The sequence below is a fragment of the Artemia sp. Qi Xiang Cuo genome, chromosome 12, assembly GCF_049724085.1.
Source record: "Artemia sp. Qi Xiang Cuo chromosome 12, ASM4972408v1, whole genome shotgun sequence".
Taxonomy (NCBI): domain Eukaryota; kingdom Metazoa; phylum Arthropoda; class Branchiopoda; order Anostraca; family Artemiidae; genus Artemia; species Artemia sp. Qi Xiang Cuo.
Window position 1 is genome coordinate 15,002,349 of NC_142805.1, and position 72,089 is coordinate 15,074,437.

Here is a 72,089-nt window from a genome sequence, read left to right on the forward strand (position 1 = left end):
TTATGTTCGAATTTGTCGTATTCTATAAGAAGTATTTGGGATATTATTAGAATTTTTTTTTGTATCTTGTAGTAAGTATATTGGGTTCTACACCAACTATTTTTTATTCTATTAGAACTATTTTAGAATTTTGCAAAGTATTTTTGTATTTTGTAAGAATTACTTCTGCTTTATAGGAATTTTTTAGATTATGTTTGAATTTTTTGTATTCTATAAGTAGGATTTGGGATGTTGTTAGAATTTTTGTGTTTTTTAGCAAGTATTTTGTTTTTTCCGCCAACTATTTTTTCATTCTGTTTATACGACGAACTTTGAACTATTTTTAGTAGTTATTCTTTTTCCAGAAAGACATTTTGTTAAAAAAAATAGTTCAAAGGTCGGATGAGAAAAATTCCGGTGTCAATACAGCCCCCCAGGGCCCAGGAGAAGGCGTTGTAAGTTATGCCCTAAGAATATGTATGGTTCTTATGAAAGGGTTGCTCGTATAAACATCATAGAGGGCTCATTTGACTGGAAATTGAAAGTTTTAGTTCACTTTTTAAGAGTCAAGAGAGTTAAGGGCAACAAGTCTCCTCATGCTGTTTTTCCCCAAACCCATCCACTACAAATTTTCAGATAGCCAGTTTTAAAAATTTTTTCAATAATTAGATTACAAAAACTCCGGTGTCAATACAACCCCCCAAGTCCTAGGGGTTGGCGTTGTAAGTGTTGTCCTGGGGGTGTGAATGGTTCTTATGAAAGGGATACTCGTAAAAACTTCAGAGAGGGCTCATTTAATTGGAAAGTGAAAGTTCTAGTTCACTTTTTAAGGGTCAAAAGATAGCCGAGGGCAACTAGCCCCCCCTCACACACACTTTTTTCCCCCAAACCAATTCGATAAAATTTTTAAAATAGCCATTTCATTAAAAATAATTCAAAGGTCAGACAAGAAAAGCTCTTGCATCGACGCAACCCCCCATAGCCCGGACGCAGGCATTGTAAGTAATGCTCTGGGGGCATCTATCGTTTTTATGGAAGGGATGCTTGTATAAACCTCAGAGAGGGTTCATTTGATTGGCAATTGTAATTTCTCGTTCACTTTTTAAGAGTCAAAAGAGATAGGAGTGCAACTAGCCCCCCCTCAACCCCCTCCACGCCCAAAATGCATCTGATAAAAATTTTGAGATAGACATTTTATTAAAAATAGTTCGAAGTTTGTCGTATAAACAGAATGAAAAAATAGTTGGCGCAAAAAACAAATACTTTCTAGAAAACACAAAAATTCTAAGAACATCCCAAATCCTACTTATAGAATACAAAAATTTCAAACATAATCTAAATAATTCCTACAAAGCTGAAATAATTCTTACAAAATACAAATATACTTTGTAAAATTCTAAAATAGTTCTAACAGAAATAAAAATACTTGGTGCAGAACCCAAAATACTTGCTACAAGATACAAAAAAAAATTCTGACAATATCCCAAATACTTCTTATAGAATACAAAAAGTTCAAACATAATCCAAAATAATTCTTACAAAACAAAAATTATTCTATCGAAATTATTCCTTATAGATTTATAAATTAGATATTGTTTAGTATTGTTTATGCCCCATTTTAATATTAGTCATTTATTCTGTGTCCTTTCCCAAATAACAGGCAATTGAGCCCTTTGGGATATTGTTTTTTATTGTTATTTATGGAAATAAATGGACTTGAACTTGAACACTGAACAACTCTAAAATAGTTCTAACAGAATGAAAAATATCAAAAATTTGGACAATATCCCAGATACTTTTTATAGAAAACGACAAGTTCAGACATAATCTAAAATAATTCCTACAGAAAAAACAAATTATTCTTACGAAATACAAATACACTCTGCAAAATTTAGAATAGTTATAAAAGAATGAAAAAAAGTTGGTGTGGAACACAAAATACTTGCAACAAAAAAAGAAAATTCTAACAACATTCCAAATACTTCTTATCAGAGGCAACGCTATAGCGTTGCATATAGTAAAGGCCATATGGCTCCAATGTTTTATTATTAATTTATCGATTATTATTATTTTTTCCCAGGGGCACTTCCAATGGATAGGTTTGTCGTAAAAACTTCAGGGGGGGCTCATTTGATTGAAAATTGAGAGTTCTAGTGCCCTTTTTAACGGTCAAAAGCAATTGGAAGGCAACGAACAACCCTTCCACGCCCTCCATTTCCCCAAACATATCCAATCAAAATTTTGAGATAGCTATTTTGTTCTACGCAGTTGATTTCCAGAAAGAAATTATGTTTTTGAGGAGGACACTCACCCAAAGCCCTCAGGGCAAGGGTTGTAAGTTCTACCCTGAGGGCATATAAGCTTTTAATAGAAAACTTGTCGCAGCAACTTCAAAAAGGGATCATTCGATTGGAAATTCAAAGGGCTAGCACCCTTTTTAACAGTTGAAGGTGAATGGGGGGCAACTAACCCCCCTCTCACGCCCACCTTTTCCCCAAATACGTTCAATCAAAATTTTGAGATAGCCAATTTGTTAAACGTAGTTGAAAATTCTGGAATTTAGGTCTTTGAGGATGACAAGCCTCCCCCCACAGCCCTCAGGGCAAGGGTTGTAAGTTATACCCTGGGGGCATATAAGGTTTTTATAGAAAGCGTTGTCGTAGAAACTTCAAAAAGTGCTTATTCGATTCGAAATTTAAACGGCTAGTGCCCTTTTTAATAGTCGAAAGTAATAGAAAGGCAACTAACACCCATTCCATGCCCACCATTTCCCCGAACATATCCAATCAAAATTTTGATATAGATATTTTGTTCAACGTAGTTGAAAGGTCTGGAAATTATATCTTTAAACATGACACTCTCCCCCAATGTCTTCAGGTCAAGGGTAAGAAGTTATGACCTGGGGCATATATGCTTCTCATGAAAGGAATTCTCGTATAAACTTCAGAGAGTGCCCATTCGATTGGAAATTGGAAGTTCTAGTTCACTTGTTAATCGTCAAAAGATATTGGAAGGTAACCAGCCCCTCCACCCTCTTTTTTCCCGAATGCATCCAATAAAAATTTCGAGATAGCCATTTAGTAAAAAAATTTCATAAGTCAGACAACAAAAACTCAAGTGTCGACACAACCCCCATGGCCTGGGGCCAGTCGTTATAAGTTATGGCCTGGGAGATATATAGTTCTTATGAAAGGGATACTCGTATAAACTTCAGATAGGGCTCATTTGATTGGAAATTGAAAGTTCGAGTTCACTTTTTAATAGTCAAAAGAGATCTGAGGGTAACTAGCCCCCCCCCCTGACGCCTTCTTTTTCCAAACCCATCTGATGTAAATTTTGAGAAAGACATTTTGTTAAAAAAAAAATAGTTAAAAGGTTGGATGAGAAAAATTCCGATGTCAATACAACCCCCCAGGGCCCAGGAGAAGGCGTTCTAAGTTATGCCCTAAGAAAATGTATGGTTCTTACGAAAGGGTTGCTCGTATAAACATCATAGAGGGCTCATTTGATTGGAAATTGAAATTTTTAGTTCACTTTACAATCCTTGTCCTGGGGGCTGTAAGGGGGTTGTCATCCTCAAAGACCTAATTTCCAGAACTTTAAACTACGTTGAACAAAATGGCTATCTTAACATTTTGATTGGATATGTTTGGGGAAAAGGTGGAAGTGCGAGGGGGGTTAGTTACCATCCAATCACTTTCAACTATTAAAAAGGGCACTAGCCCTTTAAGTTTCCAATCGAATGAGCCTTTTTTGAAGTTTCCACGACAACGCCTTCTATAAAAACCTTATATGCCCCCAGGGCATAGTTTACAACCCTTGCGCCGAGGGTTGTGGGAGATTGTCCTCCTCAAAAATATGTTTTCTATCAGGAAAACAACTATGCTGAACAAAAAGGCTATCTCAAAATTGTGATTGGAGGTGTTTGGGGGAATGATGGCCGTGGGGGGGGGGGGGGGCTAGTTGCTCTCTAATCACTTTCGACTATTAAAAGGGCACTAGCCCTTTGAATTTCCAATTGAATGAGCCTTTTTTGAAGTTTCTACGACAACGCCTTCTATAAAAACCTTATATGCCCCCAGGCCATAACTTAAAACCCTTGCCCCAAGGGTTGTGGGGGAGTGTCCTCCTCACAAACATATTTTCTATCTGGAAATCAAATACGCTGAACAAAATGGCTCTCTCAAACTTTTGATTGGATGTGTTTTGGTGAATGATGGGCGTGGGGGGCTAGTTTCCCAGCAATCACTTTCGACTATTAAAAAGGGCACTAGCCAGTCCAATTTGCAATCGAATAAGCCCTTTTTGAACTTTCTATGACAACTTCTTCGATACGAAGTGCCCGGGTATGGAGGAAAAAAAAAAACAATAAACAACACATTGTGTCCACATCGTTCTTTACTTAGGCAGCGCTAGCGCGCTGCCTATGATGGCAGACATTGAAAAAAAGCTTGCTGATCATGTTAATGCTCAAAATGATCAACCTAAGCAGCAAGAATTAAAAAATCAACTCATTGTGTTTGGATTACCTGAGGATACTACATTTGACAATCCTGAACCTAAGTTTTTGTCACTTTGCTAAGATATGTTTCCTGGCATTAGTCTTTTGAACAGTGACAGTGTGTTTGTGAAACGTATTGGAAAACGAGTTGGTAACAAAAATCGACCAGTTATTATTGAGTTCTGCAACCTGAGAGTATAATTCTTGCTTCTCAAAAATAAAAAGGACCTGAAAGGATCTGGTGTGGTCATTAATGAGCCTTTGACTAAACCTAGGCTTACCTTATTTTAACAAGTTAAAACCCATTGTGGCAGGAATAATGCATGGGCTGTAAACGGTGATATTTTTGTCAAAAGTGGAAGTAGGGTACTCCAAATATCATCCATTGGTGACATTAATGCCCTTCCTCTTTTGTAAGAATCTTTTGCCAGTATTGTTTCAGAATGACTAGTGCTGCTTAACGTAACACTTCTCTTTACAATAAAATTTCATCTGCTTGGATATTTTTTTGCCCATATTTTTTTCTTTGGCTTGTGCTTTTTCCCTTGTCATCAAAATTATTGCATGCAGTTTGTTTTTTTAACTTATTTTCCATACTGTATTCTTCCTGTCCGCACTAATTTAGCTTTATCTGTTTCACCACTTTTCCTAATATTGGATAATGAAAATAGATGATACTCAAGATTCTTTTCCTTTCCTAACTAAACTTTTCTTCTTGATTCAGTTTGCCTTGATTCACCTTTTGTTTCTAGTGATGATAGTGAAAATGATCCTCTGTTAAAATCTCTTCATCAGTCTGATTGTTGTCACCATTCTTATCAACATTATATTGAAAAAGAACTGCTCTCAATGTCTTCTGTTAAAGACTTGAATGTGTTTACTTTGAATGTGCAAGGTTTAAGGCACAAATGGGATAATGTTCTGCAATATAATGATGGTGTTAATTGCCCTTATGACGTTTTAGGTCTCACAGAGACATGGCTGTCTTAAAGTGATGATATGTCTGAATATGACATACCAGGTTTTACTGCATACTACCCAACTAGATCTCTAACTAAGTGCTCTGGTGGTATATACCTTTTTGTCAGAAGTAATCTTAATGTTGTGATACGTTCAGACCTTGAGAAGACTTTTGAGCCAGTTGTTATTAATAGAAGTGTGTATGTTTTGGTTGTTGAGCTGTCATGTGATACAGTAGTTGTGACACTATTTGTTTATTTTATAAGCCTCCGTTTTTCCCAACAGGGAAGATAAGATAAATTATTTTTCATACAAATAAAAACAACACAAATAATTAAATAAAGCGGACTGGGAGCTAAGCTCAAAAGGAAGGCTAAAAATTTTCTGAATTAATTGATGAACTGTACTCAGTTGGTAAGCTTGCTTCAAGAAATGTTTTTATGCTTGGAGACTTTAACTGCAATTATGGAAAATTGGGTGTGATGATGAGTTTGACCGTTTTTTTTTAAAATCTATCCCTTCTTCTGGCCTTCTTCCTTGCATTTTCTTTCCTACTCGTGTTGATCCAGTCAGATCTTCTGCAACTCTGATTGACAACATTTTTATGACTTCTAAGAATGATCTTAAATTTTCCTCTAGTATTATTTTCTCTGATCTTTCTGACCATTTTCCAATTTACTGTTCTGTTCCCAAAATAAAAATGCTGAGCCAAGAGGATGTCAAAGGTGAGTATTATACAAGAATTTATAGTCAGAGCAATGTTCATGACCTTATGTCTGATCTTAGTGCTAGTGATTGGTGTTCAGTAATGAATTCTGAAGATGTTAATTGGGCATCAGCCTCATTAATGAGTCGGTTGCAAACACTAATTGAGAAAATTTTCCACTAGTAAAATCTTCTGGCAAATATAAACCTAAAATGCCTTGGATGTCTCCCAGTCTTGTGGAATCAACAATGCAGAAGTCAGAACTTTACAAGCTGGCTTGCAAAAGCCTTGGACCTGATGATTTATCAAAGTATGAGTATTATAAGAATGTACTAACATCAACAATTAGACTAGCTAAGAAGAATAATTTTTTGCTGAAAATTCAGGAATGCCAAGGTAATTTACAGAAAGTTTGGAGCGTAGTTAATGAAGCTTAATCTCGTAGGAAACAATCAAATAAACAGCCTATCACCTTCAAGAATGTAGATAGTTGAATTATTGAAAAAGCAGCTGTACCTAATGCCTTCAACTCCTACTTTACCACCCTATCAACTGTTAAGACCCCTTCCTTTCCTAAACCAGGTAAATCCTCACCAGCTGAGAGAAGTATTTTTCTAAATCCTTCTTTTGCCATTCATCCTGATGAGTGACTAACAAATGAGTACTTACATGAACAAAACCGATTAACTCTCGTGAACAAACAAAAGAAACTGGACGAAAAATAAGAAAATGAATTTTAAGTCAAATATATTGTTGTGAAATAATTTTTTTGTTGGTATCAAATGCAGCCATTCTTTTTGATCTTGTATTTACTTTACTCACCTAGTAATTTTGCAAGACCTTTATATAATTATCAATTTTGGGTTCTTTTTTTAAATAGTTTCATAAATTGGGTCAATATTTAAATTTCTCGTTTCTCTTATAATAGAATGCTTGACAGAAATATATTCTTTTCATTTCAATGGCTGCTCTAGACCATTGTCTTAAGCCTCTATCGTTAGCTATGGCCTCCTAAGAACTATACAGTATATAATGATCAGGGTGGTGAAAAACCATAAGAAACTTTTGTTTCAGCTTTGCCAGAGCCTATTTTCCCCATTACAAAAAAAAACATTTTAAGCAGCAAGTAACCAATTTTCCAAACTGGGGAGAGCGGATGAAACATATTTCTTCCATGTCTATTATCATAATTGACTCAGAAAGTTAAACTTAGTACACGCGAAAAAACTCGGGGGGGGGGGGAGGACAAAACTACTTATAGAAGCGTCTTTATTGCCCATTTTAAGGATGGGAGTTATTTGTCCGACAAAAAATTGCCCAGGAACCACACCGCCAACCAGGATCATTTGAAACAGTAGAGATAATTGTTACTTGATTAAAAGACTGAAAGTAGCAGGGACTTTGCTGAAATAAAATTAGCACCAGAATATTTTTTTTTTCAGAATTAAAGAGTAAACAACAATTGGCGACACAAAAAGGTAAGATTTTGTTTTATTCGAAAGAGCAAGGTCTGGTTGTTATTCATAAGACTTTCCTGTGCTTTTGTTGGATGAAATGAACTCACTCTCGAAATATACTTGCTTGCTGTACTCCCGGAGTATGGAGGGGTCTTCAAAAATCACGTTTTTCTGGATGTACATTAACTTATGGTTTTTGGTTTCTTATTGAATTCTCTTTTCGTACGAACTCTAGGGTCATATACTAAGCGCTTTTGCGCGGGCAAATACCATGATTTTAAACCGAAAGCCAGAGCTGAGTCGAATTACGCATATTTACTAGAGCATTGTTTTTTGACCGGTCTTAGACCTGAGACATAATGAGAAGAATCTTAGTTACCCACTTTATTTTCAAAGTCCTTAATTCAGTACATTTCAGTGCGTGATTAATTTGTGTCAAGTGGGATGTGAGCTCAATTGAGGTGTTCTTTTCACTTTGTGTTAGCATAGCACGATCTTATAGGCACTTTGAAGATTGACAGGAACTTTGATTTTGCACAGCATATTGTCAAAGACTTTACTGAAAGTTTTATTTGATACATTTTTCCAGTCTCGGTATGAAATTAATTTCATTCCTTATTTTAAGCTATAGGTGGGTAGGAGAATAAGCAAGTAGGATAGAAAGATGGTCTGAATAGAATCCTTCTTTTACAATTTTGACCTCGTGACTGCCGAATCAAACAACAACATGGTCTATGTTAGAGTTTGAGGAAAACGACCTAACATGTGAAAAGTTGTCACTTCCAGGCCATACACGATAATCGAATGTAATGCAACCCAAAAGAATTAAGACTGGAAAGAAATTGCTTTCGGTGCATCTAAGTGAAAATTTCCACGCATTTCGTTACACGGATATGCTTCCTTTTTAAGAATCTTACCATGATGCTTGCAAGCAGCCGTCCACCGGAAGTCGGATCGTTCGTTTTTGTAATTTGTCGACATATATACATTAATCACTAAACATTTTTAAACATAGGAGACATAAAGTAATCAGTCTCTTCTGACAGATTGCAAGGGAACCGGGAAAGAATAGCGAGACCATCAGATGATCTGCCTCTCTAGCTGAAAATTGTACTTCAAAAGAGATGACGAATATCTAAAAAACTTTAGTAGCAGGGTTTAACAGTCTTCTAAACGGAAATACGCCTGAATCTAGGTCAATGTGCCTGAATCAATACCAGGTCATCGAACTGTAATAGCTACAAGATAATAGGGACTCAAATGGTAACTTTTAGGCCTACATGAGATCTAACTGATAGCTAAATCTCATTTCGTGCTATATATACGATTTAACGCCTGAGCAAAAGGGCATCTGTAACTGTATAATATAAAATTGATCGAAACCAATCATTCGTGATAACATCATTGCTCGTGATAATTTTGTTTCATTCCAAATTTCAGTATATGTATTAGTAGTATCAGGGATAGCACTAGTACAAGTATTATTAATAACATTGTGCCTTTTTAGACTCTTTCAACATCCCCTTTTCATGCAGTGATAGTTCCAACTCAATATTTTAAGCAGTTTCTGACACACTGCTCATATAAGACCTTTTTAATGAAGTGCATCCATAAAGTGTGTTTTGTTGCAGTCCAACCTTCAATAGCCCCTAAAAGTTCCACATTATTTCCAAAAATTCTCTGTAATACCCTTAGCCATAGTATTAGAAGAAGCAGAGGAATAATTAATAGTAGGATACATATAGTAACTTTTGCTTGGTTCAAATTCCCCATCAACATGCACTAAAAGAATCAACTTAATACTCTGAACTGCTCCCATGGTATAGTTCTTGCGTCTTTTTTTGGAGCCAGCACCGACATAGTGTGTTTCCAAATAGTTCAATATCCTACCCAACATCTGCTGAAAGTTTCACTGTAATATCCTTAATGTTACTAAAACTAGCAATTGTAGTCATAGTAGTCGCAGAAGTAGTACCGATGTTAATAGTAGCATGTACATTTGGTTAGTTCAAATCCCCTAAAGGCTTCAACTTAATATCCCAGGACATTCCTGAGATATTTCTGAAACGGTTTTTGATGACCTGCACAAACAGCATAGTTTGATATAGTTCAATTCCACCAATACAGACCCTCAAAGATTCAAGTTCATACCCTGAGTCTCAGTATAAGTAGTCGTAATAGTAGCGGTATTCACAAAGTACCTTTTGGTTAATTCAATATCAATGCTCCCTGAAAGTTTTAGCTCAATACACTAAACCGTTCCTGAGAAATTACTCTAATATTCTTGTGGTAACTTTGATAAACATAGTATATTTTGATTTAGTTTAGCATCCTTTATATCCTCTCCGTATGTTTCAAATTAAAACCCTTAATTTCAGTGGAAGTTGTAGTAGTACAAGTAAACGGTTAAAGTGGCACTTCATTGAAACGAGAATTCCATAAGCTCTTCATGTCTTTACAGCGAACAACAAAACAAGGTAATCGCGAGTTTTTTGTAAGATCCAATATTTAGTGATCGTAAAAAAACTCGCGATTGCCTTGTTTCGTTGTTCGCTGTTAAGATACGAAAAGCTTATAGAATTCTCGTTTCAATGAAGTGCCACTTTAACCATTTTCTATTCGCAAGAGTGTATAACGCTTTTGTTTTGCCACATGTGCTCTGTTTGTTCATTATATCTGTTTTGGAAAATATTTACTTCGTCTGATCGCCGCAGTATTAGGTCTACTTTCTACAGATATGGCAAGTATCCACTTCGTCTTCCAATTTTGATGAGGAATTCGCAAATATCTCTGAAATATGGTATAACTGACCCGCTTATAGCTGTACTGAATCGCCGTGCTCGATTTGCAAAGGTATTTGAAGCAAGCCACTCTTCGTTATACGTCATAATAACTTGAATTTGTCAATTTTTTTTCGTAGTAATGTTCTTAATCTTGTTTTTCTGTAGTTGATATTTCTTTGGTTATTTTTGTTGTTATTTTTTTCCCTTGTACTCCATTTACAACGTTCTGTATGTTTAATAATGGGTAATAAAATAATAAAATAGATATTTTGACACAAATAGATACATCAAAATAATAAGATTTTAATACTGATTTCAAATATACAAGTTTCACCAAGTTTAGTCTTACCCATCATAAGTTAGAAAGAGAGAAAATTTGCCTGATTTTCGAAAAAAGAGGGAAACACCCCCTAAAAGTGAAAGAACCATAATGAAAATCACAACGTCAGATTCAGCGCATCAGAAAACCCTACTGTAGAGGTTTCAAGCTCCCATCTGTAAAAATGTGGAATTTTGAATTTTTTGCCAGAAGAAAGATCACGGATGAGTCTTTATTTGTTTTTTTTAGTGTTTATTTTTTTTTTTTTCCAGGGGTGATCGTATTGACCCAGTGATCCTAGAATATCGTAGGGGATCATTCGAATGGAAATTAAAAGTTTTAGTGCCCGTTTTAAGGGACAAAAAAAGTGGAGGGCAACTAGACCCCTACCATAATAATTTTTCCCAAATTCACCCGATGAAAATTTTGATATAGCCATTTTGTTCATCATGGTCAAAAATATAATAAATATGTCTTTTAGGATGGCTTGATACCCAAAAGTCCCTGGGGGGAGGGCTGAAAGTTATGAACTTTACCCAATGTTTACATATAGTATTGGTTATTGGGAAGTATACAGACGTTTTCAGGAGGGATTTTTTTTACTTTTACCCATCAAGAGTTACGCGCCTCAGAAACTTTGCTTGATTTTCGAAACAAGAGGGAAACATCCCCTAAAAACTATAGAGCCTTAATGAAAATCACAACATCAGATGCAGTGCATCAGAGAACTCTAATGTAGAGGTTTCAAGCTACTGTCTGCAAAAATGTGGAATTTTGTATTTTTTGCCAGAAGAAAGATCACGGATGTCTTTTTTTGATTTTTTGTTGTTTATTTTTTTTCCAGGGGTGATCGTTTCGACCCAGTCGTCCTAGAATATCGTAGGAGGGATCATTTGAATGGAAATGCAAATTTTTAGTGCCCTTTTTAAGTGACAAAAAAAGTGGAGGAGGACTAGGCCCCCTCCCATGCTCATTTTTCCCAATTCTTATTAACGGCCTTTGTGATTAAGGGGTCAGTTTTAAGGAATTGGAACAAAATTTGAACTATAGCGTAAAGAGCGAGGTATTAACTAGGGGGAGAGCCCCCTAATATACGTATTAAAAAATATACATATAGAAGTTCGTTACGTAAGTTAATTCGTAAGTTACGTATATCTATTACTAATAAAAACGTTCGTAAATAAAATTAAACAACTTTCGAAAAAGCCATTTAAGCAAATAAAAATAAAATTAGTATGCACATTTTGTGTTAATTATTCATGTCTGCTGAGCCCAAATCAAAACCTGCATTAATTCAAAAATGTTCAAAAATTAAATAAAAAAATAAGTTATTTTAACTGAAAGTAAGGAGCAACATTAAAACTTAAAACGAAAAGAAATTATTCCGTATATAAAAGGGGCTGTCCCCTCCTCGACGCCTTGCTCTTTACGCTAAAGTTTGACTTGGAACTTTCACAGTTCTTGGTACTTTTACTCATCAAACTGATTCAAACCCCCTTTCATTTTCATTCTTCCTGTAACTTTTGCTGATAAAACTGTTTGGACTCGACTTATTTTCCCTATTCTTGGTACTTAAACTGGTCAAATTCATTCAAATATTACTGAGCAATATTTTTAAAAAAGCTTCATTATATCATTTCCCTTATAGGGCTGCCTTATCATCGCTTAATATATATTCGATTATATTAATTTCTACTTTATGCATACCCCACACCTAAGCAATACTTTTCAAAACGCCATATTGTATCATTTCCCTCATAGGGTTGTCGTATCATCGCTTAAAATATATACGACTTTATTAATTTCAACTTTATGCATACCCCAGTACTAAGCAATGCTTTTCAAAAGGATTTATTGTATTATTTTCCTCATAGGACTGTCGTATCATCGCTTAAAATACATACGAATTTATTAAATTCGACTTTATGCACACCCCAACTCTAAGCAATACTTTAAAAAGGCTTTATTGTATCATTTCCGTCATAGGGCTGTCGTATCATCACTTAAAATATTTACGACTTTATGTATATCCAATACTAAGCAATACTTTCCAAAAGGCTTTATTGTATCATTTCCATCTCAGGGCTGTCTTTTCATCGCTTAAAATATATGCGATTTTATTAATTTCGACTTTACGTATACCCCAATACTAAGCAATTCTTTTCAAATGGCTTTATTGTATTATTTCACTGGTGGGGCTGTCGTATTATCAATTAAAGTATATACGATTTTAATAATTTCGATTTTATGTTTACCCTAATACTAAGCAATACTCTTCAAAAGGCTTTATTGTATCATTTTCCTCATAGGGCTTTCGTATCATCGCTTAAAATATATACGACTTTATTAATTTCGGCTTTACATATACCCCAATACTATGCAATACTTTTCAGTTGGCTTTATTGTATCATTTCCCTCATAGGGTTGTCGTATCATCGCTTAAAAAATATACAAGTTTATTAATTTTGACTTTATACGTACCTTAATACTCATCTATACTTTTCAAAAGGCTTTATTGTGTCATTTCCCTCATAGGGCTTTTGTATCATCGCTTAGGACATATGACTATCAATTTTGACTTTATGCATACACAAATACTAAGCAATACTTTTCGAAAAGCCCTATTGTATCATTTCCCTCATAGGGCTGTCATATCATCACTTAAAGTATACATGATATTATTAATTTTGACTTTATGCATACCTCAATGCCCCTTTCTAGGGGGAATGGTATTAGGGGACTTTTGAAGGTGCGACATGGATGACCATAAGTTCCCTAAAAAAATGCCACAGCAATTGATTCATTGGGGAACATAAGTTCGCCGGCTTACTTTACCCTTGTGCCTGTCATAAGAAAAAAAGGGGTAGCAGATTTGTCATTTTTTGATCAATTAAATTTCGATTCGTATTATAAAATGCGTCCGGTTTACTTTACCTAAGCGCTTGTCATAAGACCAGTTTCATTCCATCCAAATAAAAAAAAAAATATTCATATAACTGTGATTACTGAATATTATGAATTATAGTAACGTGTCATTCCTCTTATTTAGTGAAGGTCGAATATATGTTAATCATGTCCTGACAGGAATATATAAGTCATTCACCGGATATAGTTGTATATGTATCTCTTGTACTATGCTAATGAGGTTTAGGGTATAATCATTAGAACCTCAGGCGTTAGTTCCACCTCCACAATGGCCATACTACTCTCGCCTGAATGCCCTTCATCTTTTTGGAATGTAAAGTTCGAAAGACATACCTTTCTCAATAATATATACTATATGTAAGCAGTGAAAAAATTGTTCTTACGAGTGTAGGGATGTCGATATCCTCAAAGACATAATTACTGGATGTTTTAACAATGCTGAACAAATAAGCTCTTTTAAAATTTTGATGTGTTTTGGAGAATGATAGGCTCGAGGAAGGGAGGTTACCCCCCATTCACTATTGACTCTCAAAAAAGGCAATAGAGCTTCCAAATTCCAATCAAATAAGCCCCCTCCAATCCAAAGTTGATACAAATCCCCATTCCATAAAACCTTAAATGCCCTGGGGCTTAGCTTACAGCCCTTATCTCTGGGCTCTGAAGGGTTGTGTGCACTCTTAAGACAATATTATATACTCTTTGGTCTTTTGTAAACAAAATCGCTATCTCTCAATTTTGATCAGATGCGCTTGGGGGGAAGACGATATCAGGGAGGGGGGTTAGTTACCCTCCATCACTTTTTAATCTTAAAATGGAACTACAGCTATACATTTCCAATTAATTGAGCCTCCTCTAAAGTTCATACGACCGCTTCTTCCACAAGAACTTTGTAAGTCCCCGTGGCGTAGCTTACAACCCTTTTTCTAAGACTCTGGAGGGCTGCGTCAACCCCAAATCCTTATTATGTGATCTTTGGACTTTAATTTTTAACTAATATTTGGACTATCTTTATGGTTTCATTAATTTTTTAGTTTTGTTTTTCTTTTTTTAGTAAAAAACTTTACTTAAAGGTTTTCTACATATTATGAAAAGCAGATGGTTATCGATTTTAATTTAAAAAATATTAAAAAACGGTAGTCTGTCATTTCCTTCAAACTCAACTGTATATTTAATGTCTTTATAAAGGCTATTAAATGTTAAAGAAAACAATTTAAGGACTCAAACCCCAATTTCTAAATACAATCTACCTCATCCAGGAATTTACCCCAGAAATAAGAAAAAAGTACAAAACCCTCTATAGCAGGCATTTCAACAAATTCCATGAGAAGGTTAGCCCACAGAGGTTAGATAACCATTTGCTTTTCAGTAAATCAGCTTGTTAGCTCTGTGAACTGTTTCTAATTACATTTGTAAAAGATTTGTCTTTTTAAAACAATTTTATCAAATATAGTGCTATTTTCTTAAAAATTGCTTTTATTAAGAATAGGAAAAATCCCACAAGAAGTCAACCATTCGTGTAAAATCGCATATTAGAGCACAAGATAACCGAAGTTGAATTTGACAACATTCTCGAGATTAAATGACACCTACAAACTATTTTCTCCAAATTATTTTGTTTTCTACAATTTTTCTTTAATGTCATTTCTGATATCTCTAGAATCTATAGCTAATCCTTGTTTTAAAAGAAATTGTGCTTTTAACCAGGATCATATTTAACACATTTGAAGTTTGGTGTGTTTTTTAAGTTGTTTAAATCTGTCTTTTCCATGGGGATTGCAGAACAAAGCAGAGGAGTTATTTGCGAATGGATGGCTGGGGCTATAGCCCCCCTCGGATTTTAGGAGGGGCCTCAAATCAGTAGTCACAATTATATTGATTTAATCGTAAGTGTGAAAAAATTGTGTTTTCAATTAAAACAAATCCGTTTCTAATAGAGCTGTGCTTCACAACAATCTATTGTGAGCTTCATTCCCAAACATATTTAGTTATTTTTCCTATTTCACATTTCATGACACATTTTTATTGTCTTGTTGCAAAAGCCACGATGCCCGACTTTCATTACAATAAAACAAAGCGACCCTGATCTGTAACAAAATTATACATGTCGGTTACGCGATTCTGGGAGACTGATCCCCTCTATATATACGTATAATGTACTCTTTATTTCTTTGATTGTGTTCTTGAATCTGTTGTGAATTGTCTAGAAATTCAGCTTTTTGAATTTTGAGACAATCAAAGTAAGAATTTCAGACCATTTATTTTTTATGATTTCAGGAAAGATAAGACAAAATATATTATATAAAAGGACAATTAAAAGAATCAATAAAAATCTTGAAGGACAGTGCCTAACCTTACATACTCAAGATTATAACAAAATGAAAATATGGAAAAAGCACAAAATTTGTTAATAGGACAGTTAAAAAGAAATTGTACCAACAATCAAAGACCAATATTTCTACTTCAAAATTGAAAGGCCTTATCAAGGGGGGGGAGGGACTTGGCTTGAACCAACTTATAAAAAAATCAGAAAAACATGAAAAAAAACAAATAAGAGACCTACCAATTGGTGTCAATTCAAGAAGTTTTTGGATGGGAGGAGGGGGGGGGTAATTCAATGTTTGACATCCAGAAGGGGGGGGGGTCCAAACTAGTTTTTTTTCCATGAAAATATCAAGCCAGTTTCATGAGCAGCCACATTTAGGTATACACGCTGGTATTAAAGCAGTTGCACCGCATGCAATTTACACTTACCGCCGTGTTCATAAACTCAACATTGAGTTAGGTGATTGTATTTAGAACTTGAGACAAATGGCATCTTTTTTCTCCATTCATCAAGAGCTGTATTGTTTTATCGCGAATAGCAATATACATTACCAACTGTTTGTTAATGCTCAGATTGCCGCTGGCATAACTGTTCCTCAGTTGGAGAAATCATCTACTACAAGATTGGTATATTGATATATATATAGGTGAACAAAGTACTGAATAGATACAACTGTATCTTGGCTGTTTCATTAATTACTAAAACATTCTTGAGACGTGGGTTCAGGCGCATGGATTCGCAACCAGTCTTCAGACATTTGAATTTGTATTTACACTCTAACTAGCGGATTTTTTTTTTGCCACAATATCTCTGTTTGACCAACTGTAGACGGTAGACCTAGTTTTCTCTAGAGCTACTACAGCTACGCGAGATAAAATTATTGACATTTAAGCTGAAAAAACTTTTCAGGTAATGTTTCATAAAGCAAAAGAATTTTCTCGTGAGTGTGGCCTCACTGAAGACCCTTTGCAAAATTTTCCGAATTCTGGTTCCTAAAAAAAAACTATATAAATACAAAAAAGTTTTTCTCCAGCATGAATTCTTTGATACTTTTTATTAAGAAAGTTTCGTGAACATATAAAACCCTTTACACATTGATATACAAAAAGGGTTTTGCCACAGTGTGAGTTCTTTGATGATTAGATAGGGTGGATTTTCGGGTGAATTTTTTGTTACATCTATCACATTCGAAAGGTTTTTCTCCGGTGTGAGTCCTTTGATGAAAAGATAGGGTGGATTTTAGGCTGAATTTTTTGTCACATCTATCGCATTTGAATGGTTTTTCTTCAGTATAAGTTCTTTGATGATTAGATAGGGTGGATCTTAAGCTGAATTTTTTCTCACATCTATCACACTCGAAAGGTTTTTCTCCAGTATGAGTTCTCTGATGCCGAGAAAGGGTGGATTTTAGGCTGAATTTTTTTTCACATCTACCGCATTCGAAAGGTTTTTCTCCAGTGTGAGTCCTTTGATGATTAGATAGGCCGGATATTTGGCTGAATTTTTTCTCACATCTATCACATTCGAAAGGTTTTTCTCCAGTATGAGTTCTCTGATGCCGAGATAGGGTGGATTTTAGGCTGAATTTTATCTCACATCTATCACATTCGAAAGGTTTTTCTCCAGTGTGAGTCCTTTGATGATTAGATAGGTTGGATCTTCGGCCAAATTTTTGTTCACATATATCACATTCGAAAAGTTTTTCTCCTGTATGAGTCCTTTGATGATAAGATAGGTCGGATTTTCGGCTGAATTTTTTTTCACATCTATCACATCCGAAAGGTTTTTCTCCTGTGTGAGTCATTTGATGACCAGATAGCTGGGATCTTCGGCTAAATTTTTTTTCACATCTATCACATTTGAAAGGTTTTTCTCCAGTATGAGTTCTCTGATGACGAGATAGGGTGGACTTTAGGCTGAACTTTTTCTCACATCTATCACATTCGAAAGGTTTTTCTCCAGTGTGAGTCCTTTGATGATTAGAAAGGTCGGATCTTTGGCTGAATTTTTTTTTCACATCTATCACATTCGAAAGGTTTTTCTCCAGTGTGAGTCCTTTGATGCCGAGATAGGGTGGATTTTAGGCTGAATTTTTTTTTCACATCTATCACATTCGAAAGGTTTTTCTCCAGTGTGAGTCCTTTGATGATAAGATAGGCTGGATATTCGGCTGAATTTTTTGTCATACCTAACACATTCGAAAGGTTTTTCTCCTGTGTGAATCATTTGTAGACCAGATAGGTGATATTTTTTGAGGAACGTTTTCTTACATATATCACATTCAAAAGGTTTTTTCTTAGTATGAGAAACCCATTCTTTTGTCACATCATTTTCAGCATGAATGTTGTTTGGCACCTGATGTTGACAATTTAAATTCATTTCTTCCTTTAGACACATTCTTATAAGACCTGACACACTGGATAATTCACATACTTCTTTGATGATACCATTATCATATAGCGTTTCAACTGAAAAAACAAAAATAATATAAAATTCACAAAAAATAAATCACAAATTCTTTTATTTTTATAACAATTATTTGGTATATAACTCAGCTTTTAACATTTCTAACCTTACACGGCTACTATAAATTTAATTTTAATTACTCCTACCTTGGTTACAAATTTATAAAATCCAATTTGAGGCATAATTTATATTAAAATTCCTTTTTTTTACTTTATTCCTTTTTTTGTTTAGTATTTTAAATTCTTAAGAATGGAGGCTTTAATAAATCTTCTTAACAGTGGGTTTGTATAAAGACCATTGTTTTACTATAATATTTATATGCTATATTAATTTCCTACTTTTACCAACTATGGCAGTTTCTTCAAATATAATAATCAAATAATTGTTTTTTTTTTGTATTTTTGTTACACAACATAATATTCTAAATAATTCTACATAACATCAAAAAAATTTGTCAGGGTTTGTCAAAGCAAACAAGGCTTTATCGTAGGGACAAATAATCGATCTCTGATAAAAGTCTTCTAAATTCAATCTTCTGAAAAAACGTCTATTTAACATTTCTGAAATATTTTAGTAACATGACTTTATCACTCTTTTCACTATTAGAAATGTTGGAACTTTGTTTGGAAAAATTTAGGCATTTCTGACGATAAAAACCTAATAAAAATAGCTTATCCACTTATTTGGTGACATTGTTGCCTTAAAAGCAAGTGAAACCAAAGCCTTGTTTGAAAAGAATGCCGTGAGTAGGGAGAAACACACTGGCATATTATTTTTATCGCTCACACTACTTTATCGTACACTTGTACACATATCCATTGTACCCAAAACAACAGAAAACATCTCAAATGTTTTAAATTGTCAAATAGTTCTGGAATTATAAAAGCTAGAAAAAAGTTAAAAAAAAAAATTAGTATATCGTTGTATAGAAGCATTTAATTGGGATGGACAATTTTGTCAACTATGTCCTAGTTGAAACCATCCTTGTCTATTATTTATTAAATGTTTTTTTAATGCCACCAGTGCGCTCTGATTCAACAAAGATACATTTTTACGCCCCAAAACAGATTCAAAAGAAAAGTAAGAGATACCTTTTCATTTGGAAAAGCAGAAATACAGAAGATCAACAAACAGTTCGCGGTAACGAACTGGAGGTAAGGAGCAACCTGGCTCAATAGTAACCAAAACTCTAAAAAACAGAATTTTGATGCCAATAGATACATAATTTTTTTTTTTTTTTTTAATGCTGATTGCAAATATACAAGTTTCTTTAAGTTTAGTCCTACCTATCAAAAGCTACGAGCCTGAGAAAATTTCCCATATTTTCGAAAAAAGGGAAAAGACCCCCTAAAAAAATAGAATCTTAATAAAAATCACACCTTCAGCTTCAGCGTATCAGAGAACCTTACGGTACATATTTCAAGTTCCTATCTGCAAAAATGTGGAATTTTATATTTTTGCCAGAAGAAAGATCACGGATGCGTGTTTGTTTTTTTTTTCAGGGGGGATAGTATTGACCCAGTGTTCCTAGACTGTCGCGAGAGGACTCACTGAAACGGAAATTAAAGTTTCTAGTGCCCTTTTTAATTGACCAAAAAAATGGAGGGCAACTAAGCCCCCTCTCCCGCTCGTCACCCAAGTCACCCAATCAAAATTTTGAGGTAGCCATTTTGTTCAGCATAGTCGAAAAATTTAATAACTATGTCGTTGAGGATGACTTAATCCCCAGAGTCCCCGGGGGAAGGGCTGCAAGTTATAACCTTTTCCCATTGTTTACATACAGTATTGGTTATTGGAAAATATAGAGTAACTTCAGGGGGATTTTTTGGTGGTGGGGGGGGGGGGGTATGAGCAGGGGCTTACGTAGGAAGATCTTTCAACAGAGGAAGTTTTCATGGGGGAAGGGACATTGCTATGAAGGGGGCTTCAAATTTCCCAGCATTATTTAAAAAACGATCAGAAATTAAAAAAAGAAACAAATTTTTTCAACGGAAAGTAAGGAGCAATATTAACTTAAAACCAACGGATATTATTGCGTATATCAGGGGTTTTGCCCCCCCCCCCCATTCAATACCTAGCTCTTAACGCTAAATTTTTCCTAGTACGTTCAAATGAGCAATTTATTCTAATTAAACGGCCTTTGTGATTCATGGGTCATTCATAGAGAATTGGAACAAAATTCGAACTTTAGCGTAAAGAGCGAGGTATAGACTAGGGGGGCGGACTCCCTAATATACGTAATAATTTTTTGTTTTAAGTTTTAATATTACTCCTTACTTTCAGTTGAAAAAGCTTGTTTTTTTTTATTTAATCATATCTGAAGCATACCTTTATCCTCGTCAATATTCGACTTCCGTTTAAGATGGTCAGCACTAAGTTTACAATTGGTAGAGATGTCAGGGGCAACAGCATACAGATTGGCTTCATGTTTCATTAATAACATAGAACACGTACTTCCAAAAACATCTTTATCATCATGTGAGGATGTATCTTCAGGTTCTACGAAAAATCAGAGTAAACATCATATAAAAAACTTAAACAGTTTGTTACTTATCATACGTTGAAACGCATTATATATATTTAAAATGCCAAAATTTTAATAGGGTACTCAATGGACCAGTAAAGATGAATTGTGCCGTCTTGCATCTAAAGACCTTGTAAATATAAGAGCAAGAAGGGTTGCAAAGAGAGGTAACATTAACACTAAACAATTTTGCGAAAATACTGGCCGATTATAGTAAATTCTGTCAAAACATTTCTTCACTAATGCTGAAGTAACAGCTACTCATTAAAAAACAAATCGCAACCCATAGTAGGAAGAAACTTAAGACATGAGTGGAAAAAAATGGATGGATGACTCACGATTTGGGTGAAAAATAAATAAAAATAGAAAATAAAAAGTAGGCCTATAGGCTACAATTGAAATCATCAACGTCAAAATAATGGATTAGAGACTTCGTACCCCCCACCCCCCCATACAAACAATAATTTTTTTTTTATTTTGTTGCTGATTTGTTCCATTTTTGGTATTTTATGATCTTTTAGTTTTTGCTCTGAGTCAATTTGTCATCTTTATTTTAGAACCAGACTCCTTGAAGAGTTTATCAAAAAACTTCTTATACAATATCTTCTTTTTTTTAATTTATCTCATCTTGTGAACAAAGACAGAAAAGGTTCGACGAGAAAAGTTTTTATTATTTAAAGGTTTAGGTTTAAAGGGTTTGAAGAAAGAGATGGGAAACAAAAAAAAAGGATAAGAAAAGTTTAACTAAAGCTGAAATGCTTGACATACTTTTATATATTAATGCTTTTTTACCATTTTTTAAATTTATGCCTCTCTTTAAAAGCCTGTTCCTAAAGTAAAAGTAAAAACCTATAAGAAAAAACTTCAAGTTTTAATAAAAACAAAAAGTTTTAAATTATCGAGAGCAGTTCAATCATTTGAAGCAAGATAGGACTGACACTCCCCATAATTCTGAATACCAAAACATAATTTGACTTTATTACAATTCCTAAAACATTGTATATTTTCTTTGAAAAACTGGATTAATTTACACTCTTTTGATTTAGTTCAACTATACGAGCAGAACTATTAATAGTGGCAGACTTAAAATTTTTAATTTAGCACCCTCAGTTGGTTTTGAGATATTGATGAGAGGTTTGAATAACAACCAGCATACACATATTGTCTTATGTTTTAGTTTTGAAGCAACATCACATTTCCGTAAAAGTTTCTACTTTATACCTTGTTGTATTCTTAAGATATTCTGCCTGGGTATGTTGACGACCTAGATGCACTTCTATATTGACTTAGTTCCATTGTTGCGGCCGAAGTAGCGGTAAAAGTCTCAAGCCCAGAGATTTTCAGATACACTATACACCTCTTTGATAACCCAAATGTAAATAATTTGTCTCCATTCAGTTCAACACCGCCCTTCCATTTTCAGAAAGTTGAATTAATATCCAAAGAATTAGCAGTAGGCATAGCAGCAGAAGCAATAGTATGATCAATTGGAGTAGTAGACTATTAGTGATAGCAGTACTAGTATTATTAGTAAACAGTAATAGTATTCATATTTGTGCTTTTTGGTCTAGCACAATACACCCGTCTCATGCCCTGATATTTTCAACTTAAAATATTAAGCCATTTTTTCCATATTGCTGATAAGTCCTGATGATAAGCAGCATGTACATATTATGTTTAGCTTAGCTCGACATCCCCTCAGCAGTCCCTGCAAGTTCCATATTAATTCTATTAGCCTTAGTTATATTAGTACTAACAGGAGTAGTGTTACTACTACAACTAGTATTAGTATGCACATAGTACGTTTGTGTTAGATCATCATACACCTTAACATGCTATGAAAGTTTCAACCTAACATTGAAAACCATTCTTGATATACTGCTGATACGGCCATTTGATAGCCTTCATGCAGATGTTGTGTTTCAATTTCATTTAACATACCCCTTGAAAACGTCTAATACCCTGAGTCTTATTAGAAGTAGTAGGGGTAGTATTCATACAGTGTCTTTTGGTTAGTTCAAAATTCCTCTCAACACACCGGAAAATTTCACCTTCAGCATGTTGTGATGCAGTTCAACTTCCCCTTCAATATAGTTATAATAGTAGTAGAAGTACAAATAGCACTAGCTGTAGGACTAGAAGTAGTACTAAGAGCAGCACGCAAATTTTGTCTTTTGGTCAGTTAAACATCCCCCTCATCAAGCCCTGGAAGTTTTAATTCAAAACAATAAACCGTTTAGATTATCTGTATGTTTATAGCATGTTTTAATTTAGTTCAAATTCCCACTTGACATTTTCTGAAATTTTGATCGTAATAAACTTAGGCTTGGCAGTCGTTACTAGCCAAAATGTTTGGAAGGAGAGCGAGGGATTTTACCAACTAGCTTGTCATTTTTACTAACAATTTTTTTCAATAATTAGCATAATGTCCGTTTTGAATACAATACGGAAAATCACAACACAAGATGGTAAAACTGCAGCATTGACAAACCAAGATTGATATTTTGGTATATGTCATGTTACTATTTTCACGCGAATTACTAAACCAATTAGAAAATTCTGGCACCATCTGTAAAATCACGGCAGGAGTTGGTAAACCTGCTGTGTTTACTGGAAAAGTTTAAGATTTCTCTAGATGATATGTCAGTATTTTGGTGGTTTTTATTTAACCAAACAAAAAAATGGTGGCGTCAGAAAGATTGTTACAGTTTGCCCCATGATTATACCAACTCATTTTTTTTTACTGAGTGTCCAAAATATTAGGGGGGCATCCCCCTCCCCTTCATACGTCACGATTCTGGTAGTAGTAGTGGAGCTAGTAGCAGTAGATGTACACACACATTACCTTTTGGTCAATTGATCTTTCTCTTTAAGCATTCCTTTATACATCAGGGCCTAATCCATTCCTGATATACACCCTTTTGATAATCATCATGTAAAATTGTGTGTTTCGATTTAATCAAATTTAATCTCAATATTCTCTAAAATTTTCACCGTCATAAGCTTAGCTTTAATAATACTAGCATCATAGTCGTAGGAGCACAAGTAGAAGTGTTGTATTAGTAGATATAGTAACAGTAGCAGCCACAGTAATGATAGCGGTAGCTATATGTACATGTTGCCTTTTGGTTAGTTGAACATCCCCTTCATGGTGCCATGAAAGTTTACGCTTGATATGGTAAACTGTTTCAAAGGTATTGCTGATACGCTCTTTTGATTTTTTTTTATGTAAATAGTGTGTTTGGATTTAGTTCAACTTTCCGTTCAACATTGCATCAAATTTTACCTCAATATCTTCAGTCTTGGTAGTAGTTACTACAGAAGCAGGAGTTTTTTTTTTTATTTATTTCAGCATTCTTTGAAAGGATCACCTGAATGCCCTTTGTGTTTTTGGAAGCAAAAAGTCAAACATGCCACCCTTTCCCAATAGCTAATATTATATGTAAACAATGGGCAAATCACATCTTTGGTGGTTCAGATTCCCATAGAAATGGTTACTGGACAGTTCAACTATGCAGAACAAAAAAGGTATTACAAAATACTGATTGGATGTTTTTGGAGAATTGAGAAATGGTTACTGGACAGTTCAACTATGCAGAACAAAAAAGGTATTACAAAATACTGATTGGATGGGTCTGGAGAATTGATGGGCATAAGAGATAAGCTGGTTGCCCTCCAATGACTTTTGACTCTTAAAAAGGGCACTAGAACTTTCAATTCAAAATCAAATGAGCTCCTTCCTAAGTTTCTACAATAACTCTGTCTACAAAATGCCTTGTTGAAAAAAAAAAATATATTGTCCCCAAGTTGCTCTTCACACAGTCTAGGCAGCATTTTTTTTCATTAATTAGCAGCTAATCATATATCAAATTAGACAATAAAACACATGATAAGCAGAACATTAGTTTGAACGATTTTGTTGCGGAAAGTTTTATTTTAATTAAAAATACATCGGTTTTATAGTTTGTTTAATTTTTTTTAATCAATTGAGTTGGCTTAGTTTAATAGAGAAGTAAGATAAATGTTTATATAAATAATTTCTCTACTATCAACTACAGGACTTAGTGTTTACAAGCAAACCCAGGTGGATCTCATAAAATTGAACCCTGGATTATAGCCCTCAAATTGTGAAATAAACACACTTATATGAGTCTTTATATGTATTTATGTATACCATATTGTATGTGTTATCCCCAATCTAGTGGTACCCTAATGTGGGGCTCTCATGGCATCAATGAAGTTAATAAAGTTTTTCATGAAATTGCAAACCATAAAGTTTATCCCACTATTCACCTTTTATTCTTTGCAGCAATTTTTCATAGAATATAACTGAAAGAATCAGACGTGGAGCTAAGAAAATCATATTTTAAGCATTTTTTCCTTTGAATAATAGATAAAAATGTTTTTTTTTATCCAACCCTTATTCCTTTACCAAGCAAAATAATTAAACAAGTATACATTATTATATATGTAAACACTAATTTGTGTGTGGTTTGTTTGAAATTTTCCACAAGTCTTCTGCTATTGGCTGAACTTTAGAGATTTTTTAGAAGAAATTAAATGAAGTTTAAATTTTTTCTGATAGCAATAAAGACAATGAAGTTATGCAAGGAAAACGGTTATTAACTTTGTGGACAGCTTTATTAACTTTATCGACACTGTGGGAGTCCTGAAGTACATATTTAAGTCGCTTACCTATGTGCTATATTCTGTATTTTTGGACTTTAAAGTTAAGCAGCGTTGCAATGTCAAAATTTTAATCTGTACCAAACAAAGCTCTAAAAATGTACTTTCCAGGAAAAAATGTACCAGACCCCAGATATTTTTGCGTATGTTGTGCTTTGCTTAACACGTGCATCTCTCTTCAAACAGTACTCTCTGCAAAACATAAAATCCCTCCCTTTCTTTTTTTTATGATTTTTATTATTAATTTATCTCCTTCACAATTGAGGAGTATTTTAAAAGAAAAAGTTATAGTCAATGTAATACACTGGTAATACATAATACCCTGATCATTTTTTTTCTTTTCTACTGTACAAATTTTTGGATCGTCTCTGGAAACAAGAACATATAATCTAAAGCTGGGCCTTCACCTATGGGAAGATCCAGATTCTGGACTTTCTGGTTAGTGGAAATGGTCCAAATAAAGATCTCACAAACGGTTTTTTTTACTCCCACTTTCCGGCACTTTTCAGACTTTCTAAGTCTTTTTGTTTTCAAATTTAAGCAAAGTCACTTGTTAACTTATTCTTCAGTTTCTTTCACCATTAAAGATATTTTTTCAGTGAAAAGCTTCCAGAATCCAGAAATAAGGAAGCTCAAATGCCCCTTCCTTCTAGAATGGTCTTGGGTACTTTTGGCCTGGCTTTACGCTCTAGATTGTATGCAAAGGAAATACAAGCCCAGATTCCAAAAATTTTGGGTGGTGAATCCCCAGCTCAACTCTTCGCGGCTGCTGCGTGCACAACTCGTATGATCGAAAAATCAAATTGTTCATAGACGACAAAAACTAATTTGTTGGTACGATTTTTAAGATAAAAATACCAAAACAATCCACATGACTCAAAACATAAAACCCCTCTTTAACAGTTCCAAAAGGATGCTCAAAGCACTTTTTCTTGTCCCAGGCTCTTCAGTAGTGGGATGGGAGCTTTGGAAGATCTTCCAAAAACTTCTCTGCATTTTGCTTTCTTTCTGCAAAGCTAATAAATTTCCTAATATCCAATCGCATTCAGGTTTCTGGGTGGTTTGGATCTTGTGATGGATGGATGCCGTCTTTCTTGGCCTGCTCAAACCAGTTCTGCACTTGCTATTCGCCAATGCTAAACGTACTCAAAAACATTTGCTTGCACTTTTAGCATCCTTTCTGAGGTTTTCAAATTGTATTTCAGGGTTCCTTTTCTCCTAGAAGGCCCGAGATTAACCCGCTTGAAGTTCTTACAATCGTTGTAAGTGACAAATGTTGCTATGTAGACCTTCTTTTGTTCCCAGGACATTCTTTACTAAATGCTACATAGAAAACTCTGTCTACCACTCTCAGGAATGATTGAACGTTCAAAAACTCTGACCTTCTTAGCATCGATATTACAATGTTTGCATCGAGGGCCAGTTTTCCGTTCCGGCTTTAAATCTTCAGTAGCTTTCCACTCACCATCTTTCCTGTTCTGTACTTATCTTCCTTCGTATTCCTTCCCTTGGCATCTAGCATAATAATTTTTCAATTGGTTTTCCCCTGGCTTTGATCTGTCTTTATTCCTGCTTTTTCTAGATGATGAAATACTATTTAGCACTGAGCTTTCTGTTTCCGCGTCCAAATTTGTATTCTGGAATATCTCCTAGATTTCTGTCGTGGACTGATGCGTTTCAACTTTCCTGGGCGGGTATATTTGGTGATAAAATGGCACCACATATATCCGTGATTCAGCCAGAGGAGATTCTCCAGCAACACTTTTGTCTTGATTCATTTGATATTCCTGTTCATTTCTTGAATTCGGGTCAGTATATAAAACGGACGGTCCACTCAGTTCAGTATTTACTAACTCTGCTTCATTAAAAGCTTCATCGGTTTGCTCTGGCAGCAAAAGATTAACACAAACTTCTGTAAGTGAAGCGCTCTGTAATCTGCTATCTGGAAGAAGGCAGATTACAGATCTGCTGTAATCTCACTCTCGCTTCCTTCTTCTCTGACCTCTACTGTTTCATGGCTGGCTGTGTCACACGCAAATCTGATTAAAGGCACGAGGGGTATAGAATCTTCATATTGTTCCAGAACTGGAAATTTTTTCAATGGAAAGTTTGCAACCCATTCTGCCATTCTGCTGAAGTACTCTGCAGTCCTTAATTTATTTTCAGGGTTCTGGTCCTGAAAGGCTGGAACTGTTTTCAGGGGCGAATTAGGGATCTTAGCTGACATTTGGCTGGAGCGTTCTGGTGTTTCCAAGTTCTCGCTTAAATGTTCACCTTTCTCCATCTGAAAATAAAAATACTCAAAATACGTTGGTTTAAGAAATCACAAGCTGGTAAAAAAAGAAACAAAAAAGGTGTCCATACAAACGGTGTAATAAAACACCACTTTCAACAACAAACCATCTATACATGCTGAAACCCTTTCCTTGATAGGCGTACCGTATTAAGTTCGAGGGTCTGAACTCTTTTCCCAAGGAACCTGTCAGAGGGTTTCAGTATCTGTAGAAAGGTAGCGTAATATTAGCAAAACGGATGTTGTAAAACAGAATAGTCCTAGTTCCCAGATAGCTGGGTAATGTAACCTTCACCGGCCTCATAATTGAACTGTCATTAAGTCAAGTGAGATTAAAATCATAATCTCACTTGACTTAATGACGACTCAATTTTGAATTATCGCCATATGAAACAAATTCTAGCATCTTTTTGGGGGTAGAGATGGAAATCATAATCTTGTTTGACTTAGTATAATTCATTTTGAATTACTGCCATATTAAACGAAACTCTGAAATTTTTTTGAAAATAGAAAAAATGCTGTGTTCCTGACTGGCTGGAGAACCTTGCTTGGGTACTAGACGTTCATGCACCATGATTAGGAAACAGGGCATGGTACACAAACGTCTACCATCATCCTGTTTTCTGTTATGATAAATAGTATCGCTAAGGAATATCCCGACAGATGGAAATTTGTGGATGACCTAACAGTTGTTGAAACCTGCTACAGAAACTTAGTAAGAAACCCCATGAGCATCCTCAATGATATTGCAAATGACGCTGCAGACATGAGTGTAAACCCCTCTAAATCTATGATGATGCCAATATGTTTCCTTAAAACCACACTCCTTTTCCTCAACCATATCCCTCCAAATATTTCTGTTTTTTCCTTTAAATTACTTGGTGTTACAATTTCCTCTAATTTAAAGTGGGATATCAATGTTAAAGATATTGTCCATAGAACTAATGCGTCCATGTATCTCCTTAAACTATTGAATAAATTTAATGTCCCCCCATCCAATTCCTTAAGGATCTATACTTCCTTTGTCCACCCTCATCTTGAATATGCTTGTCCAGTTTGGCATCCTGGCATCTCCCGGGATAAATCAGAAAAAATTGAATCCATTCAAAAAAGGAAAATAATCTTTAAAGGAGGTAAGGTACCATACTCTCTCCTTCTAAAAAAAGCCAAGCTGGAAACTCTTGAGCACAGGAGAGGAACGTTGAGCCTTTGTTTTGCAAAAAATGCAATAATAATTCCTTGCACGGAAAACATTTTCCCCAAAAGACAATCCCTATCCAGGCACCGCCTGCCACGTGCTGTTTCTGAACCCGTTCCTATCTTGTCCCCTATCCGTTGCTTGACCTCCAGGTATGAAAAAAAATCTTTGTACCCTTCATTACGGATAAAATAAAACATTAGTTTTCCGTTTTTCATTTTTTTTGGTACTGGTGATACCCAAGTTTTATGTTTGTTCGATTTGGGTTTTATGGCTCCGAAATACGAATTCGGTCCTTCGGGTCTTGTGATAGACATTTTGAAATAAATATCTTATCTTATCCTACCTAATTTAAACGTTGATGCACCATGACAAAAACAGCTAGTGTGCTAAACTACTTAAACAGAGGAATTAAGGTAAGTTCAGACGAACGGGATTCCCATCATTCCCTATGGGAATTCCTTTCAGGAGCCATCGTTTTTCCGTTTCGTTTTTCTGTTATTTTTTTTTCAAGTTTTTCCTGCGAACCGAATTGGATATACGGGAATTTTCAAGCACAAAATTCAAATTCAGTAAGACATGTCTAGGATAAATTATCTGCAAAGTACAACATCATTTTTTTTAGCTAACTGATTCCTGAGATTCTAGCCAACTGAAGCTAGCTACAGCAGTCGAAAATGCAGCCAAGGCTAAGGTTTATGATCCCAAGTCACTCATGTTTTTTTAATTAGACGACACGGCATGAAAAACTGCATCGGACACATGTGAAAAGTCATTTTCGGTAAAAATCGACAATACGAGGTGTGCACGCAGCAGCCGCGTCTTTTTCTATTGGCTTGTGTGACTCAGGTAAAACCCCAAGAAAGAACATTCTTGTTAGGCTTATATATTTTTGTTCAGCCCTAGACTTTGTTCCAGGTCCGCAAAAACAGTATAGACAAAGTAACTACAGCTGAGTTTTAGCTGAAGAAACTGGGAGGAACTGTTGAATCAAATAGACAATAGGGTTTTTAAAAAAAACTTCTATTAAAAAAAATTAACATTATAAATGTTATTATTTATCAATTAAAGGCTTAAAAAAAAACGAACATTGAATTAGTATAGCAGTTACTTCCAATTCCTCCTGCCAAAATGCAGCTATGGGTACTTTTTATATACTTTCCAACCAACCTGGAACAAACCCCTTTATAATCAGGAGCAGGAAAATCTGAGTTACTCGGCTTAGTTTTATCATAGGCAGCGTAAGTAAAGAACGATGTTGGCACAATGTATTTTTTTTTTCATTCCAGGGCACTTCGTGTCGAAGGAGTTGTCGTAGAAATTTCGAAAAGGGCTCATTCGATTGGAATGGCTAGTGCCCTTTTTAATAGTCGAAAGTGATGGGAAGGCAACAAACAGCCCTTCCACGCCCACTATTTCCTCAAACACATCCAATCAACATTTTGAGATAGCCATTTTGTTCAGTGCAGTTGATTTCCAGATAAAATTATGTTTTTGACGTGGACATTCCCCCCACAGCCCTCAGGGCAAAGGTTCTAGTTATGCCCTGGGGGTATATAAAGTTTTTTTTTATAGAAAACGTTGTCGTAGAAACTTCAAAAAGGCTCCTTCGATTGGAAATTCAAAGGGCTAGTACCCTTTTTAATAGTTGAAAGTAACTGGATGCCAACTAAGCCCCCTCTCACGACCACCATTCCCCCAAACACATGCAATCAAAATTTGGAAATATCCATTTTGTTCAACGTAGTTGAAAGTTTTGAAAATTAGGTCTTTGAGGATGATACCACCCTAAGAGCCCCAAGGGCAAGGGTTGTAATTTATGCCCTGGGGACATAAAAGTTTTTTTTTTATAGAAAGCATTGGCGTAGAAACTTAAACAAAAGCTCATTTGATTGGAAATTGAAAGGGATAGTGCCCTTTTTAATAGTCGAAAGGGATTGAAGAGCAACAAACCCCCCGCTCACACCCAGCATTTCCCCAAACACATCCAATAAAAATTTTAGATAGGTATTTTGTTCAACGTAGTTGAAAATTCTGGAAAATATGTCTTTAAGGATGACAAACCCCCCAAACCCCTCAGGGCAAGGGTTGTAAGTTATGCCCTGGGGATATATAAGGTTTTTATAGAAAGTTTTTTCGTAGGAACTTCAAAAAGGGCTCATTCGATTGGAAATTCAAAGGGCTAGTGGCCTTCTGAATAGTTGAAAGTGATTGGAGGACAACTAACCCCCTTCTCACACCTACCATTTCCCCCAAAAAATCCAATCAAAATTTAGAGACAGATATTTTGTTAAACGTAGTTGAAAAATTATCTCTTTGGGGATGGCACTCCCTCTACAGCCATGAGGGCAAGGATTGTAACTTATGCCCTGGGGCCATATAAGGTTTTTATAGAAAGCGTTGTTGTAAAAACTTCAAAAAGAGCTCACTCGATTGGAAATTGAAAGGGCTAGTACCCTTTTTAATAGTTGAAAGTAATTGGAGGGCAAGTAAACCCCTTCTTAAGCCCACCATTTCCCCAAATGCATGCAATCAAAATTTTTAGACTTCCATTTTTTTCAAGGTAGTTAGAAGTTCTGGAAATAAGGTCTTTGAGGACGATACTCTCCTCCAACCCACCATGGCAAGGATTGTAAGTTATGCCCTGGGCGTATATATGGTTTTTATAGAAAGCGTTGTCTTAGAAATTTAAAAAAAAAGCTCATTTGATTGGAAATTGGATTGATTGGAAAAAGGACTAGTACCCTTAATAATAGTCGAAAGTGATTGGAGAGCAACTAATCTCTCTCTCCCGCCCATCATTTCTCCAAACACATCAAGTTAAAACTTTGAGATAGGTGTTTCCTTCAACGTAGTTGAAAGTTATGGAATCATGTCTTTAACCTCCCAAACCCCTCAGGGCAAGGGTGGTAAGTTATGCCCTGGAGGCATATAAGGTTTTTTATAAAAAGTATTTTCATAGAAACTTCAGAAAGTGCTCATTTGTTTGGAAATTGAAAGGGCTAGTGCCCTTTTTAATAGTCAAAAGTTATTGGAGGGCGACTTCCCCCCCTCTCAAGCCCACCATTTCCCCAAACACATCAAATCAAAATTTTGAGATAGCCATTTTGTTCAACGTAGTTGAAAGTATTGGAAATGACGTCTTTGAGGATGACAACCCCCCCCCTAGTCTTCAAGCAATGATTGTAAGTTATGCCCTGGGGGCATATAAGTTTTTTTATAGAAAAATTCTGTCATAGAAACTTCAAAAAGAGCTCATTCAATTCGAAATTGAAAGGGCTAGTGCTCTTTTTAATAGAATTGAAAAAATTAAATTGGAGGGCAACTAACCCTCCTCTTACGCCCACAATTTCCCCAAACACATCCAATCAAAGTTTTGAGATAGCCATTTTTGCAACGTAATTGAAAAGTCTGGATAATATGTCTTTGAGGATGATAAACTCCCCACATCCCTCAGGGCGAGGGTTGTAATTTATGCCCAGGGGCATACAAAGTTTTTATAGAGAGCGCTGTCACAGAAACTTCAAAAAGGGATGATTCAATTGTAAATTGAAAGGGCTAGTGCTCTTTCTAATAGTCAAAAGTGATTGGAGGAAAACTAACACCCCTCCCGCGCCCACCATTTCCCCAAACACATCCAATAAAATTTTGAGATAGCCATTTTGTTCAACGTAGTTGAAAAGTCCGAAAATTATGTCTTTGAAGATGACAATCCTCCACAGCCAACAGGGGAAGGGTTGTAAGTTGTAGTTATGCCCTGGGGGCATATAAGGTTTACATAGAAAGCATTCTCGTAGAAACTTCAAAAAGGCCTCATTCGATTGGAAATTGAAAGGGCTAGTGCCCTTTTTAATAGTCAAGTGTTTGGAGGGCAACTCACCCCCCTCTCACACCCCACCCTTTCCCCAAACACCTACAATCAAAGTTTTGAGATAGACATTTTCTTCAACGTAGTTGAAAGTTCTGGAAATTAGGTCTTTACAAGCGTTGTCGTAGAAACTTCAAAAAGGACTCATTCAATTGGGAATTGAGAGAGCTAGTGTCCTTATTAATAGTCAAAGGCAATCCGAGGGCAAATGTCCCCCCCCCCCCACGTCCATCATTTCCCCAAAAACTTCAGATCAACATTTTGATATAGTCATGAATGTAGTTGAAGGGTCTTGAAATTATGTTTTTGAGTATGACAACCCCACCACAGCCCTCAGGGCTAAGGTTATAAGTTATGCCCTGGGGGCATATAATATTTTTTTTTATAGAAAGTGTTGTCATAAAAACTTTAAAAAGGGCTCTTTCGATTGGAAATTGAGAGAGCTATTACTCTTTTTAATAGTCGAAAGGAATCGGTGGGAGAATCCCCCCCCCACGCCTATCATTTGCCCAAACATTTCCGATCAAAATTTTGATAAGGTCATTTTGTTCAACGTAAAAGAACGGTTTGGAAATTGTGTCTTTGAGGATGACAACCCTCCCCCCCATAGGCTTCGGGACAAGGGTCGTAAATTATGCCCTCCGGGTATATAAGGTTTTTATAGAAACTTTTGTCGTAGAAGCTTCAAAAGGGTTCATTTGATTGGAAATTGAGAGGACTTGCGCCCTTTTTATTAGTCGAAAGTGATCAGAGGGCACATGCCCCCCCCCCGCACGCTTGCCATTTCCCCAAACACTTCCAATCAAAATTTTGATATAGCCATGTTGTTCAGCCTATCAGAAAGGTCTGAAAATTATCTTTGAGGATAACAAATCCCCCCAGCCCTCAGGGCAAGGGTTGTAAGTTATGCCCTGGGGACATATAGGGTTTTTATAGAAAGCGTGGTCATATAAACTTCGGAGGGGACTCATTGGATTGGTAATCAGACGCTCCAGTGCTCTTTTTAAGAGCCAAAGTGATTAGAGGGCAGCTACCCCTCCCCCTACACACACGTCGTATTGTCCCGAAATGCGTTTAATAGAAATTTTAAGATAGCCATTCCATCCAAAATAGTCTAAATGTTATAGGCAGTGCAATAGCGCTGCCAAAGTAAAGAACTTCTTATCGAAGAAGTTGTCTTAGAAACTTCGAAAAGAGCTCATTCGATTAGAAATTTGAATGGCTAGTGCCCTTTTAATAGTCAAAAGTGTTTGGAAGGCAACTGACACCCCTACCACGCCCACCATTTCCCCAAACACATCCAATCAAAATTTTGAGATAGCTATTTTGTGCAGCGTAGTCGATTTCAAGATATAAATTATGTTTTTGAGGAGGATACTCCCCCCAGAGCCCTCAGGGCTTGGGTTATAAGTTATGCCCTGGGGGCATATTAGGTTTTTATAGAAAGCCTTGTCGTAGAAACTTCAGAAAAGGCTCATTCGATTAGAAATTCAAAGGGTTAGTGTCCTTTTTAATAGTCGAGTGATTGGAGGGCAACTAATCCCCCTCTCACGCCCACCTTTTCCCCAAACACATCCAATCAAAATTTTGAGATAGCAATTTTATTCAACGTAGTTAAAAGTTCTGAAATTTAGGTGTTTGAGGATGACAACCTCCCACAGCCCTCAGGGAAAGGGTTGTAAATTATGCCCTAGGGGCATATAAAGTTTTCATAGAAAGTGTTATCGTAGACACTTCAAAAAGGGCTCATTCGACTGGAAATTGTAATTGCTAGTGCCCTTTTTAATAGTCGAAAGCTATTAGAGGGCACTAACAACCCTTCCTCGCCCACCATTTCCCCAAAAACACATCCAGTCAAAATTTTGAGATAGCCATTTTGATCAACGCAGTTGAAAGGTCCAGAAATTAAATCTTTGAGCAGGACACTCCCACCACAGTCTTCAGGGCAAGGGTTGTGAGTTACGCCCTGGAGGTATATAAGGTTTTATGGAAAGTGTTGTCGTAAAAACTTAAAAGGGGCTCATTCAATTGGAAATTCAAAGGGCTAGTGCTCTTTTTAATAGTTGAAAGTAATTGGAAGGCAACTAAACTCCCTCTCACGCCCACCATTCCCCCAAAGACATGCAATCAAAATTTTGAAATATCCATTTTGTTCAACGTAGTTGAAAGCTTTGGAAATTAGGTCTTTGAGGATGATAGCCCCCTCAGAGCAAGGGTTGTGAGTTGTGCCCTGGGGGCATATATGGTTTTTATAGAAAGCGTTGTCGTAGAATCTTCAACAAAATCTCATTTGATTGGAAATTGAAAGGAATCAATGGCGTACCAATTGATTCATTGGGGAACATAAAAGTTCGCCGGTTTACTTTACCCAAGCGCGTGTCATAAGAGAAAAAGGGGTAGCAGATTTGTCGTTTTTTGATCCATTAAAATTCAATTCGTATTATAAAATGCGCCCGGATTACTTTACCCAAGCGCTTGTCATAAGACCAGTTTCATTCAATCCAAATAAAGAATTATTCATATAATTGTGATTACTGAATATTATGTATTATAATAACTGGTCATTCCTCTTATTCACTGAAGGTCGAATATATGTTAATCATGTGCTGACAGGAATGTGAGTGTGAATGTGACGTTCGAAATACAAACCTTTCTCAATAGTATATACTATATGTAAGCAGTGAACGAAATGCCCTTACGACTGTGGGGAGGTCGATATCCTCAAAGAAATAATTACTGGATCTTTCAACAACGCTGAACAAATAAGCTCTTTTAAAAATTTTATGTGTTTTTGGGAATGATAGACTCGGGGGAGGGAGGTTACCCTCCATTCACTATTGACCCTCAAAAAAGGCAATAGAACTTCCGACTTCCAATCAAATAAGCCCACTCCCATCCAAAGTTGATACAAACACCCATTCCATAAAACCTTAAATATCCCGGAGCATAACTTACAGCCCTTATCCCTGGGTTCTGAATGGTTTTGTCCACTCTTAAGACATTATTATATACTCTTTGAACTTTTGTAAACAAAATCGCTATCTCTGAATTTTGATCAGATGCGCTTGGGGGGAAGACGATATCATGGAGGGGGGCTAGTTACCCTCCATCACTTTTTAGTCTTAAAAGGAAACTAAAGCTATACATTTCCAATTAATTGAGTCTCCTATAAAGTTCAAACCACCGCTTCTTCCCTAAAAATTTTATATGCCCCTGGGGCGTAACTTACAACCCTTGTTCCCAGACTTTGGAGGGCTGCGTCAACCCCAAATCCTTGTTATGTGATCTTTGGGATATTTTTTTTAACTATTATTTTTTTTTCTTTTTTTTTTGATAAGAAATTTAAGCGTGAAGAAAAGCAACCCCACTCATGTATGGAAAAATTTCGGTACGTTTTGAGTTTTAATGTTTCTCCTTACTTTCAGAAAAAAAATTAATCTAAAACAGAAATAAAGTGAAAGATTTAAAGCCGAACTGGCCAGCTATAAAAAAAACAAAGAGAAAACTCAAGATGAAGAAAACAGGCAGGACTACAGCCAGTAGAAGGATAAGAAAAACAAATACGACGCTGATATTTCGCCTGTATATAATAAGGCGTCTCCAACACAAAGAAGCAAAGATAAAATCTAAACTAAACCCAAACTGAATAAGATCTAAAACCAAGAAAAAAAAGAAGCCATATCTAGGTATACCTTTTGCTGCTAGTGTAATTGAGCACGGAAGCCAAATAGAGTTGTTTCAATGAGAACAATGAAACAACTGGATAATATGAAATGAAATATTTAGTTGCGAAATAATTCTCTTGCTTGCTTGTATGCTGCAATTCTCGTAGATTTGTTCCCCTGGTGATTTTTTCAGACATTATTACATTCATACATTCCCTTTTAAGAAGAATGTTATAAATTTCATCAATATTTTAATTACCAGTATCTCCGTTTATTTAAAAATTAGCAAAAATATTTTATTTATTCCCTAGCCCACTGTGTCGAGGCTCTAACGTTATAAATGGCTGCGGCAATGTCAAATTGTACGAAATGATCAGGGTGGTAGAAAACGTGTTCCGCCAAAGCCAAAACAAAAGCTTTCAGAGGCTTAATAAATTTTAAAGCTTTATCTATTGAGTTACGCTGCTCAATAAATCTTTGAACAAACTGTTGGTGGGTTCGGCCAATGCAAAACCTTCCACAAGAACCAGGAATATTAAACACACCACTACCCAAATTGCCACGGGTTCGATCGTTTCCAGAATTTAAAACATTGAAAATGGTCTAATTGGCTCAAAGTTATCAATGTTATATTTGCGTTAAATTCGCTGTAGTTTTTCACCTAGACCAGGTATATAAATAAGGTAAAGAAACATAAATTATTGTCAAATTCAATACAGAAGACGGTGAAACTGCAGCTGTTGCATTATTATATTTAATGTGTCTACATCTATTATTTCGCTTATGAATTTAATCGGATAATTATTACAAAATAAAATGTTTTTTAAATACAATAATTCTGAATCACGATATTACTGAAAAAAAATTCTAAAAATTAAGTTTTAGTTTCAATTGAGAAGAAATTGCAGTTGTTGACGAAACTGTCGATGAAACTGCAGTTGTTGTTTTATAATAATTATTTGTGAAATTCAATTCGGAAGACTGTGAAACTGCAATATTTGTATTATTAGGTTTGATGTGTCTATTTTCTAGTATTTTGTTTATGAATTTAATCGGATAACAATTACAAAATAAAATGCTTTTTTAAATACAATAATTCTGAATCACGAGATTCCTGGGAACAAATTGCAAAAACCCTATCATTTAATAAAACTAAAACTTCTATTTTGACTGAAACTGGGTGGCATGAGTGAAAATTCAAATATCTGTCACTATGTGTAGGTTTTCTATATATTATGAAAAGCAGATGGTTATCGATTTTAATTTACAAAATATTAAGGAATGGTAGTCTGTTATTTCCTTCAAACTTTTTACCCCCCAAATAAGAAAAAAGCATAAAACCCTGTATAGCAGGCATTTCAACAAATTCCACGAAAACGTTTGCCCACAGAGGTTAGATAACCATTTGCTTTTAACTAAATATAGAAAACCTACACATAGCGAGAGACATCTAAATTTCGATATCAAGAATTACATTACTTTACAAATACAAGCAAGAAGAACAAGCATCACAATTAGATTACAAGCAAACATCACATCAAGAAACATCATCAAAACATCAAGAAAAACATCACAGCAACAGCAACCTTTTAAGAAAATCGAAATATATGTTCTTGTGATTATTATCTCTTCTAATCAGCAGTTGTACCAAACCAATTCTGCTCAAGACATCCTCAGGGCTATACTGTGGTGTTTATCCTCCCCCATAGTATAGTGCAGACGGTTTGATATCATCTATTTCCCCTTCTTGTTTTAGATTTCTTTCTGTGTTTAAAGCTTTTTCCAATAGGCAATGATTAGAAGTCCTCCAAAAAAAAAGTCCCCCCAGATCCCAAATCAAATTCCAGTGAAAGTGTCACAGTGAAAGTTACCCATCCTGGCTGGTCAAGCACGCTCTCTCAAAGTTCTAATGATAGCTTCAATTTGGAGAATAGGACAATGATAAGTGTAGGGGCTAATGTAACCATAGATGATAATGGGTTTCAAAATCTCCCCAATTAAAAGTATTTCCCCTCTCCCTGTCCAAGATCCTCCCTCCCAAAACTTAGGAATCTACCTTAAAATTACTCCCACTACCCCCTTTGAAATAAAAATGATCACTGCAATAAGAGTTGCAATTTTTAAATTGCTAAAATCAATGTTTTCTCTTAACATTAACCGTGATGGATCTCTGCTAATAGCCGTAAAAGATCAGAAATCAGCAGATACAATAATTAACCTTAAATCCCTTCTGAATACCCCAATTATTGCATCTAATTGGAACCCAAAAGAATCACCAACAAAAATAGTAGTTTATAATGTTCCCCCAGAGATATCTACTCAGGAGTTAAAAGAAGGCCTCTCAGATAGTGCTGGAAACACAATCCCAGTTGAGGATGTTACTCAACTTGGAAAACCTAACTCTAAGGATCTAAAAACTAGTAGATCATTTTTATTCACACTGAAGGATAGAATTGATATCCCAGAAAAATTATTCCTATTTGGGCAAATCAAACCACACAAAGAATACAAACCTAAATCTATTCAGTGTCAGAAGTGTTTCAAATTGGGACACACGACAAACAAATGCAATACAATTCTCGAAGAGTGTAGTAACTGTAAATTATTCCACCCTAAGGCGCTGACAACTGGCAGTAACACTCAGCCTACATGCATCAATTGCAAAGGCCCACATGAATCTACAAATAAATCATTATGCCCTGCATACAAGAAAAGAGCTCTAACACTCCGAATATCAACAGAGAAGGCTATCCCATACCCCTTTGCAGCAATGGAAGCAAATGCTGCCCAACAATACCAAATAAAGCCTGTAATGAAACCAAACCAAAACCCCGAAGTCAAATGCCCCCAATGCATCAAGCACCCCATATAAAATACCATCTTCTTAGCCCCCTAGCTCAAATTCCTATCAGAAGGAATCACCAAGCCCACAAACCCCCTTGTCCGGTGAGCTGAGGTCAGCCTGGCCCCCCTCCCAAGAAGAAACAAACCAGAAACATTACCAGGAATCAATCCCTTAACCAACAAACAGGATGCACAACCAAAAATGCAATCCCCAAATATATGCTTATTCATTCTAAACTGTAATGCAGTGCAGGCCATGAACATACATCAACTACAGAAAACAAAAATTATTGCAGAATTGGCAAAAATCTACATCCCAGATGATATGCTCATTCAAGCAAAAAAAGATGTTGCTTTACTTTTAACAAAGCTGAACATTGATACACAGTCATATGAAGAATAAATCAACAACACAACATTTATCAATACTCCAATGGAATGTAAGATCACTCACAGAAAATAAGCTAAGTGAACTAATATCATTTATGAATAATAATTCCATTAATATTGCTTGCCTCCAGGAAAATCATTTAAACCAAAATAAACAAATTAAGTCTCTGGGATATAATATCCTGAGAAAGGATAGATCTTCAGGGAGAAAAGGAGGAGGTGTAGCTTTATTAATTAATAATAATATAAAATTTTGTGGCATCAATTTTCCAGATTTTGAAAATGATGTTGATGTAATTGGTATAAGTGTTTGGCTGAATAATTTAAAAACCTACATAATAAACTTTTATAAACCTAATGGCCAAACTACAGATGCCAAGGATTTCTTTAATTATATAAATAATTCTAATATGTTAAAAAATATCATTATTTGTGGTGATTTCAATGCCCACAGCCTTTTGTGGTGGGAATAAACTAGCGAATAAAGCTGGTAAATTTATTGAGCATATGACTTCAAATAATAATGATTTAGCTGTTGCTACCCCTTCAAACCTGAATACATATTTCAACCCCAAAAGTTGCAAATTCTCCACAATTGACCTACAAATTGTGTCTTTAAATTTTTTGAACAAAATTTACATAAATAAAATTCATAGTCTATGTACAGACCACTTTGCTATAGTTTGCTCCCTAAATGAACCTGCTGAAACTTTATCCCATACCTCCAAATATATCAACACTAAAGCAGATTGGTCTATGTTCCAAAATAAGCTAAATGATAAAATTACAAGTTTCACCCAAAGTTCATGCATTTCTAAAACAACAGTTGACACACATGCTGAAGCCTTGACATCTTTACTAATCAATACAGTTAATCATTCTATCCCCAAGACAATACCTAAGAAAACATTCCCAGACCAAATTCCTAAGGCATGGTGGACAAATGAGTGCCTAAATAAATGGAGAATAAAAAGGGCAGCTAGGACAGAAATCATAAAAAAACCAACACCTACTACATATTTAAAAAAATTACAAGCAGAATCTAATCTAAAAAGGACTATAATAGATGCTAAATATAATTACTGGAATAATTTTGCAAATAATCTCTCCTAGAAACGCATGAGCCAATTATACATAAAGTCATAAGTCACATATGTTGGAAAAAGACTTCCCCCAACCCACTCCTGTAGGACCTTATACATAATAATACCCATTATGATAATGATGATAAAAAGGCTAACCTATTTGCAATTCTATTTGTTAATAAGCTAACATCAAATATTCAAAGCAAACTGGCCACAATTCCTCTGAACCCAAGTTACCAACCACGGCCAGGATCCGAGTGCATAACTAACCCATTTTTAATCCAGGAATTGAATAATACAATACATCATATTAGGACCAAAACTAGCAGCAGCTATGACAATATACACCCTACATGGATGAAGAATCTCACACCTTCATACAAACAAGAACTGCTAAATTGTTATAATCACGCTTGGGCATCTTCTAGGTTCCCCAATATATGGAAATGTTCGTCCCTCCTACCAATCCTAAAGAAAAATAAACCAAAAGATAACCCTGAGTCTTATAGGCCCATAATGATTACACCTGTGATGGGGAAAATAATGGAGAAAATGATTTATCAAAGACTCCTCTGGTTTGTTGAGAAAAATAACATGATCCCACACACTCAAACTGGATTCAGGAAATACCACTCCTCAACAGATGCTTTCATTTTGCTAACAAATGCAATAAATGAATCTTTCTCAAAAAATAGTATCCTAGTGGCAGCTTTCCTAGATTTTGAAGGGGCATATGACAATGTGAACTACCAAATCCTTTTAAATAAACTTGCAAGCCTTGGAGTACCTCCTAAGCTAGTATCTTTTATCAAATCCTCCATAGAAGTGCGGAGTTTCATTGTTTGTGTTGGTTCAGCCTCTTCACCCCAAAAGACAATATCCAAAGGCCTAACTCAGGGAGCAGTCCTCAGTTGCCTCCTATTTGCCCTATATCTCTGGGACATGAACCTACCCCACACGAATCTACAATATGCTGATGATCTGGTGCTATGGTCATCTGGCAACGCCTTTCGGATAGCACAGTCAAATCTGCAAAAGTCACTTTTCCAGTTTGAAAAATTCTCTCAACATTCAGATTTACCCATTGCACCCACCAAGTAAAAAATAATCCAATTTCACCGGAAGCGAAACCATGTTAATGCAAAGCTAACTCTAAATAAAACAACTATTCCAGAAGATAATCATATTAATTACCTAGGTCTCATGCTTGACCAAAAACTTAATTTCCACCTCCACATTTCAAACACAATAAAAAAAATGTTATAGAAAAGTAAATATACTAAAAAGACTTCTTTCCACACCCTGGGGTTGTAAGGAGAAAACCTTCCTCCAGTTTTATACATCACATATAAGACCCCATATTGACTATGGGCTCATTGTCTATTGTGCATGTGCAAAGACCCAGATGCAAAAAATTGAAACAACACAAAATGATATAATACGTCTCATATTTGGTCTTAGAAAACCCACAAGCACTAAGTTTCTGCTTATGGAGAGTGGATTAACAACAATAAGGGAGAGACATAGCTTTCTCTTGACTAAAACATCTAACAAAAATTGAATCAAATAGTTCACGCACATTACATAATTGGTTAAGAAATCCAGCCATGTATAGAGGTATTGCAGATGATTATGCCAATGTTCAAAAGAAGCTCCCTGTACCAGCAAAGTCTATTGCACCTACTTTTCCCCAGTCCCCTCCATGGAATTGGTCATTCCCCATAATAAATACTGAATTTTCAAAATGGATTAAAGATTTAACCCCCATTGCTTTTGTCCAGAAAAAATTTGCAGAACTTAATACAATTACATATAAAAACCACTTCCAAATATTTGTTGATGGGTCAAAAATGAATGAGAAGGTAGCAAGTGGTGTATTCCTTCCTCACCTGAAAATTGCAATGGGTGAGAGATTATATAATAATGTATCTATAATGTTTGCTGAGTTAAATGCCATAATCATGGCATTAGAACACCTTAAGGAAAACCAACCTTTGATTGAAAATTCGAATAATATTCTCATCTATTCCGACTCTTTATCAAGCCTTGAGTGGCTGGCCTCAGCTCCTCAATATAAGTTGGACATTGACACTTATCATTGTATCAGTATTATTGATAATCTTGCTTCAAGTGGCATAAAAACTTACTTTCAGTACTTTCCTAGCCACTCTGGCATAAGCGGTAATCATCAGGTTGATGAAATAGCAAAAACTGCTATAAATATTGACCAGCCAAGTGGGAGACCAATCCCAATTAGAGATATTTACCGATGGAGGCTATTAGATATTAAATTTAATAAGATTAATCCTATCCTTTCCCCCTTTCCCAATAAGTATCTTTCTAAAATTTATCATAGAATTCGTTATGGAACAAATGGACTAAATTTTCTTGCATTCTCATATAAGCTTTTTAATTCAAGTGGTTCAATTCCCCTGTCCCCTGTTTGCAGGCATTGTAATATGAATAATGAAACAATTGACCATTGCCTATTTGAATGTAATATGCTGACGTCTGCACAACATACCTTGCTTTGTAAACTGTTAAAATACTTCAAACGCCACAAAATCCCACTATCAGCCATGAGCCTAGCCAACTATACCTGCACACAGAGCATAGAAATCGACATCTATCATTTTATATTTGAACTCCTAGAGTCGAAAAATCTGCTGAAAGATATCTGAATATATGTAATAAATATGAGGCAATCAAGCCAGTAGCTCTGTAGCCCACATAGTGAAGCAAAAGGAAAAGGGCTAAATAGTTTTACTGAAAAGCCCACTTGCTGTTAAATAGAAGAAGAGAAGCAAGCAAGAAGATTATTTCTCAACTGAATCATTCATTTCATATTATTTTATCCAGTCGTTTTAGTGTTCTCGTTGAAGCAACTCTATTAAAATTCTGTGGTGCTTGATCACAGTAGCAAAAACTGTACATATAGATATTATTTTTTATTTTAGACTAGTTTAGATTTTATCTTTGTTTCTTAGCGTTGAATACGCTTTGTTTAACCGCGTCGTTTTAGTTTGTCTTTTGCTTCTACTGTCTTTAGTTCTATTTGTCTTCTTCATCTTGAGATTTCTCTTTCTCTTTTTTTTCAGAAATAAAGTGTTTGACAGAAAACGGCTGGTCTTAGATTCAGCTTATTCTTAGGAGTGGTGATTGTTTCACATATTCTAGCACGGTGCAAGCAGCTTTCTCTTTTACGAAGTACTTCTTATTAGGGTGAAACCCTGGCGTTCCCGGAGATCCTATAGACGACTTTAAAAAAGACAATCTTTCAGATTGGTAAAAATATAAAGAGAGAAGAAACAAATTGATAAAGAAAAAGGATAATGATCTGGTAAAGAAAGGAGAGTAGTCCATGTTTGTGTTTTTCCTGCTATTTTTTTGGAAAGTGGAGAGATATTTTTTTTTAAGTTCTGATATTGCGATATGTTCTTTATAATGCTACTTAGTATGGTCTTATTTAGATAATCACAAAACTTATTACTACTAGAAAAAAAACTTTGTATTAGCATATCACATTTTAGTTTGGACGTCCCGTAGATCTTCAAACGCCATCTTCATTCTTTCTCATTAAAGCTTAAAGCTAGACACTGAATAAACAAAACCTGAGTTGAACTTAAAAAATTTGAATTTACGGACCTTTGTTCTGCAAGCCCCATGGAGCTCTTTTTCTTCAAGTTACAATTTTCTTGTGAGTATTGGTGATTGTTTGGATTTTATTAAAAAATTTTTGACTATTTAATAAATAAAAATTGACATTTGTGATTTTAGCTGAATGTTTCAGCTACCTGACCAGGTTTTACCTGGTCCCACCCAAAATTTCCACCCCCCTTACACTTAACCTATAATTGGTATCCTCCCCAATGGACAAAGTGTAAGAATTTTTAATCCAGCTGATATTCAAAGGAGCTCAACTCAAACAAGTGTAACTACAAGTCATATCCCTAGCTCTGTCCCTCATAGTTATGTTTTACCTCCCAATTATCCTAACTACACCATCCAAACAACAAACAAATATTCTGTGCTCAATGAAGAGTGCTATCCAGCTTTACCCTCTCATGACAGTGATGAAGAGCTCAGAACAGCTGGAAATCCATTGGAAATAGAAGGAATTGCTGTGCATGACAATGGATTAGTATTACCAAGACTAGGGCAGAATCCCAACATTGGCACAAAAAGGAGAGACTTGTCCCCAGACAGTGAAGCAGGTTCAGTTGCAAAGTGTAAGCAAAGAAAATCCGCAACACCTGAAACAAATTACATCAACAAAGGTATACAGAGCATCATCCCATAACATGAACATTATAAAGTGTTATTAGAAACTAGCATAGAGAAAAGTGGAAAAAACTTCCCTCCTGATAATGAAATTACAAAATCAATCCAAACAACATTGAAGAATTCCAAATTTGAGCTTGAAGTTAAGTAAGAAAGAAGGAAGAGGCTTTTATATCTACAAGGTGAAGATGAGGCTGTAAAGATTTTATCTACCAACACACTCTGCAACATCACCATAAAGACAAAAAGAATTCAACCTATAGTAAGAGGAATAATTAAAGATATCCCTCTTAACTTATCCATAGAGGAAATCAAGGAGCGCTTACAAACCCCAACAACTGTGAAAGATGCTATAAGACAGAAAAGATACAATAAGGAATCTAAAAACTTGAAGATAGCCTTGCAGTATTAATTATTTTTGAGGGTAGGACCCTACCACCAAATATCTGGTGCTTTGGAAGAAAAAAGGAGGTATACCAATACTATCGAAGAGTCCTCCAGTGTCGCAAGTGCCAGAAATATGGACACACTCAAAAAGAATGTAGAGCTAAAGAGTCAATATGTTTGAGGTGTTCAGAGAAACACCCATCAAACCAGTGCCCACTTAAAACAATAGACCCTGAAATCAGACCAAAAGCATACATGTGTGCCAATTGTGGTGGAAGTGACTCATCAGCATCCAATTGGTGCCCAGTAAGGCAGCAAAACCAAGGAATCCTCCAAGTAGCTGAAAAATATCAAATTGGGTTCCGTATGGCACAGGTAGCTTATAAAAGCTATGCTGATGTAATAAACAAGAGGAGGCTACATCACAATCAGACCTCACAAAGCCAGATCACTGACAGACTTGTAAAATCTTCCAAAACAGAAGCAGCTGAAAAGTTAGTAATTGGCCTATTATGCAGCCCAGAACTTATGAATTTATCAAGCCTAAGCCTACCAGTTCGTATTGAAAAGCTCTGTAAGTTGGTAGAAGAATTAAATTTAGGCTCCCTTAATCAACAAAAGATTTCAAGTGTTTGTCTGCTTAATAATGCTTCATTAGATATGCACCATGGTCCCTAAAATAATGTCATATTATTCTTGAACACTGCCAGGAAAATACTATTGATATAATCTGTATCCAGGAAACTTGGCTACAACCACATATAAGAATGTGGATGACAATTTTGATGACAAAATTTAATATGCAAATTTGTTGACTTGTAGTGCAGTTTTTACAAGACATAGGAGCAGATAAGAGCTATAGTCCAGTTTGTTACTTAAATTTGGTGCATCTTGAATATAAGTGCAGTGTAAAATTATAGTGACAATTCACCCCTTACTTCCCTTTTCAACTTTCTAAAGTGATATTTTGAGAAACCATTGAATGAGGACCTAAGTGACATTTACTGTCAAGAAAGGTCTGAAATCCCGCTGCTGCTGCTGCAAGCCCCATGGAAAAGACATATGTAAACAACTCTTCAAAAACACACCAAACTTCAAATGTGTTAAATATGATCCTGGTTAAAAGCACAATTTCTTTTAAAACAAAGATTAGCTATAGATTCTAAAGAGATATCAGAAATGAAATTAAAGAAAAAATTGTGGAAAACAAAATAATTTGGAGAAAATAGTTTGTAGGTGTCATTTGAGAATGCTGTCAAATTCAACTTCGGTTATCTTGTGCTCTAATGTAATTCTTAGTAAAAGAAATTTTCAAGTAAATAGGACTATATTTAATAAAACTACTAAATCTCTTACAAATGTAATTAGTAACATGTTAACAAGCTGATAAATATGCGCTGCTGAATTTAATAAAGTGTTTTCATACCTATTGTTAACAACATTTTTTTAGATGAAAAAAAAACTATATAAATACAAAAAAGTTTTTCTCCACCATGAATTCTTTGATACCTTTTATTAAGAAAGTTTCGTGAACATAAGAAAACCCTTACACAAAACGATCAGAAATTAAATAAAAAAAAACAAGTTTGTTCAACTGAAAGCGAGGAGCGACACCGTAACTTAAAATGAGCAGAAATTATCAGGCGTATGAGTCATGTTGCAACCTTCGAGGCATCGTACACTTCATTGTGATGCTAAAAGCGTGTCGCAATTTCCTAATAATGACCTTTCAGACTTGTGATCCGTTTAAATGGAACAATAAAAAGCTTTTTTCAAAGTTTTTTGCCACAGTCTGAGTTCTTTGATGATTAAATAGGATGGATTTTCGGACGAATTTTTTGTCACATCTATCACATTCGAAAGGTTTTTCTCCAGTGTGAGTCCTTTGATGACAAGATATGGTGGATTTAATGCTGAATTTTTTGTCACATCTATCACATTCGAAAGGTTTTTCTCCAGTGTGAGTCCTTTGATGACAAGATATGGTGGATTTAATGCTGAATTTTTTGTCACATCTATCACATTCGAAATGTTTTTCTCCAGTGTGAGTCCTTTAATGACAAGATATGGTGGATTTTAGGCTGAATTTTTTGTCACATCTATCACATTCGAAAGGTTTTTCTCCAGTGTGAGTCCTTTGATGATAAGATAGGTGGAATTTTTGCCTAAATTTTTTTAGGCAAGATCCTAATATATTTTGGGCAAGGAGTCCTTTGATGTTCAGATAGTTCGGATTTTCGGCTGAATCTTTGGTAACATCTATCACATTCGAAAGGTTTTTCTCTAGTGTGAATCCTTTGATGATAAGATAGGTTGAATCTTAGGCTAAATTTTTTGTCACATCTATCACATTCAAAAGGTTTTTCTCTAGTGTGAATCCTTTGATGATTAGATAGGTTGGATTTAATGCTGAATTTTTTGTCACATCTATCACATTCAAAAGGTTTTTCTCCAGTGTGAGTCCTTTGATGATTAGATAGGTGGGATTTTCGGGTGAATTTTTTGTCACATACATCACATTCGAAAGGTTTATCTCCAGTATGAGTTCTGTGATGATGGGATAACCCGTAACTTGAAGTAAAATGTTTCTTACATATATCACATTCGAAGGGTTTTTTCTTAGTGTGAGAAACCTCCTGTTTTGTCATATGATTTTCAGTATGAATGTTGCTTGGCACCTGATGTTGACAATTCAAACTCATTTCTTCCTTTAGACATATTCTTGTAAGACCTGGCATGCTGGATAATTCACATCCTTCTTTGCTGATATCGTTATCATAGAGCGCTGTAACTGGGAAAACTAAAATAATATAGAATTCATCAAAATGAATCCCAAATTCATATATATATTTTTTAGCCATTATTTAATTTGGTATACAACTCAGGTTTTGATATATCTAACCTTATACGGCTACTATAAATTTAATTATAATTACTTTTACCTTGGTTACAAATTTATAAAATCCAATTTGATGCATCATTCATATTACAGTACAAATTTTTTATTCCTTTTTCTGTTTGGTATTTAAAAATTTTTAAGAATGGAGACTTTAATAAATCTTCTTAACAGTGGATTTGTATAAAAAACATTGTTTTACTATAATATTTATATGCTATATTAGTTTCCTACTTTTACCAACTATGGCAGTTTCTTCAAATATAATTACCAAATAATTTTTTTTTTTTTTTACACAACATAATATTCTAAATAATTCTACATTACATCAAAAAAATTTGTCAAGGTTTGTCAAAGCAATCAAGGCTTTATCATAGGAGCAAATAACAGATTTCTGATAAAACTCTTCTTAATTCAATGCTCTGAAAAAAACGTCTATCTAACATTTCTGAAATATTTTAGTAACATGAACTTTATCCAAGTAATAGTCAAGGTTGTAATCCGCTTTCAATTTTGAAAAAGTTAAAATTTATGAAAAGCCCGTACTTTATTTAATTCTAAAACCATCCTTGCAGCAACAAGGCTGATTCCACTCCATATACATTATCCACTTATTTGGTGACATTGTTGCCTTAAAACCAAGTGAAACCAAAGCCTTGTTTGAAAAGAATGCCGTGAGTAGGGAGAGACACACTGGCATATTATTTTTATCGCTCACACTCCTTGTACACTTGTACACATATCCATTGTATCCAAAACAACAGAAAATGCCTCATATGTTTTAAATTGTCAATTAGTTCTAGAATTATAAAAGCTAGAAAAAAGTTCAAGAAAAAAAAATTCAGTATATCGTTTTATCGATGCGTTTCATTGGGATGGACAATTTTATACCCTAGTTGAAACCATCCTTGCCTATTATACACTAAATATTTTTTTAATGCATTTCACCGTATCAGAGAACCCTACTATAGAGATTTGAAGTTCGTATCTGCAAAAATGTGGAATTTTGTATTTTTTGCCAGAAGAAAGATCACAGAAGCATTTTTTTTTCCAGAGTTGATAGTATCAACCCAGGGTCCTATCTGTCGCGAGAGGGTTCATTCGAACTGAAATTAAAAGTTCTGGTGCCCTTTTTAATTACCCAAAAAAATGGAGGGTAACTAGGCCCCCTCCCACGCTCATTTTTTCCCAAAGTCACCCGATCAAAATTTTGAGATAGCCATTTTGTTACGCATAGTCGAAAAATTTAATAACTATGTCTTTGAGGATGATTCAATCCCCACAGTCCCAGGGGGTATGAGCTGCAAGTTATAAACTTTGCCCATTGTTTACATATAGTATTGGTTATTGGGAAATATAGACACTTTCACGTTTTTTTTTGGTGGGGGGATAGGGGCAGGGGCTTACGTAGGAAGATCTATCCATGGAGGAAGCGTTCATGGGGGAAGGGATATTGCTATGAAGGGGGCGCCGAATTTCCTAGCATTATTTAAAAAATGATCAGAAATTAAATAAAAAGAAAAAAATTTTTTCAACTGAAAGTAAGGAGCAATATTAACTTAAAACCAAAAGATATTATTGCGTATATTAGGGGGTTTGTCCCCCATTCAATACCTCGCTCTTTACGCTAAAGTTTTCCTAGTAAGTTCAAAAGAGCTATTTTTCTAATTAAACGGCCTTTGTGATTCAGGGGTCATTCTTAAAGAATTGAAACAAAATTCGAACTTTAGCGTGAAAGAGCGAGGTATTGACTAGGGGGCAGACCCCCTAATATACGTAATAATTTTCGTTCGTTTTAAATCTTAACATTGCTCCTTGCTTTTAGTTGAAAAAACTTGTTTTTTATTTTTATTTAATCATATCTGAACCATGCCTTAATCCTCGTCAATATTCGACTCCCGTTTAAGATGGTCAGCACTAAGTTTACAATTGGTAGAGATGTCAGGGGCAACAGCATACAGATTGGCTTCATGTTTCATTAATAACAAAGAATACTTACTTCCAGAAATACCTTTATCATCAGTTGAGAATGTATCTTCAGGTTCTACAAAAAATCAGAGTAAACATCATATAAAAACACATAAGAAGTTTGTTACTTATAATACATAGAAACGCATTATAAATATTCAAAATGCCACAATTTTAATAGGGTACTCTATGGATGAGTAAAGAAGAATTGGACCTTCTTGCATCTAAAGACCTTGTAAATATATGAAGAAAAAGAAGGGTAGCAAAGAGAGGTAAATTCAAAAATAAACAATTTTACGAAAATACTGGCCGATTATAGTAAATTCTGTCGAAACATTTCTTCACTATAGTTGAAGTAATAGCTACCCATTAAAAAACAAATCGCAACTCATAGTAGAAAGAAGCTTAAGACATGAATGGAAAAAAATGGATGAATAACTCACCATTTGGGTGACAAATAAATAAAAATAGAAAATAAAAAGTATACAATTGAAATCATCATCGTCAAAATGATGGATTAGACTTCATACCCCCTCCCCCCTTACCAACAATACAATCATTTTTATTTTGTTGCTGATTTGTTCAATTTTTAGTATTTTATGATCGTTTAGTTTTTGCTCTAAGTTAATTTATCATCTTTATTTTAGAACCAGACTCCTTGAAGAGTTTACCAAAAAACTTCTTATACAAAGTATCTTCTTTTTTTTTTAATATATCTTATCTTGTGACCAAAGATAGGAAAGGTTCGACAAGAAAAGTTTTAAATATGTAAGGGTTTAGGTTTAAAGGGTTTGAAAAAAGAGATAGGAAACAAAAAAAAAGGAAAAGAAAGGTTTAACTAAAGCTGAAATGCTTGACATACTTGCAAATATTAATGTTTTTTTACAATTTTTTAATTTATGCCTCTCCTCAAAAACCTATTCCTAAAGTAAAAGTAAAAACCTATAAGAAAAAACCACAAATTTTAATAGAAACTAAAAGTTTAGCATTAACGAGAGCAGTTCGATCATTTGAAGCAAAATAGGACTGACACTGTCCATGCTTCTGAATACCAAAACATAATTTGCACTTTAATACCATTCCTAAAACATGGCATCTTTTCTATTTTGACAAACTGGATTAATTTACACTCAATTGATTTAGTTCAACTATACAAGCAGAACTATTAATAGTGGCAGCCTTGAAATTCAATTTAACACCCTCAGTTGGCCTTGAGATATTGATGAGAGGTGTTAATGACAACCAGCATACACATATTGCCATAGAAAGTTTCTACTTTCTATAAAGTAGAAAGTTTCTACTTTATACCTTGTTGTATTCCTAAGATATTCGGCCTGGATATATTGACGGCCTAGATGCACTTCTATTTTGATTTACTTCCATTGTTGCGGCAGAAGTAGTGGTAGAAGTAGCAGTAAAAGTCTCAAGCCTTGAGATTTTCAGATACACTGTACACCTCTTTGATAACCCAAATGTAAATAGTTTGCCTCCATTCAGTTCAACACCGCCCTCACCATTTTCAGAAAGTTTAATTAATATCCTTAGCACTAGCAGTAGGCATAGCAGCAGAAGCAATACTATGATCAATTGGAGTAGTAGCCTATTAGTGATAGCAGTACTAGTATTATTAGTAAACAGTAATAGTATTCATATTTGTGCTTTTTGGTCTAGTGCAATATCCCCGTCTCATGTCCTGATAGTTTCAACTTAATACTTTAAGCCATTTTTGACATATTGCTGATAAGTCCTGTTGATAAGCATGATGTACATAATATGTTTAGCTTGTCCCTACATCCCCTCAACAGTCCCTGAAAGTTCCACATTTATTATATTAGCCTTAGTAATATTAGTACTAACAGCAGTAGTGGTACTACTACAACTATTATTAGTATGAACATAGTACGTTTTTATTAGATCAGCATACCCCTTAACATGCCATGAAAGTTTCAACTTAATACTGAAAACCATTCTTGATATACTGCTGATACAGCCTTTTGATAGCTTTCATGCAGATGTTGTGTTTCAATTTAATTTAACATACCCACTGAAAATGTCTAATACCCTTAGTGTCATTAGAAGTAGTAGGAGCAGCATTCATACAGTGTCTTTTGACTAGTTTAACATCCCACTCAACACGCCGGAAAATTTCACCTTCAGCATGTTGAGATACAGTTCAACTTCCCCTTCAAATTAGTTATAATAGTAGTAGAAGTACAAATAGTACTAGTTGTAGGACTGGAAGTAGTTCTAGTAGCAGCATGCAAATTTTGTCTTTTGGTCAGTTAAACATGCCCCTCATCAAGCACTGGAAGTTCTAATTCAAAACAATAAACCGTTTAGATTATCTGTATGTTTATAGTATGTTTTAATTTATTTCAACTTCCCCCTTGACATTTTCTAAAATTTTGAATGTAATACTCTTAGGCTTATCAGTGGTTGCAATTGAAGTAGTGGTAGAAATAGCAGTAGTAAAAGCCAGGGTCGTTACTAGCCAAAATGTTTGGAAGGGGAGCGAGGGATTTTACCAACTAGCTTGTCATTTTTACTAACAATTTTTTTCAATAATTAGCATAATGTCCGTTTTGAATACAATACGGAAAATCACAACACAAGATGGTAAAACTGAAGCATTGACAAACCAAGATTGATATTTTGGTATATGTCATGTTACTATTTTCATGCTATTTACTAAACCAATTCGAAAATTCTCGCACCATCTGTAAAATCACGGCAGGAGTTGGTAAAACTGCTGTGTTTACTGAAAAAGTTCAAGATTTCTTTAGATGATATGTCGGTATTTTGGTGGTTTTATTTGACCAAACCCAAAAAATGGTGGCGTCAGAAAAATTGTGGCACTTTGCGCCATGATTATACCGACTCATTTTTTTTACTGAGTGTCCAAAACATTAGGGGGCGTCCCCCTCCCCCTCAAACGTAACGACTCTGGTAGTAGCAGTGGAGGTAGCAGCAGTAGATGTACACACACATTACATTTTGGTCAATTGATCTTTCTCTTTAAGTGTTCCTTTACACATCAAGGCCTAATCCATTCCTGAGATACACCCTTTTGATAATCATCAAGAAAAATTGTGTGTTTCGATTTAATCCATTTTAACCTCAATACTCTCAAAAATTTTCACCTTCATAAGCTTAACTTTAATAGTACTAGCATCATAGTCGTAGGAGCAGAAGTAAAAGTGTTGTATTAGTAGGTATAGTAAAAGTAGTAGCCACAGTAATGATAGCAGTAGTAATATGTACATGTTGCCTTTTGGTCAGCTGAACATCCCCTTCATATTGCCATGAAAGTTTACGCTTGATAAGGTAAACTGTTCCAAAGATATTGCTGATACGCCCTTTTGAAACAAAAAATGTATGTAAAAGGTATGTTTGGATTTAGTTCTACTTTCCGTTCAACAATTTATCAAATTTTACCTCAATATCCTCAGCCTTGGTAGTAGTCACAACAGAAGCAGGAGTTTTTTTTTATTTATTTCAGCATTCTTTGAAAAGATCACCTGAATGCCCTTTGTGTTTTTGGAAGCAAAAAGTCAAACATGCCACCCTTTCCCAATAGCTAATATTATATGTAAACAATGGGCAAATCCCATCTTTGGGGGTTCAGATTCACATATAAATGGTTACTGTACAGTTCAACTATGCAGAACAAAAAAGGTATCTCAAAGTACTGATTGGATGTGTTTGGAGAATTGATGGGCATGGGAGATAAGCTGGTTGCCCTCCAATGACTTTTGACTCTTAAAAAGGGCACTAGAACTTTCAATTCAAAATCAAATGAGCTCCTTCCAAAGTTTCTACAATAACTCTCTCTACACGCAATACCTTGGTGAAAAAAATATATTTTCCCCAAGTTGCTCTACACACAGCCTAGACATATTTTTTTTTTTCATTAATTAGCAGCTAATCATATATCAAATTAGACAATAAAACACATAATAAGCAGAACATTAGTTGGAACGATTATGTTGTGGACACTTTTCTTTAATTAAAAATACATCGGTTTTATAGTTTGTTTAATCTTTTTGTACTATAAAAGTAGCAAAAATCATAGGAGAATTGAAATATCTGTTCTTTTTTTTGCGCAAGCACCATAAATAAGAATCATTTAGCTCAACCACCAACAATACCAATTACCTTCTTTAACAGCAGTAGTACCAAAGAGCTTGGATGCTTCCATGTTTCCCCAACTCAGTCAAATACAGTCAGCTTCTCTTGACTACTCTAGGCGATTAGAAATCTCTAGAATACAAAGAGTTAATGATTAACAATATCATATTTTCAAAAGGGAAGTGCATTTCATATTCTTAACTTCAAGTGTGATTTGTATCTTGAGCGCCTTGATACTTTAGAATAAAAAGAAGAAGGAAATGGGGAAATCTAGACTTTTCACAGAACGAACTTCAATAAAGCAGCAGAAGGAAAGGAATGACCAAAGCTGAGGTGTTAGATACAATTTCAAACGTTTTTGCTTTTTTAACCAATTCAATTATTTCTCCTTCTCAAAAACCCCCTCTTAATATTAAAGTTTAGAAAAAATGTTAAATTTTTTTCTTTTTTTTATTACCTTATGTTAACAAAAACAATTCAACTGTTTTGAACCAGAATTCCAAAATAAGACAAGTGCTTCATTACACCCTCCTTGTCTTTGACAAAGAGCATGAGGGTCATATTCTTTTAATCCAAGATTTCAATCTTTAGCACCTGGGGGAATATTTCCAGAGAAATGAAAATACAACATAAGACCTATATTTGTTATTAGGTATAAATAGTCTGGCCTAATACAGGTTAGCCTTTTGAATATTGTTCTTGGCTTATAGAACTTGATTTAGTCTATCCTTAAACATTTGCTGTTTAAACATCTCATTTTACTTTTTTGTGCTTTAATGGCTGCAGTGAACTCTTTCTCTATGAACATTTTGTGATTTTCTAGCTGTGTGATTTTTCTATCGTCTTCTAGCTGTGAACTGTTAGGCATTAAATAGAAATAATACATCAATGGGAATCAAGGGAGAGAATGAAAACTAAAATTAAGGTATTATATTGTTGTTACTTTTTTCAAAATACAACAGGCATAGACCTGTCAAGGTGGCAAATTATTAAGGCTTAAAAATGAGAAAAGAGTGGACTTAGTTGCTTGGCAATACCTTCCCAGAGTATATTTTTGGCCTTGAATTACTAACATCTTCACTTCTCTAGGTCAACTACATTTCAAGATAGCAAGATGTCCCCTAAACTAGAATTTTCCGGACTCCTCCCCTTAACCCTTCTTATATTTATTTGAAGAACAATAGAGAGTTAGACAACTAGCACATTAAAATACGCACTACAAGGCTTCTGGCACTCCTTGCATAAACAATGACCAACCACCTCTCCTTCATTAGCGTATAGGTGATGCAGAATTATACATTGACTAAATATAATTACATGAAAAATCAATTGAGTTAGCTTAGTTTAATAGAGCAGTAAGATAAATGTTTATATAAATCATTTCTCTAGTATCAACTACAGGACTTGATGTTTACAAGCAAACCCAGGTGGATCTCATAAAACTGAACCCTGGATTATAGCCCTCAAATTGTGAAACAAACACACTTATATGTGTCTTTATAAACACCATATTTTATGTGTTATCCCCAATCTAGTGGTACCCTAATGTGGGGCTCCCACGGCATCAATAATGTTTTTCATGAAAATGCAAACTGTAAAGTTTATCCCACTAGCACAAGGATTTCACCTTTTTTTCTTTGCAGCAATTTTTCATAGAATAGAACTGAAATAATCAGACGTGGAGTTAAGAAAATAATCTTTTTAAGCATTTTTTCTTTTTAATAATAGATAAAAATGTTTTTTTTTATCCAACCTTTATTCCTTTACCAAGCAAAATATTTAAACAAGTATACATTATTATATATGTAGACACTAATTTGTGTGTGGTTTGTTTGAAACTTTCCACAGGTCTTCTGCTATTGGCTGAACTTTGCAGACTTTCAAGAAAAAATTCAATGAAGTTCAACTTTTTTCTGATACCAATAAAGACAACAAAGTTATGTAAGGAAAACGGTTATTAACTTTGTGGGCAGCTTTATTAAATTTATTGACACTGTGGGAGTCCTGAAGTAGACATTTAAGTGGCTTACCTAGGTGCTATATTCTAAATTTTTAGACTTTAAAGTTAAGCAGCGTTGTGATGTCAAAATTGTGATCTGTACCAAACAAAGCTCTAAAAATGTACTTTCCAGGAAAACGTGTACCAGACCCCAAAAATTTTTGCGTATGTTGTGCTTTGTGCAACACGTGCATCTCCTTTCAAACAGTACTTTCAGCAAAACATAAAATGCCACCCTTTCTCTTTTTCATCATCGTAATCATTAATTTATCTCTTTCACAGATGAAGAGTATCTAAAAAGAAAAAGTTGTAGTCAATGTAATACATAACACCCTGATCATTTTTTTTCTTTTCTATTGTACAAATTGTTGGATCGTCTCTGCAAACAAGAACACATAATCTAAAGCTGGGGCTTCACCTATGGGAAGATCCAGATTCTAAGCTTTCTGGATAGTGAAGGTGGTCCAAAAAAAAGCTCCTAGATGGTATTTTTACTCCCGCTTTCCCGCACTTTTCAGAAATTCTACAGTCTTTTGTTTTCAAATTCAAGCAGTCACTTTTTAACTTATTCTTCTGTTTCTTTCACTATTAAAGATATTTTTTTCAGTGAAAAAGCTTCCAGAATCCGGAAATAAGGAAGCTCAAACGCCCCTTTCTTCTAGAATGATCTTGAGTACTTTTGATCTGGCTTCATGCTCTAGATTGTATACAAAGGAAATATAAACCCAGAATCTAGAAGCCCAGATTCCAAAAATTCTGGGTGATGAATCCCCAGCTCAACTCTTTTTCTATTGGCTTCTGTGACTCCGGTAAAAACCCAAGAAAGCAAATCATTGTTAGGCTTATATATTTTTTTTTCAGCCATAGACTTTGTTCCAGGTCAACAAAAAAGTATATACAAAGTAACTATAGCTCAGTTTTAGTTGAAGCAATTTGAAGGGACTGTTGAGTAAAATAGACCCTAGGTTTTAAAAAAAATTAATATTATAAATATTATAATTTATCAATTAAAGGCTATAAAAAACAAAAAACATTGAATTAGTATACCAGATGATTCCAATTCCTCCAGCTAAAATGCAGCTATGGGTACTTTTTATATACTTTTCAACTAACCTGGAACAAACCCCTACATAATCAGGAGCAGGACAATCTGAATAACACAGCTTAGTTTTATTGGATAAAAGATCAGGATTTTCTTAGAGACACAAAACAAATCTGTTGTCCAGAAACTAAAATTGTAATAAAAGACTTCAGAACATCACATCAAAGTCTCTGTAAGGTCGAGTTCATTATCCCTTGAAGGTCTGTGTAAGCTGTGATGCGTTTTGAGGAATGCTGTATATAGTTGTATATATTGCAGAAAAACTTGTCAAAATCTAGGAGGATTTCCTTGGAGGTGCTAGACATGTGAAGAGCGAGGCTATGGCAGACACGGCCAACAACAACAACATATGGATTGTCAACTTTCACCAGAGCCTTCAACCCATTTATCTCTCCCATTTATTTGCCAAAGAATTATCCCATCCAAGCCCTATGAAATTATATTTCATAGGGTTTGGAAGTCAGTGATGCGTTTCAGTGAACGCTGTATATGGTTGTATACATTGCACAAAAACTTGTCAAATTCTAGGGGGATTTCTTTGGAGGTACTAGACATGCACAGAGTGAGGCTATAGCAGACAAAGCCAACTACAGCAACATTTGGATTGTCAACTTTCACCAGAGCTTTCAACCCATTTATCTATCCCATTTACTAACAGAGGAATTATCCCATCCAAACCCTATGAAATTCTCTCTTGAAATATTTCTAATGCAAAGGCAACTTATCTACTTCTTCTTTCATTATTTGAGCCATTGCTGATAGCACCTCAACAAGCCCTAACAAGCCATTGCAGACACATTTCAACTGGGGACACCAGAAGCAAGATGCAGCAGCCATAGATTGAACAACAGATTTATCCATTCATTCATCAAGCAAGATTAAAAACTTTCCTTTCTGAAGTTTTTCTGAGATTGACTGATCTGCAGCAGGTGCTAATTTAACCTGCAATCATTGAATCAGGGAACACACTTATCAGGAAGCCTGGTAGTTACTCCATGACCCTGAAAGGCAGGTTATGCTCTACTATGAAGTTGCTGAGCTTCAGCTTGGCATTCTTCTGCAACATTACACTCTTCTGAAATTCAATATTATTTCAGTATATCTTTGATAGGTTGGTCCCATACTGCTGTGTATTGAAGTTCTTGATGTGAAATTTCTTTTTGTCATGTCAAAGAGCATGGATCTTTCCTCTGATGAAACTTTTTTTTAAAAACCTGGCAAAGAAACTACATAATATCCTTGTCATGCTTCTGAATTCATTTCTGCAGGTCTTTGTGAGAAAGTCAATTGCTATTGAATTTGTGTTAGTAATTTATCTCTTTTTGTTTTGTCTTTGCCTTGATAATCTTACCATCCTTAGCACAATTGTCATCAGTCACACTCATCAAATTTGCTATCATTTTCTTTGTCTACTGAAATCATATCCTGAGCACAGTTTTTGCTGTTATTATTACTGCACAGGTTTGCTACGATATCAACATTCAGTTATCTGTACAGTCTTCATTCCTGTCGAATTCTCTGGTTGCTTAGCTGTCTCAACTGCAGGTGCAGGCTTTTTGAAAAACTGCTAAAGCTTTTGCTTGCTTCAGTTTGTCCTTAAATTTTTATACAATATGAAACCTACTAATATCAGAATCTGGTAGGCCAAACTCTACTAAAGATGAAAAAACAAAACAAAGGACAATAAAAAATAAATCTTCTTTATCATTTTTCACAGGAAAATAGTAGTATACGAAAGAAAAGGAAGTAACAAATTTGCAAAATTCGAAGTTTAGTTTTATCAAACTTCTTATCTTCAAGCTTACCCTGCTTTGCAATTGAAACAGAACACCAAACAGAAAACATTCAACTGGAACAGACAATGGTATGGTAGTACTGAACTTTTGGAAAGCTCTTGCAACCTCTGAATATTCTTTCAAGGGCTCAATGAAATGGTTTTTATTGTCCATGAGCCTTAATAACTGAACTTTCATGTTACAGCCAAAAGAAGAATCTGTGCTTGTCTGAATACCATCACCGTCAAAAGTAAAAAAGTCATTAGCATTGATCAATGTCAGTTTCTTGTAATCAGCATCACAGTCAGCCAACTGATCATCAGCTTTGGTTAGCAAAATATGTTTCATTTCATCACAAATCACATCAATGATTCTGTCACAGATATATCCCATTATCCATCTTCCCTTGAAACCAGGATGACTTCCACTGTCTATTGCTATCTCCTGAAAACTAGGTTCACTTATCTGTATTGTAAAAGGGTGTGCAAACCAGTTCTCTAAACCATAAAAGGTTGCTTTCACAAGAGCTTTAGCATACTTGATAAAGCGTTTTTGTTTCATGTCAATTATCTTCTTTCAGAGTGCAATCAAAATGGGCAACAACATTCCCAGAATTTTTGTCCCTCTCTAGTATGTCAAGTACCCTGGCAACAGGCTCAGTTACCTTGACATACTCCTCAAAAAACTCAAGCTCATTTGCTTTTAACTTTGATAGGTTTAGTTTGGCATAAGCCTGCCCAGTCTGGTTCAACACTTCAGCAATCTTTTTTGCAGCATCATGACAAGAATCCCACTGAGCCAAACTTTGTACAAGGTTTTTGAAAGCTTATTTTTTTTTGCTATAGTCAAAAGAGCCTGGGTTTCTTCAATTATATAGTCCACTATGGCATCATCTATCTGCCTCTGAGAAAGGTTACTTGGATTTTTCTCAATAAATCTCTGCTTGGAGTTCTTTTTCTAGAAGGCTGGTCTGTTATGGCTTCAGAATCCAAATTGCCGCAATCTTCAGGTTGACTTGGAGGCTTGGTCTTTAAAAACAAGCTCTCCTGGTCTTTGAAAACATGCATTTTCTTCTGTTTTTTTTTCTCCTGGATCTCACTGTACTTAAAAAAAATTATAAGCCAGTAATGGATGAATTCTCTAGAAAATGAAAAATTTTCAGACATCTCTACCTGCCTGACAAAGCAATAAGTTGTAGCCAAACCTTTTCTTAAAGCCCAATTTTTAGCAAAATATGTTCATTTTGTGTGATACAAATCTATAGGGCCATTCTTTTATTCATCTTTGTGCTAAGATCTTACATCTTTTGACAGAGAACACTTAAAAGTGAAATCTTAGCAATAAAGGGCTAGGCACACGTAGCTGATTTCAGGAACCGATTTCAGTATAGGTATATTCCACATCGAGTGATTCTAATTAATGATGCTAAGAGGCGGGGCTTAGTGAAGGTTTTTAAGTGATTAATCATCATTAATTAAGTTCTAGACAAGGAATGTACTAGGGCTTTAGAGCTTTAGGCATGTAATTAATTGTATTTAATGATTATCGTAAATTAATCGTAATTAATTATGAATAATCACCAAAAAAGGTCACTAAGCACCACCTCTTAGCATCATTAATTATAATCACTCGACGTGGAATGTACCCTTGCTGAAATCGGTTCCCGAAATCAGCTTCGTGTGCCTAGCCCTTAAGATCTTAAATCTTATGGAGTTCTTTTGAAAACGTTTTTCATCATTCTGCTCTGATCAGCGGTCTAAGAACAATGACGAGTATATCATCAAAGTTCTCTCACACTGAGCTGTAAAGATCTTACAACAAAGATGAGTTAAAAGAACGGAAATCTTTGCAGAAAGATGTGAGATCTTAGATGTAAGATCTTAGTGTAAAAGAACGGCCCTTATGTTTTATCACTAACCAGCTAAAAACGTAAGTAAATAAAAAAAATAAAAAAGAAACAACCTCAACAGAGCAAGGTGCAAAGTTTAGCAACAATTTCTTTTATTTTGTTCAAGATTTTTAAGATAATATTCACAACCAGTAGTGAAAAAATGACAAGTTGATTTGTCCTCAGATGTTATGAATTTAACCATTTTTGTGCATATTATCAGTTTGAATCCACATGAATCTCTGTTTTGACCTGACGTTATCATTTGCCTGACAAGAAGTAAAAGCTTTAAGCATAGACTAAGATTTTAATAACTTCGCAAAAATGGCTTCTCCACTTATGTTCCACCTAATTTTATTGCCTTGGACTTTTTTATGACACAAATATTATACTTTTTAGTTTAATCTTTGTACTCTCAGTCCAATTAAAACACTTTAAAATGCTTCCCTTACTTCAAAAGGCTGAATAATAACATTGATGACCAATGAAAAATTTTCTCTTTGCAACTGAACTTTTGCTGTTTATATATATACCTGCTCCCCAAACAATAGCTGGCCTCCAGTACAGTGTTCCTAAATCAACACAGTACAGTCTTCCAAATCAAGATCTTTAAAAGCTAACTGTACAAAATGCAGACCAGTAAAACAGTGAAAACTCTTGAAAACCGTGTTTGATTGACAAAAGTATTTAGGAATATTGGAATAAGTTAACTTGTCGGCTATTCAAGTACAGGAACAAAATAATTAAATAAGTATTTATCTAATTTATAATTGAATATGTTGAAAAGTAATGTATATATATTCTATTTGTGTATATATGTGTATATATTCATCAAGAGCTTTAATTTTGGTTTTATGCAAATGATGTCATCTATGTCATGGGATCAAAAATTACAATAACATTATGCATGCAAAAAATTACATTGACGTCATGTATGTCATGACATCATATTATCTCATTCCTCTTATATAAGATACCTGAGTTTCCAAATGTAGGAAATGATGGTACTACGTATATATTTGAGTTGTTTAGTTGAATTTATGGATATTTATTGTTGTAGTCATTTGTCCCCAAAGCTTTGTTTCTTCTCGTACAACTACTTGTTAAATGAATAAATTGTATATTGTTTGTTTGTTTTTTGTTTAATAAAGTTTAATTCAATTCAAAATTCGAATTCATTAACTTTCATGTTACAAATCATTTTGGGGGAAACAATTGGAAGATACGTTTTCAGAGTCAAAAATGATAGTGATGATGACTGGGTTTGAGATTTTGACATGAAAGAGGTCATTAATACTTACCAGGCATTTCTTAAGAAAACAAAAGTTTGACAATATGTGTTTCGTAATGACAAAACACAAGCCAAGGCAAAAATCAACGTTCAACATATTATAAAACCTCCAAAGCCTGATACTGCATCAGCCTCTGTTAAAAAAGCAAAGGTTTGGCATTATGTTTTTCATAATGACAAAAGACAAGCCAAGGCAAAAGAAGCAAATTCTATAGGACCACAGACACAACGAAAAGAAAGTTTTCTATTATTGGATTCACCAAAAAGGACAAGAAATGGAGAAAGACATGCAATATCTGATGGGCAAGATGAGAAGAGATACAAGCCTTGCAGTGGCCAGGGAGTTCTTTCATTACAAAAAGATCTACAGAGACAATTGGCAGCCTGAGAAAGAAAAAGAAGGGCAGCCCAACCAACAGAAAATAGCACCAGTCTTTCCAGAAGATTTTCAATTTTTCAGTTAATCCAGGTTGCAGCAGAACTACAGAGACAATTGGCAGCCTTCTATTGTTGGATTCACCAAAAAGGAAAAGAAATGGAGAAAGACATGCAACGCCTGACAGGCAAGATGAGAAGAGATACAAGGCTTGCAGTGTTCAGGGAGTTGTTTCATTAGAAAAAGATCTACAGAGACAATTGGCAGCCAAAAAAGAAAAAAAAGGGTAGCCCAGTCAACAGAAATAGAACCTGTCTTTCCAGAAGATTTTCAGTTAATCTGGGTTACAGCAGATCTACAGAGACGAATGGCAGCCCAAGAATGAAGAAGAAGGGTGGCCCAGCCAACACAAATAGCACTAGTCTTTCCAAAAGATTTTCAATTTTCAGTTAATCTGGGTTGCAGCAGTAGTTTTATTAAAAGTTATTCAAACTAGAAAAATCCCCTTACTATGTGATTAAGCTTACAGGTTTGAATGCCCAAAAAACAAAACCTTACAATTATTACAAATGATGATTTGATATTTGACAAGGGATTACAACAACTCAAAAACATTAAAAAAGAAAACCAAAAATTTGAAGCTTAGTAGACATTGTTGTTAGAAAAACATCATTACCAAATTTCTTTTCTTAGAAGCTCAAAAACATGCTTTAATAATCAAATATCTTTGAAAAGAGGCCAGTATGAAAAGGTAGCAAATTGTCTGTGGTTAGAAGACAAGCAGCAATGACAGTCCATATATAGAAGCCAGCTGCATGCCAAGTGCTGGGGTCCAGTGGCTTTCCCACTGGACTCTAGAGCTGTTCTGCAAGATCTATTCTCTTTCTATTGTTCTATCTGCTATACATTGCTTGTCTGCCATATGGGCTCCTATGTTTTGCAGCCGTACACCGGAACTGCTGAACATAACAAGAATGTTACCATAAACCTAACACCAAATCAGCTTTGTCTCTTGGGAGCATCTTCCATGGAGAACAACAAACTATAAAAACTGTCCATGCACCTAGGTGCTTATGTAGTGCTGGATGAAACAATGGTTGCAAAAATTACATGATATCTGAAGATGATTGAGTCTGACTAGTCTGGGAAATCTACAGACGGAATAGCAGATGTATTTGGAAAAATGTTCAGAGATATGGTGGGCAAAACTTGTCCTTCAGGCAAACTAAGTTTGCTTATTTTTTAACCAAAGCTCTTGGACCCCCATTTCTGGAAGATGATCCTTTATGAAGTTGGCAACAGTTTTTGTACCTCCAAGATCCATTTGGTACACAAAGCTTTTTGGATTTACAAAAAGCTTGGCAATGATTTATCTCTTGCTATATCATTGGCAGCGCGCTAGCGCTGCCTAAGTAAAGAACGATGTGGGTACAATGTGTTGTTTTTTGCTTTGTTTTTTTTTTTCTCCATACCCAGGCACTTCATATTGAAGGAGTTGTCATAGAAAGTTCAAAAAGGGCTCATTCGATTGCAAATTGGAGTGGCTAGTGCCCTTTTTAATAGTCGAAAGTGCTTGGAGGGCAACTAGCCCCCCCCCCCCCCCACGCCCATCATTTTATTCAGCGTAGTTGATTTCCAGATAGAAAATATCTTTTGAGGAGGACACTCCGCTACAGCCCTCAGGGCAAGGGTTTTAAGGTATGCCTTGAGGGCATATAAGGTTTTTATAGAAGACGTTGTTGTAGAAACTTCAGAAAAGGGCTCATTATATTGGAAATTCAAGGGGCTAGAGCCCTTTTTAACAGTCGAAAGTGATTAGTAATATTTTTTGTTGTTGTTGTTCTTTAGTTTAGACCAGGCCACTTCGCATTGAAGGAGTTGTCGTCGGAACTTCGAAAGGGGCTCATTCGATTGAAAATAGAAAGGGCTGATGCCCTTTTTAATAGTCGAAAGTGATTGGAGGGCAACTAATCCCTCTTCCACTCCCACCCTCCCATTTGCCCATTATGTTTAAAAACTAAATGTTGCCTAAAGATTAAATCAAAATGCACTGCTTTAATGCTATTTCCCAATAAGGTATCTCAGCAGTATCCCATGAACGACTGAGGGTATTCTATTCAAAGTTTCGCGGCTACTTCTGCTCTTAAAATTTAACCAAATCAAAATAGTGTAAGTGTATCAAAGCTATCAAAGAATGTAAACAGATTTTTTTGCAAATGGTATCAAGTTTTCCATTTCAGATCAACTAGAGGAGGTATGAAACTAAGTTAAACAGTACTATTTATGTCCAGATTTTTAAAATGGTGCATGCTGTTAAAAATTGCTGAAAATTTTTCTCCAACATACAAATAGCAGGCCAAACTATAAAGCCTTAAAAAATGAAAAGATTTAGAGTTTTATTTTTTTTTTCCTCAAAAGACTATGTCAATATAAAACGAACAAAAATTAATTAAGAATAAAATTTTTCTACAAAATAAGTTTTTCAAAGAAAAGTAAAGAACTCCATTAAACAAAAATGAGAAAAAATAAAATCTAATAATCTACCAAGCTCAAAACTATCACAAATCAGCATCGATAAATAAATGAAACCCAAAACGGAAAGAAATTAAAATAAATAACTAAGTCAAACTCAAAACGAGCAGAAATTAACACAAGTTGGGCGCAAAACCCCTATGCCTTCCCAAGGCCAGAACAAAATTTGCACTTGGTGCATTTTAGCCTTGGTGCCCACACAACAATTTGTGTGCCACATAACAATTTTTGGTGCTATAGTCAAAAAATTGACAGTAATAGTGCTAAAATAGCAATTTTGTGCTATTTTAACAACCCTGAGCATATGCTATAGTGCTACACATAATAAAATATTGCTAAAATAGCACTTTTGAGATACAGGCGGCAGCCCTGCTCTTACAAAATCCTGCTCCCCAGAAAATGTCTGTAGGCTTCCCAATAACAGACTCTATTTGCAGACAATCGTCACATTTCATAACCTGGAGCCCCTTTCCAATGAGTTTTTTTCACTAAAAAAAAGGGAATGGCATACATCAATACAAATTACTTTGTAGCAAAATTCAAGGATCACTTTTCTGGTGGCCACTTTAAAAATTATTCAGTATCTGACAAGCCATCTCATTAAAATGAAAGGTTGACAAGATATGCTCCCTAAATATGACTGAGATCTAAATATGAAGTTTGGGCCTAGGAGACTTTCAGAAATCAGAGTAAAAAGACAAGCTTAAATCAAGGTATGAATTAGAAACGAACAGTCAACACAAATTACATGTCAACAGAAAAAAGTCTACAAATAAAGTCTACAAAAAAAAAAAAAAAAAAAAATATTTCATAATATTTGAGCAAATATATTTTCCTTAAGTTCATTTTTCAAATTTTAATAAGTCAAATTACACACTATAATAGACCAAAATAAAATAATCAAGCTTATCAGCTTGATATGACATAAACTTCCCTCTATTTGGGTGTACTGGCCCTAAAATAGAATAAAAATTGTAAAAATAAATGATATGCCTGAAGTCTGGGCTGACAGAGTTCTATTCCCCCATTGAGGGGATTTGACAATCTTCTGCTATCATGTGTATTCTGTATACTACTGTCCTATAATTATGTGTTTAAAAGTGTGCTTTAGTTGCATTGGTTTATTTTTTGAGATATTTACAATCACATTTTTCTACCCTATTACATTACTCCTTAAGCATATGTGAGAGAAAGAAGCCAAATAACCCTACCTTTTAATCTGTTGTTTTATTTAGGCTACCTGTTATTTGCATGTAAATTTCAATCCAGTAAGGCAGCATTCACATGCATGTCTAGCTAGAATCCCATGTCGAGACAATTGGTTTCTTTTCACTTTGCACAGACAAAGCAGTAAACTTTGTTGTTTTTTGCCTGATGGAAGTCTTTTATGACATTACATTGGACAAACAAAATACCAAGTTATGTAGGGCTCTGTCCAATGGACAATTCAGGGGGGTGGGGGTGGCAGGATTAGGGCTGAAAAATTATATGTATTTGCACATCTTTAAAACCTTATAAATTGGGACCAAGCAAAGTTTTGAAGCTGAAAACAATTTTGTTGTACTTCATTTAAGCAGAAGATACATTTTGCAAGGTTTCTATTTTATAACACACAGATTATTAAAGGTCATCAAAGGTCAGGACCCTCTAGAGGGAGGAGTGGAGGTATGTGCTCAAAATACCTTCCTGGAACATACTTTATCCTTTAGAACCATCCCTGAAAGTTTCATTTTCCTAATCTAACCCCTTTCTAAGATAGCCAAAAGTAGCTAAAGTAGAATTTTTCTATCATAAATTAAGTTGGATAAAAATTCAAAACAATTTCTCCATTTTTCCATCTGCCATGTTGCTTCTGTTGGATTTGATATTTTTTTACATATAAGTGAAACAGCGATTTTTAAGTGGCCTAACAGAATAAGAAGAAAACATGACAGGTTTGATTTGAATATTTATTATTCAACTTAGGCTAATCTTGACAAATCAATGTATGTGAATTATACAACTTTTACCAAATGGATTTATAATGAAATAGTAAGTTTGAAACAAATTTTATGACCCTTTATGAAATTATTATTTTTAAGGGCTCAAAACTGAATTTGCAAGAAAAGCAATTATTGTATACAGAAAAAGCATAAATAATGGCATCTAGTGATATATCCACTTTACTTTTAGGTCAATAATACGAACTCTGCAATATTTAGGCTACCAAAAACAGGACTCTACCCTTTGACTATTGGAAAAAAAAATCGCTTTATAAGCTTATACAGAATGGTACTATCCAATCTCCTTATAATTAAAAATATTTTAGTCATCTAGTTTGAAAATTTGGCCCATCTGTATAGGAGAAATCTATAGGCTATTTGCCAACTAGTCGACAATAAATGTTGACCATGCAAAACTTTCCTTTTCGAACTAGTTGACTAATAACTTCTCCCAAGCAACACTTACTTTTGTCAACTAGTTGACTAATAACTTCTCCCCAGCAACACTTAAATTTATCAACTAGTTAACAATAAATGTTGCCCCAGCAAAACTTTCATTTTCCAACTAGTTGACTAATAAATTCTCCCCAAAAAAACTTAATTTTCCAAGCTAGTTGACTAATAACTTCTCCCCAGCAAAACTTAATTTTGCCAAGTAGCTGGAAACAAACATTGCCCCAGAAAAGAATTCATTTTCCAGCTAGTAACTTCTCCCCTTGCTGGAAGTTCCCATTTCCTTTAATATTTCTTTATGACATCCTCTCACCCCAGACAAGGACAAACTGCTTTTTTTTAGCCCTAGACAGTTGGCCAAAAAGGCAAATCTTTGGCAATCGGTCATCCTTCATCTGCAGAATGTGCCCTAGCCATCTCAATTTTTCTTTCATTCTAGCCATAGAAAGTAGGATTAAGCCATATTTTTTTTTACAGTCTACTATTTGAAACATGGTCAGTCAGCTGGATACCCAGAACAATCTTTAGACAATTTCTATGGAAAACATCTAGCAAATTGTCATCCACTTTTTGGAATTTTCTTTTAGGTTTGTATATATTGATGGGATCATCAGGGAGGGTTGCTTTGTTGTCAGGATAACAACTAATATCAGAGGCAACGCAGTAGTGTTGCCTAGGGTAAAGGCACCGATGATTCGACATTGCAATTTCGGAACCACTGTCGAAATTTTCCTTCAAAACGGGATAGCTCTGCTTAGCCGTGACTTAGAGCGCCATCTCTTGGAGCCGTCATTATATTTCAACGGTACGAAACGTGGACACTATATCCGGTACACCCAGATAAGAAAAGAACATTAAATTTGGTCAGTTTCCTGTTTTCAACACGAAAGGAGCTACCGACAATTTATCAGGTATGTAATGTTCAAACTGTCATTACTTGGTTATTTATTGCAAGAAAAAGTTGGGATAAGCACCAATGTGTTAAGATACATCTGGTCTTCTCTGAAATGTCGCCACATTAGTTTTTTCTTGATAAAATTAAAAGAGAATGGCGATGGGATTTGCATTGTCGAAACTAGGTTACAAGTGTCGAAAATTCTTGTTCGATGTAGTGGAATTCCAGGCGCATTAAAAATGTTCCTTCAGCCGCATTCAAGCGTAAATATCGGCTTCTATCAAGGGATTTATTTCTTTGGCGAATATCTCGTAGTAACCTTGTCGAAATTTTGGACAGACAGGAACAGGCCCTGTCGAAATATAGGTGACTTTGTCGAAACTTCACTGATCATGTAAAACAGATGAGAAATAATAGGTGTCGAAATTCCAGGATCCACTGACGAAACCATAGGCACCATTGCTGTCGAATTTACGGGTGCTTTCTGCGCAACGAGAGATTTTGATGATTATTATTTCTAATAATATTTCAGATGAAAGAATATTTAAACAAAAGATTTCTTTTTAAACTTTTAAGTTTTACTTACAGACACTGGATTTTTCCATCATCTGAGGAACTGCCGCTTGGCCTCATACCATGCAGGGACGTAAATTGCTTTGGTGCTGGGGGACAGTTGCCTCCCAGACCTCGTTTTGCCCCCCCCCCCGACCTCATTTTGTCCCCCCCCCCATATTTTTTTAGATTATACCCTTATTTATCTTTCATCCAAATAAAAAATACAAATTTTATCAAATACAAAATCTTATACGAAATGACGCGTAGGCCTATGTTTTGGACAAAACTAAGAATCTGCATATGAAAATAAAATCCACCAAATCAAATAAACTTCTTAAATTTTGAAATCCACTCCTGTTTTCCTATACCCTATCCCTTCCGAAATGCTAGTGAAACAATTTTGTTATACTAAATTTGTTATACTAAATACTATTTGTATTTAATAATGTATATTAAAATATGTTGTACCGATTTGGTTATACCAAATACTACATACTAGAAACGATTTTGTTAGTTTTATTACTTCTACTTTTTGCATAGTCTTTTACACTTTTATACATTAAATGAAGTTGAAGAAAAACAAAGAAACAAGAATATATATGTCAAATACACCAGGTTCCACCAATAGGCATTCCCCGAGTATTTTAATGGGAGTCGAATTGGGTTCCAACTTGTGTTAAAAACAAGTTACCTTTTTGTCGTCAAGTTTTTAGGTGAAAATGCTCTAATTTCGGAAAATTTATTGGAGTTTAGTACCCTTTCCAGACAAAACTTCAAACTTCTCATCAAACAGTTAGATTCCTAGATGTTTTTCCTACATACTGAAACCCTTTTCGAACCGAAAGTCTTTAAATTAAGACTTCTAGAGTAGAAAAACTGGTTTTTTACAAAAACTGTCGAATCATTGGTTCAACACCCAATACGGGAGTCGAATTGGGTTCTGACGCGTTGAAAACAGGTAACTTTTTTGTTGTGTCGAATTTGTAGGTGAAAATGCTCTAATTTCGGAAAATTGGAGTTTTGTACCCTTTCCAGACAAAACTTCAAACCACTCATCAGACAGTTAGATTCCTAGATGTTTTTCCTACATACTGAAACCCTTTTCAAACCGAAAGTCTTTAAATTAAGACTTCTAGAGTAGAAAAACTGTTTTTTTTTTACAAAAACTATCGAATCATCGGTACCTTTACCCTATAGTAAAGGCCATACGGCTCCAATGTTTTATTATTTATTAATTGAAAAAAAATTTGCGAAAAATAATTTTTTAAAAGAACATTAAATGCAATTTCAAACTTATCCTCAGCAGATAATATTACCTGTTAAAATAAAAAATCAAAACGAACATAATTTAATATTAAAGAATAAATGAAACCCAAAACGAGCAGAAATTAAATAAACAATCATAGCAAAAAACATACAAGTAAACAAATAAACTTTCAAATGGGGATAAATCCATTTATTTAGACAGTGAAAAAAAAAACAGGTACAAAAGTCCAGATATTTCGGTCACATATACAGCGACTGTCTTCAGTAGAAATACTAAAATAATAAAATTGAAACTAGCATATTTATATGTAACAAAATAAATAACTTTTCGGGTTCATTCACAAAATAATGAATTTCCGGATTATTCACTGGATTATTGTCAGAGAGAGTTCATTGACAAAGTTCATTCAAAGTTCTTGATGTAAATTTTCTTCTTCAATCTTGCTCATATATAAAACAAATTTTCAATGAAAGTGGTAAAGCTTTACGTGTCTTCTAACTGCAAACCAAATGTTGAGTTTATAGATGTTAACTGGGCTTGTCTCATTTCCCCATATATACTACGTATTTTAGACACAAGACCTTTAATTTCGGTTTTGCTTTCTAAGGCCACACTGCCGTTCTCTGACAAACAAATAAACATTCAAATGGGGAAAATCCATTTATTTAGACAGTGAAAAAAAAAAACAAGTACAAAAGTCCAAATATTTCGATCACATATACAGCGTACGTCTTCAGTATAAATACTAAAATAATAAACTTTAAAATAGCATATTTATATCTAACAAAATAAATAAATTTTCAGGTGCATTCACAGAATAATGAGCTTCCGGATTATTCACTGGATTATTTTCAGAGAGAGTTCAATGACAAAGTTCATTCAAAGTTCTTGATCTAAATTTTCTTCTTTAATCTTGCCCAAATGTAAAACGAATTTCCAATGAAAGTGGTAAAGCCTTCCGTGTCTTCTAATTGCAAACCAAATGTTGAGTTTTTAGATGTTTACTGGGTTGGTCTCATTTCCCCATATATACGACGTATTTTCGACGTAACACCTTTAAATTAGGTGTTTTTTTCTTAGACCACACTGCCGTTCTAAGACAAACTGCCGTTCGCAAAGTTTTTTTTATTTAATAAATAATTAAACATTGGAGCCGTATGGCCTTTACTATAGGCAACGCTACAGCGTTGCCTCTGATTATTTTTTTTCCCAGAGGCACTTCATATGGAAGGGGTCGTCTTAGAAGTTTCAAAGGGGGCTCATTCGATTGGAAATCCAGAGTTCTAGTGCCCTTTCTATTATTCAAAAGTGATTCGATAGCAAGTAGCCCCCCCCCCCCACG

General features: G+C 34.9%; 1 protein-coding gene and 1 pseudogene across 3 annotated transcripts; both read right to left on the reverse strand.

Annotated features, from left to right (window-relative positions):
- Positions 1-17,000: 17,000 nt before the first annotated feature.
- On the reverse strand, positions 17,001-35,509 carry LOC148945818 (uncharacterized; annotated as a pseudogene). The gene is made up of 4 exons (XR_016142498.1): positions 35,456-35,509; positions 27,610-27,913; positions 20,748-20,918; positions 17,001-18,421 (listed from the first exon to the last, which is right to left on the reverse strand). The product of XR_016142498.1 is annotated as an uncharacterized LOC148945818 (transcript).
- An 11,890-nt stretch (positions 35,510-47,399) lies between these two features.
- On the reverse strand, positions 47,400-66,964 carry LOC148945819 (uncharacterized). Of its 2 annotated transcripts, XM_089098507.1 has the most exons (4): positions 66,836-66,888; positions 56,663-56,924; positions 54,660-54,764; positions 47,400-48,440 (listed from the first exon to the last, which is right to left on the reverse strand). In XM_089098507.1, the coding sequence occupies exons 3-4, from the start codon at positions 54,700-54,702 to the stop codon at positions 47,806-47,808; spliced, it is 678 nt and encodes a 225-aa protein (XP_088954633.1). In that variant the 5' UTR covers positions 54,703-54,764; positions 56,663-56,924; positions 66,836-66,888; the 3' UTR covers positions 47,400-47,805. The 2 variants fall into 2 exon arrangements, with proteins under 2 accessions (XP_088954633.1, XP_088954634.1); XM_089098508.1 differs by lacking the exon at positions 56,663-56,924 and having other exon boundaries at positions 66,836-66,964.
- Between the last annotated feature and the right edge of the window lie 5,125 nt (positions 66,965-72,089).

Coding starts and splice junctions, on each gene's coding strand:
- LOC148945819 (XM_089098508.1), bottom strand. CDS start 54,702: ATGGAAGCATCCAAGCTCTTTGGTACTACTGCTGTTAAAGAAG. Junction 48,441..54,659: donor TACTACTGCTGTTAAAGAAG/GTAATTGGTATT, acceptor ATATTATTTTAG/TTTTCCCAGTTACAGCGCTC.